Raw genomic sequence first — 71,795 nt, forward strand, 5'->3', positions numbered from 1 at the left:
CTTTCTTCAAGTCTAACCCTGCATCATGGTGTCACTCAGACAATGAGATTTATCCTTGGTTTCAGTTATTAAAGTCTTCAGCACAAGTAATTTTACCTTAGGTATGCTGCTCTCATCTCTGCCTTTTCAAAACCAACATTTTCACTGTGTGCCAGCGTAGAAGCTCTGGACAAAAACCCCCTCAATTTCCCTGCATGCAAAACTCAAATGAAGCTAACCACCTACCACTGATATCTCAGAAATACACCCCCATGTTTTCCCTTGCTCTTCTCCCATACTATGCTGCCTTACCAGTCTCAGTAACTTGGCTTCCAGCCTCAAATTATGCAGAAATATAAATGGCAATAGAACTGTGAAGAACCCACTCTCCAACCTCACATCTTACCAATACACACTGGTTGGCCAAAGATGAGCTGTGTCATCCTGGTAAGGTGTTGAGGGGATCATGTCCTAGGCCAGTATGACACTGTCATGGAGCCAAGAATATGCCCTGAGGGTCTTTAAGAGTCTCAGCCAATGCAGCAAAATCATAGAATCATAGAATGTCCTGAGTTGGAAGGGATCCACAAGGACATTGAGTCCAACTCCTGGCCCTGCACAGGACAGCCTCAAGAATCGCACCATGTGCCTGAGAGTGTTCTCCAAATGCTTCTTGATCTCTCGCAGGCTTGGTGCCATGACCATTTCCCTGGGAAGCCTGTTCCAGTGTCCAGCCACTCTCTGGGTGAAGAATCTTTTCCTAATATCCAGCCTAAACCTCCGCTGAGACAACTTCAGGCCATTTCCTCATGTCCTGACACTGGTCACCACAGATAAGAGATCTCTCTGCCTGCCCTTCTGCTTTCCCTCGTGAGGAAGCTGTAGACTACAGTGAGGTCTCCCCTCAGTCTCTTCTTCTTCAGGCTGAACAAGCCAAGTGGCCTCAAATGCCTCTCATAAGACTTCACCGCTAGAGCCTTCACCGTGTTTATAGTCCTACTTTGGATGCTTTCTAATAGCTGTATATCTTTTCTTTCATGACAATTTTGGCAAAGGGAAAGCTGGAGATCTTTGTTGTCACCTACTGCCTCTCTTCCTTCTCAATGTCTACGCAACACATCAACTCTCACTGGCCCAGAGGATCCAATACTCCAAGGCAGGACTCCCAAACCCTCTATGGGAAGAACTGCAGAGAAGGAGACCTGAGTATATGCACAGAGACGTCTCCTCTGCCTCCAGGACTGCATTTGCTCCATGAACTGTGGCTTGCACATCCACCAGTGATGTGTGTCACATTCAACAAGATCATCCCACCCAGTGGCTTAGTGGACACTCCCAACTGCAAGTCTAGTAATGTTTTCTCCCCCTGTTGTGTCTGTGGGTCCTCCCATTGTGCTGGGATGCTGAGGGGGACTCAACATTATCCAATGGAATTTTGTCCCTTGGCAAGGGCAGAACAACTTAATTTAAATTAAGTTAAATTTAAAGTCTAGCATCATTTAATGTTAGAAGGTTGTAACATCTCCAGTACCACTGCAAAACAAGGTGCATTTTGATCTCTGCTGCTGAAGAAAGCAAGAATAAGTCAATTCAAAAACCCCCATGACTAAGTCAGAAAAAGAACCTGGATTATCTGAGGTTCAAGATGGCAATGACCACAAGTTCTGCCTTGATGGAAGCACATTGGGCCTTAGGAAACTTCCTAAGCAGGACAAGAATTCAGTCCTGGAAGAAAATATCTCTGCCATACAGAGGGATAGTAGAATCTGCATCCCTAGAGATGAAGTGTAAATCAGGCTAGCAACAGCTTTGTCTGATGCTGGCAATAGTCCTGCCTTCAGCTTGAGGGTGGACTGGAGGCCTTCAGAGGTCTCTTACAACCAGCATTCCAATGATTCTGTAAAAATGTAACCAGAATTGGGAGCTGTATACAGCTGCTTTATTATTTGCATAATATCATTCAGTCTTATCTGCCTGGAAGTTTATCCCTTGCCTACATGTTGCAACACCATATCTAAATATTTCTCAGTTTTTCTGCCTTAAAATACTGACTATGATACCCACAAGCAGTCTGTTCTTTGAAGGCTCCTTTCTGTTAGGCTGAAGCATCCTCTTCCTGTGTAGGAATAAGTACAACAGAGAAGAAGGAAAAGGGGACAAGCCCTCAGATAAGGTAAAAACTTAAAGCTGACCCACTTACAGAATTTGTCATCAGATGCTGCAAATGGATCTGACTTTTTCAAGTTTAAGACCTGCGTTACTACACACTGTTGCACATCTATGTCAGTAACTCAGAGCTCATAAATAATGTTAGATAGACTAATTTCTGATTATACACTAAATGCCTTGTGCCAGTCATTAGGAGGTGAATGGAACTGTCACTTTTGGTGGGATAGACTTGTGTTGCACAAGTAACAGAAGGAGATGGGCTAATGCTGCACAAGTAAGCATGTTTCTGCACTACCCTGACCCTGCTGAATCTTCCCTGAAAAGGTCCATGAAATGTTGTTTCACAGCTCCGTTCCCCTTAGTCTGATTTGCCACCACCCAAATGCTGGTGGTGCTGAATTCACATCGGGAGACTGAAGCGTCACAAGAAGAGTGACACCACCAAGTAGGATTTGTTCCCTGTTACTGAGCAGTTTCTAGCATGCCCCGTTATGATTTTTCACTCCTTATGCACAGAGACTGAAAAGGTCAGTCATTTCTGAGCAGTGTTGACAGGACTGGATTGTAGCAAGGTGCGCTCACTAGATTTGCACAGCTATTCTAAAGATTAAGTGTGGTTTAGACAGCTGGCAGGCCTTTCAAACTGATGCTGTTTCAAGGGAATAACTAGCACAATCCAGGCACCTTCTTCATGATATGATAGGGAAGATGTTCTTTCTACATCTGTAAGAATCATGAAACATCTATCCTAGGCTAGTTTAAAGCCAGATCTTTACTTTCTCACAGTTCTGAAATTCATTTGTAAAGTTATTCCCTTTTTTCTATACTACCAAGGCAGAGCAGAGCACATTTAGTCATTTGTCTGTTAGAAGAATCGATGCCTTCATGCATACTTGTTCATAGCTGTAACTTAATGTTTTTTTGCCAAGAAAGAAAAATCATGTAAACACAGAATGGTGTGGGTTGGAAGGATCCTTAAAGACCATCTATTCAACCCTCGCTGCCATGAACAGGGAACCTTCCACTAGACCAAGTAGCTCAAAGCTCCATCCAGCCTGACCTTGAACACTTCCAGAAATGGGGCACCCACAACCTCTCCAGGCAACCTGTTCCAGTGTCTCACCACCCTCACAGTAAAGAATTGAATTAATTGCCAGAACAACGGAGCACACAGTGTCTTCCTCAGTTCTGTCGGAAGGATGCAGGTTTAAAAATTTACATATTGAGAACCTTTAGGATGACATGGATCATTTGGCAGGACCAGGTTAAGGAGTATGTACACATGACAAAATATCTGCAGATTTTAGGAGGTAGGAATCAAAAAGTTCTCATCCAAGCTGTCTCAATAGGAAGCAGAAATGGACTTGGGGCAGCAACCTTAAAACACACTTCAGCCACATCATTACAAGGCTTGGCCACGTCTGCCAGAGGCTGTGGTGTCACCTGAAAGGCACCACAAGCTGGGCACAGAAAAACTGTTATGCTGTATCAAGCAGCATGTAGGTTATAGTACCTGGGGGTATATGTAAGAGTCCTCCCGAAGCTAAGCTAGTTGTTTGATGTTTCAGCATGGTGAGGCAGCTAGTCTGCTTCTAGCTCTAGAAGGAGCTTGTGCGCTCTGCAGAAGGTTGTGTTGTGCAGGTGCACTCCAAAATCAATATGGAAGTGAGCAGCTGAGACTGCACAAGAGCACACCCATCTCTGTCAGCATCATCCCTCCTTCACTAATGCAGATCACTGTCTCAGCTGGCCCTTCTGTGAGTTCCCAGTTTGTAACCTTTGTCCCAGGCATTCATTTCTCACACAAGCAATTAATCCCACTATCTGTAACACATGCCATGGTTCCTGGCTTCCCTGTGCTGCTTAACAGCCCTACTGCTCCCTGGCAGGCTGGCAGAGCACAGTCAGTGCCAATAGCACGATGGGCCCTTTCCACAGGGAAAAGGTTATGGAGGCTGTTCATGCAGAATGATCCTGCTGTCCAGAAGCCATGGGTTAATTTCCCCTTTATGCTAGAAAATCCTTCTGGGACCCCATCAGAAGCCTTACAAAACAACCGCTTGCGGTCCTGCCCGGATAGCAGTTCTTGGAAGAGTGGAGCGAGGGTTGGCAAGGACAGCTTTTTTGCTTGAGAGTCACTTTCATTGCAGGGGAAGCATTCATTCCATCTGAGCCTGAAGGCAAGCCATGGGAGAAATATCTCATTTCAAGGGCTGGGTTGAGGGAACAGACAGCTGCACTGCTGGTGGGCAGAGCACTCGCATAGATAAGGATGATGTTACCAGCATTTAAGCTGCCAGCACCTCTTTGTCTCTGGCTTAGAACTGGCTCTAGAAAGGAGGGTAAACAACTTGTGTTGGTCACAAATACCTGTGTTTTACATGTGCAGGAGAAGGATCTGTCACCATTTGGGGGAAAAGCATGACAAGTACATCTGAGGTTGCAGACAAGCAGATGATCTCAAGATCATCAGATCTTGGATTTCTTAAAGCCAGATCTCCCCACGTGCTTAGAACTGGGCAGCATCCAGCATGTTGCACAAATTTGTTAAAATTCTTTCATGTGATTAAACAGCAGTGCTCCCTAAAATAGCCAGAGCACCTGGAATGGGATATAGAAGTAGGATTAAAGATCTGACAGTCCTATAAGAGAGAACTAACTTGGTCTTCTGCTACAGGAACTGAACTGGAAAATGGAGCCAGGGTGTGAGTATTACACCTCCCTCCAGCTCATAGAACAAAGTCTGCTCTGCAGCTAAATCCCCCATCAAAAAATGAGAGAAGTTTACCATGTCCCTTTCCCTGCCCTCTCAGTGCCATTTTTTAGGCCCGTGAAAGCACTGTAGAGAAGTTCTTTTGCATTGCATTCACACACTACACTAGGAGCTGAGGTGGGCTTCATCTGATCAAACGTATCCCCTTTAGACATCCAGGAATCCCCTCATGGCACTCTTAGGATTGTTCACCTAATCCTAAAGGAGACACCTAAACTGGGACATATGAATTGTTCCCTAAAACACCTGTTTCTCTCCATCAGCAAAGAAGAAAACAAAGGGTGGTATCTCAAATCAAGGGAAAGGAATCACATTAATTTTCTAGCTTTTCTAGTTCTCAGAGTGTAAAAGTAGCAGAGGTTCTCACATGTCACAGATACCTGAATGATTACGAGGAGTAAGTTGCAACTCAAAGATAAATGCCTCATGAGACAAAGAAAATTTTGCCACCAATTGCCATTTAGTGAAACAATTCACCCAAAGAGACACAAATACTGCAGGAAGGACATCGACCTGTTGGAGCGAATCCAGAGGAGAGCCACCAAGATGATTAAAAGAATGGAGTATCCTACAAGGAAAGACTAATAGAGTTTGTTCAGCCTGGAAAAAAGACAGCTTAGGGGTGACCTAATTACAGCCTTCCAGTACCAGAAGAAAGCCTACAAGAAAGATGGAGAGGCGCTTCTTACAAGAGCATGTAGTGGTAGGACAAAGGGGGAATAGACTCAAACTAAAAGAGAATAGGTTTAGATTAGATATGAGAGGGAAGTTCTTTGCTGTGAGGGTGGTGAGGCACTGAAACAGGTTGCCCAGAGAAGCTGAGGATGCCCCATCCCTGGTGGTGTTCAAGGCCAGGTTGGATGGGGCTCTGAGCAACCTGGTCCCATGGAAGGTGCCTCTGCCTATGGCAGGTGGGTTGGAAGTGGATGATCTTTAAGGTCCCTTCCAACCCAAACCATTCTATGATTCTGTGATTTCCTCTCCAGATAAAGGAGAGAGAAAAAGCAAAGGAGGAATCATCATCTGCTGCAAGACTCAAAGTCCATGAGTTGGATGTCCATGCCAAGCTGGATGGACAAGATGACTTTCAGCTTTCAACCACCCTGTGGATAAAAAAAAGTCCTGCTGAAGCTCTTTTGTGCTGATCTGAGAGATTTCATGTCATGGTGTGGTAAATATAAGAGTTTCTCCTATAGCTCTGAAAACTTGGCTGTGATTGCTTACAAAAGATGTGACTTATCTCACAAAATCCTCCCCTGCCCCCCAGAAATGTCACTGCACAAGATAAACACAGCTTGCTTCTAGAAGAATGACATGACTCAAAAACTAAGATAGAAATATCCTTGGGCTGGCACACAAGGAACGTGATGCCAAATGGGGACAGGATGATGATGGACAAGATGAATGGCATCACCGTGATCTGGCACCACTCTCACATGTTTGTGGTTCACTAAAAGGCACTACAGAGGGTGGAACAAAAGCATAACACTTTTCTGGTGATTTAATCTCACTGTTGAATGACTAAGGCATCTTAGAGCAGCTTGACAATTGTGAGAAGAGGGCTGGCTTCAAAGGATATCAGGAACAAGCAGGGAGTCTCTCGGGAACGCAAAAAAGGAACCTCATAAACATAAAGGGACAAAAGTGAAAGAAAGAGTATGGAGTAACATCTAAGGATCATATAGGCAAAGCTTGAAAGTAAAAATTATACTTTATGATATTTTAACTAGGATACATGCCATGGTTCATTGTGTGGACAAGGTGAGGTGGCTAAATGGGAATAAGCACACAGGGCTGGAAAGGAAACTGTCTGAAGGGAAAAAAGACATCAAGGAACCCTGAACCAGGTGCACTTGAATCAGGGACTAAATTACTTCTATCCCAAATGTTACAGATGTGCATATTGTGCAGGAAACTGGGTCTGGCAGCAAGTCTGTCTGAACAAATCTATCCAGGAAGGGTGGCTTCCTGAGTGGCACCCAGAGCCTGGCTTTCCGAGCCTAGGAAACCAAAGGCTAAAAAGGTATGTTCATTGCCTTCCACAAATATAGCAGGGAGGAAGGGGAAAGCAAATAGAGGAGAGGAAAGGTTCCATTTAACCTAAAGCACAGTCTTGGCAGGAGAACAAATAGGTACAGACTGTCCACAAATATACTTAGGCTGAAAATTAGAAGGTTTCTTGCCTCTACAGTGATCGTTACCTCTTTCAAAGGCAAAACAACATTTCTTTGAAAACAGAGTTTCAGGCTGGCTCCTTTCAAAAGCTTATAAAAGAGATTTCTGTGATAGCAGTGAGGTTGGCTAATAAGCTGGAAGGTCTCCCGTTCCTAAAAACAGCTGTGTAGATCCAGAATAGTTATAAGAAGGTGGTTTAAAAATATTTATTTTGCATGCTGAACTAGAAATAATTCAGCAGCAATTATGTAAAACCCCACTAGTCCCTTCATTGACTTCAGTGAAGCCCTGTTTGTGAACCTTCAACTCATTTATTGCTACTTTATCTCCCTGAGAGCAAAAGGAATGGGGAGAATAGCTCCACAGAGCTGGCACAAAAATCGACAAATACATTTCTCCCCCCAAATCATACGAAACTAAACAGAAAAAAGATCTGGACTTCATAAGCTCTACCATGGAGCAGCAAAGCTGTTCTGAGAGTGCCACCAAAACCACAGATGTGATATAAAAAAGAATTGTTTAGAATGAGGGTGGTAAAACACTGGCATAGGTTGCCCAGAGAGGTGGTGGATGTCTCATCTCTAGAAACATTTAAGGTCAGGTTGGATGGGTGTCTGAGCAACTTGACCTTTAAAGGTTCCTTTCACCCACACCATTCTATTATTTTATGGTTCTACAACTCTATGACCTTGGTCCTTTCTAAACCAGTGCCTGTGCAGAGCCACTCCTGTGCAGCTGTGATGATTCAGGTTTACACTGCACCTTATTCTGCAGGAACCTCCCTCTGTGAGGAATTTGACTGGCTTTGGCCAGTGCTACCTGCAGTCAGGTGGCCCTGACTGCTTTCTGATTACTGATCCTGCATCGAGGTTCACAGAACAAAAGCAGAGAGGGACACATGACATATGCATGTCTTTGAAGCTGCAAATGACTTTGAAACAAAACCACAAGTAGTTAATTTGCCAAGTGACAGAGAAGACAAAGTGCCAGATTTTCCCTGTGTTTCCCATGGAGCCCAAACTCTTTGCCAGGGCAGCAGCTTTAGAGGGGGGTATAGCTGAGCATTTGACACATGCACTATTTTGGGCTGTAAGAATTGTTAATAACTTTTTATGAAAACAATCCACTAAGTTTGCTCCCTGCTCCTTTCCAGCCATTTTCACTGCCTCATTTGCTGGGACTTTTTGTTACGAGCGGTCATTTCATGTGGTTCATTGTGTTGAGATATTTTAGTACATTGTTCAAAACGCAACACTTTGCATTTGAAATAAATGCTGTGGTCTACTTCTCTGGCTTTTTTTTTTTTTTTTTCTTAAACTCTGGCAGGTAACTGACTAGGGACAAACTGACTTGCATTTTCTCAGAGAATTCACACTTCTTAGATCTGTATAGGATGAGACTTGGTGGTGTGTGATTTGAACCTCCAGCCATGGAGGTATCCCATCCTTTAGTAGAAATTCAGAAATACCTTTTCTTTACATGGGGTTTTCCCTTAATTTTAAACACCACTGAAGGAATGCCAGCATCAGGACCTATTGTGGAAAGGAGGTCCAAAGGAGTCCATGAAGACAGTGAAGGGTCTAAAGGGGAAACCATACAAAGAGTGGTTGAGGTCACTTGGCTTGTTCAGCCTGCAGAAAAATGAAGGGAGACCTCATCACAGTCTACAGCTTCCTCACGAGGGGAAGGGGAGGGGCAGACACTGATCTCTTCTCTGTGGTGACCAGTGACAGGACCCAAGGAAATGGCATGAAGTTGCATCAGGGAAGGTTTAGGTTGGATATTAGGGAAAAGTTCTTCACCCAGAGGGTGGTTGGGCACTGCAATAGGCTCCCCAGGAAGTGGTCATGGCATCAAGCCTGCAAGAGATCGAGAAGCATTTGTAGAACACTCTCAGGCACATGGTGTGATTCTTGGGATTGTCCTGTGCAGGGCCAGGAGTTGGACTCTATGATCCTTGTGAGTCCCTTCCAACTCAGGATATTCTATGATCCTATGAGCAGTTCCAATGGGAAAAAAAACATTCCAGAATGGAAGTTATTCCTAATCAGTTCAGGACATTCTGAGTGCAGCCCTTACCTGAATCCACGCTCTATGGGGGTCCTTGGTGATGGGTGTCTTGTTTGGACCTATGGTTCTGGCTTGGGTGAGAGGTTAGGTGAGGGTGAGAATTGGGGGTAGGGAAAGGGCAGAGCCCCCTTGTTGGTGGGCTGTCAAGAGATCTGAAGTGGTCTCAAATTCATAGGGTCTCTTTCCTTCCTGCTTTCAAAGATGGATGCTACAGCTGTCCTTTCCCAAGCTGCAACAGTTGTGCATGTGCTTCAGGAGCTCTATAAAATAAAGCTTAATAGTTTAGAAATTCATCTTGCTGCCCCTTAGGTACCCCAAAGTGTATTTCATCAGGCTCTTCCTTATTTGAATCCATCTAACCTGACTAGATTTAAAGCCTTAGATATGATGTCTCAGATCTCTTTCAAAAGCAGAAAGGTTTCAGTTCCTATACAGGGCACCACTGACTTCAGGCTAGTTACCCACAAATCTGTATTTCTTATTACCATCAAAGTGAGACAGAGAACTATTTCAGAGTTATATCAGCATTTGAAAGACCCTGAATGTCCTGAGCAGAAAGGATGAATTATCACCCTGGGTGGAAATTTTCACTTCTGTAATTTTTAACAGACTTTACTGAATCAGATGCTCCAAATCTGTCCTATTCTTTGCTGGAAATTACTTTTTCTTTTCCTGCAATTTCCTGGTTTATTGTTATTGTCTATTTGCCTTTAGCACCCCAGTCCAAATGCTATTTATTGTGGGAAGCATGCACAAGACTCTTCCCACTCAAATTGAGAACTTTGGGTTTCATTTAGAAATGCTGTGCCGGAGATTTTTGCCATTTCAGGTAGTATCATAAACATCTCTGTATTCACAGTCAGTGAGAATTTGTTGTAACACTTAATTCACTACTAGAAGGTGCTTGAAACAGAGCACACGAGCCTAGTTTAAAAGCCAGCATACAGCAGAATCAGCAGCATAACTCTACCATAAGAAATTGCAACTTGTCTCTACTTGAGTAAAAATTCACAGAGAAGTTACTTGCTAATCTTCGAACTAACTTTTAAGTCAGTCTGCCTGATTTCACAGGATGGAAACGAATAAAAACAAAGGTAAACCCTTGATATTTTGCAATGTAAGATGTTTTCCATAAAGCCAGGACAAAATTAGAGTTTGTGTGCAATAATGCTGAAGACCCTTGGCTGTGGCTCAGCATCCCACCCTATTACACAAGGCAACAACAAAACAAACCCACTGTCCTTCTGCAGCTCACCATTCACTTCAGGACACCTCCTTACAACTCTCCTGCGTTCCTCTGCTTCCCCTCAGGAAATCTCACTGTGGCAATGTGCCAGGGAAGGAGCCACAGACCAGACTTGGCTTCAGTATGAGCTGAGCTGCATGAGGGACTCAACTGAGGCACTGGCCAGAAGGATTCACATTTGCGTCCTGTCCCTAAGGGTCTCCTTGCTCCAGGACCAGACCAGAACCCAGGTTTCACCTGGGCAGGGCTGCTAGATTTCACAGAAAAAGCATCACCTGACTATTATTTTTCTTTCAGATTCCTTTTTAATACCCAATTCATTCAAGTAGGGGTGATGATTAAGGTTAACAACCTACTTAAAAATATAAAGTTACTACATTGAAGCAAGAGGATGAGCCACAAATATCTTTCCTGAGCTTTTGCAAGGTAACAGATTGGCTTGTGGGTGCATAGAACTGTTTGGTTTGGATTGGAGGCACCTAAGATCATCTAGTTCCAGCACCTCTACCATGGCCAGGGACACCTTCCACTAGACCAGGTCACCCAAAGCCCTGTCCAACCCGGTCTTGAACACTTCTAGGGATATAGAAAGGACACTTCAAGTCATTTAAAACACACAAAAAAATCTCTTTTAGGGAGGAAATCTCATCCGTTTCCCTGGTCCTTCCATGCACCTGCTAAATTTTGGCATTTGACAATTGGCTTTGGCTGAGGACAAAAAATGCCAGCCAGGCTTGTCTAGAGGGTGCCACTGACACTGTGAGAGGTATCTTAAACTCTCAGGAAGAAACCTCTACATGACAAATTCTGTTCCATCAGCCAGTGCTATAATTTCTGTCAGTGCCACTAATGCTGACAGCTGAACAGAAAAACCTGGAAGCCCTCATCTGTACCACAGCCAAAGAATACTTCTACAAAAATGCTTGGGTTTCATTTATTGGACAGGGCATGTCATGTAACTGTCCTCAAAATCTTTTATGATCACCTGCTGTACCAAACTGAGAAGACATTTGAAATGTGTACTGTGGCATTCTACTTTAGATACAGTATTATTCCAGTGTTACTGTTAATTTCTATGAACAGTTTGGACAATGAACTACATGTGATACTTCAAAAATTTGCTGGCAACAAGAATATCCCAGCAGATAAACTCAGAGGCTAAAAAGCTTGAAAGAAATTCATAAATGAATCAAACTCTGCATGATTTAATTCATTACATGCACATGCAAAATATTAAACTTGAGAACCATAGGCACAGACACAAATGAAGAACATGCAGGTTGGCAGCAGTGCAGCAAAAAAGGGCCTGGAGTTATAATGGATCAAAAAATAAGGATGTGCCAACAATATGAGGCTCTCTGTGAGACAGGAGATAATTACTCTGTTCTGGCCCACTCTGGAAAAGCTTCAACTAGACCACTGTGGCTCAATTAGAATGAACAGAGACAAACTGGGGAGATTAAAGCACAGCAGCCAGAATGATGAAAGGACTCAAAACTGTGACCTACAGGCAAAAGCTGAAGAACAGGGCTTATTTTCTCTAATAAAGAGGAAGCCTAAGGGGTTAAAACTTGCAGCTTTCTGCTATGTAAAAGGTCAAAACTGAGTTATTTCCCAGTAAAGTGGGAGAAAGATAAAAATCATCTTTGCAACAAGAGAAATGCAGGTAGTTTATTGCATACCTGTACAAGCACAGATCCCCTGACATAAATGTAAGATTTTAGACAGACTAGATATTCTTAATCCCATGTCACTATTAATTATGCTTAATGTCATTCCCAGGGAGTTGCCCTGCTGGGGCTATACCTGTCTAGACCCATATCTGAACCCACACTGAGCACAGTATCCTGAGCAGATGGAGTTAGTGCTGGACAGTTGATAGGGGCCCAGAGTGAAAAGCTGCCATGACCTGCACTGAGTGAGAGTGTGATCCTCTGCTCTGCTGAAAGTAAAGCTCATGTGTGGCCTTACCTAAATCCTGTATCTGACAGCATGGGAAAGGGAGCACGTGCCATGTGGGAGCTGTCTTGGTGACTCACAGGAAGGTTTCTTGCCTGTGCTTCCAGGGAGGGAGAGTATTTTGTTGTGGTATAGGTGAGTTAAAAAAAGAAGGGGAGGTTCTTTAAACCAAGGAGATTGCTGCACCGTGTAGGCAAATCTTGGTTTTATAACACAACTGTCTGAAACAAGGTCACGACTGTTCTTAGCAACACTGGTATTTTTCTGCAGCAAAAAGCTACTTCCAAGAGTATCCTTCTGTCCAGTCATCGGCAAAGCATGACACAGAGCACTATTCAGTGAATTTCTTTCCTCATAACCCCCCCGAGAGCTTGAAATCTGCCAGGGTAAGGGCTTACTACACTCCTACTCTTGCTGAAGGAAGTTAAAAGGTTTGCCTCAAATCCATCCTAAAAGGCAGCAGATATAACTTCTATCTCCTTGCTGGAGGTGCATCCAGCTGTGCTGCTCCTTTGTGTGCACGCTGTCTTTGTCCTGCATGGCCCGGATGCAACAGCAAAAGCCTCAGACCAAAATCTTTCAACCAAGTCAGTGATCAGCTTCTGCAGAGCAGCTGTTTCTGGTGGAGTAGCCTTGATCTCCATGAGCTGCTGGAATAAGAGAAGTTTGACTGTGTGAAAAGGGATAAAGAAGCAAGTCCTTAAACACTGAGTCTGAAACAACCTGGGAATGTTCCACCACGCTGTGAGCAACCCAGCACTCAGTCAACTGAAGTAGCTGCTCTGACAGCATTTAAGTCCCCATAATTAGGTCTTTCACATAAAAAAATCCGAGGCACAGCCTTTCAGTTTTAAATAGTCCTTGCCTGTGTTCACCCTGCTGCCTGGGTTCTGTGCAGCTCTGCCTCGTGTGTGTGGAGGCTGTGTCATTATCCACCCGCGGCAGCAGCAGGAAATTTTCCTGGGCCCGAACCTAACTTTTGTTTTAGTTCAGTTTCTGACACCTCATTCCTACTCCTGTCCTCAGGATCAACTCCCATAGTGGGTGAGTCACTTCACAGCATTGGGGAGATGGAAATGAGGAGCTTGTTCTGGCTCCAGTACCTTCCTAAAACAGTTTGTGCAGTCTTGGGGCATGTGTTGGTGCAGCCCTTGAAGCACTGCAGCCAACACAGAGACCCTTCCCTGCCACTGACTGGGAATCTCAAAGGAAGCAGGCTTTATAGAAGGTCTTGAGAATTTTCCCCCATTCCCTCAGCACACAGACATAAAACACAGGCCACATTCACTCTTCCCAGCTGAGGTGTGACTGCAAACCAGGAGGCATGAGCCTGCGGGGATGGGCAGCAGGCAAAGTGGCAGCTGATGGCTGTGGGAGCTGCTGGTGCCTTCTGCTGTACCTTTCACAGATCTCCTTCTTTCTCTCTTCCCTGAGCTTGCTCAGGTGGTTTCATCCTCTGTCTCTGTCCTGGAACTCTCCTCACTACCGTGCTCCGCATTCCTTTCCTGGCAGCACCTCAGTCACAGAGAAGCTCCAAGACACAAGTACCTGGGAAGGTGGCAATGGTGCTGTTGATCACCTTTAAGCCCCTGACAAGGTGAGAGAATAGCGAGAAGGTCTCTGGGTGGCAACTGCCAGCTGGGAAAGTGCTCTGGACAGAGAAGGCAGAGAGCTGGCAGCTGATAGATAGCCTCCACAAGCAGAAGTAAGTTGATATTAGAGACTTAGAGATTGGAAAGAGTTAGTGATAATGCCTAAACACAATTTGTCATCAAAGGAGAGCTCATGTTCAAAGCAGGAAACTTTTGGACAACTTCATGGCAGATAATCATGATACTCATCCTTGTCACAAAAGTTGTTGATGTGTCTGTATGAGCTTCAGGGTGCTTCAAAGAGAGGTGAGAACTTAGATGTCCTAAACACACATGAAATTGAGGATTAGTCACATAAGAAAAGCAACATAAAGCTCACCTTATTGCCTTACTGTGTCTGTAAGAGTATTTGTCTAGTCACAAATAATTGTCAGAATATTTAGATCTGAATCAGACATCCATCTGAACCCTCCGAACCCTCTCTTTGCAAATGCAGGCTGTGATCCTCACACAACTGGGCTTTCCTGTTGAGTCCCCTGGCACTGCTGTGTGTGTTCATGGCTAGACACACTACAAGTGAAACCTCTCCTGTGTGTAAAGGGTGGCTGTGCCTGCAGTCTTAGCCAGGAAAGCAAACAAAACTGAAATGTAAATGTTAACTGACCACTTCCAAACTTCAAAAGCTGTGATGTTGGTATATAGATATATATTAAAAAATAGCAGCAGTTGGAAGGGCAGAGCAAAGAAGCTTCCTGTGTTTTTTTTTTTCTTTTCCCAGACTGGATTTCCTGTCCAAGTACACCCCAAGTCAGGAGAAAGGCACAATTCTGTGAATCAGGAGGAAGAAAGTAAAAGGTGATCCCTGATGAAGACTGAACAGGTAGGAGTTGTGGGTGCAACTGAACTCCAGGGCTCCTTTCACAATCTCAGCCTGGCACTGAACATGCTCCAGGCAGTCCATGGCACATATGATGCCCATCATACAGCCCTCTGACACACAGCATTTCCTCATAGGCACTTTCCCAACATCTCCTGTGTAACATGGACCTGCCCATGACTTAATGTTATACATAACTGAGCAGGAGAGACTGAAAAAAGTACAGTGCAATTAGGCACATGTGTTCAAATTGCCATGTCAAACTATAACCTGACATAGATATTGAAGTTAATTATAGAAATTCCATTTTTTAACCCACCTACTTGCTTTTTTTCCCTCTGCAAACTCACAACTTAGATACTCTTTGCCAAATGAAGCACTATGCAACTTGTTAATTAAGGCAGCTACAGACTTTGCAATCCTAAATTCTGCCTGAGAGGCTGTCCTATGGCACAGGGTTCCCCTGGGCTTCTAAGGGCAAGCAGCTGGTTTTGGCCATATCAGGAGCAAACATTCCCATCTTCCATGGCAAAGCTCTTTTACAGCATTCCCATGGCAACAGGGGGACTAATCTAATAAACACACAGCCATCTGACCCACAGAAGCACGTAAATCAATTTTGTTTGAACTCAAACTTTTCTGTGTGAGTGCGAAGTCACTAAGGGGTGTGTTTCGCCAATGTTTGAGACTGGTCATTTCCATTTGCAGAAAGACTGTGCAGTTTTCTGAGCCTGCACAGTGAAAGGCAACTGATGTCAGGCATGAGAACACGTGTGACTCAATCGTAGAATCATAGAATCATAGAATTATAGAATTATAGAATGCTTTGGGTTGGAAGAACCTTAACGATCATCTCATTCCAACCCCTCCACCCACTAGATCAGGTTGCCCAGGGCTTCATCCAACCTGGCCTTGAACACTTCCAGGGATGAAACATTCTCAACCTCTCTGGGCAACCTGTTCCTTTAGACTGGTCCTTCCTTGTCACATCCACTCAGAGTCTCTGAGAGCTCAGCTGGTTTATTGTTGGCACTAATTCAGTGGCTACAGCCCGATCTCCAGGCAGCACACAGTGACCTGCAGGTGGCTGTAACCTGCGTTGGGAAGGCAGGTGTCCTCCTTCATCACTGCACCAAGCAGTCTCTGTTCTCAGGACAAGCTCTTGGCAAATCCCTCCTCATGTATTACCTGTGCTTACAGACAGGGCTCACACAAGCACAAATAACAGCACAAACTGAGTAGCTCGCAGGGCTGTGTGAGGTGTCTGCTAGTCTGCTCGAGTGGCACATTGGCTGCACATGACAGCAGAGCAGTGCTCTGGTTGGGAGGAGGCTGCTTCAGCACATCCAGACAACAGAGGGTCAGTGAGCTAGGACAGCCAGCACTCCTCCAGAGCCTGCAGGGAACCTAGAGACTGGGACAATCCCATGTAACTGTGACCATGCAACAATGCTGCCTTTTCCTGGAAAGACAGACCTATCCGCATGCCAAACCCACCACAGTAGCAGGCAAATTCATCCCTTACTGGTGTACAGGCAGCTGGCATCGGACCCAGTGACTCTGTGGCCACCCAAGGATAGGGATTCAGCCCTGAATGCATAAACTTAGATGTTGCCTTGAAACAATAATTTCCCCTCTTCTTAGGGGAGATGTGAGCTTTGCCACAGCACTGTCTGACAGTGCTGTCTTGTCAGAGGGCACCTTCCTGTCATTTTTAGGGCTAAGAAACTCAGCTCTGTCCCACTGACTCAAATGAGTGCTCCTCCTCTAAGGCTTATGGAGGACTGAGCTGGGAGACCTGGATGGTTTCACTTCCTGCCTAGAAATGCCAGGACTGAGAGTGCAGTGGGGCTCATTAGGCAGCAAGAGCACTGAAAATAAGCTCTGTGGCTTTTCAGAAGCAGACATGAAGGAAATGACATGTTTTAGGGTGGCTGTCAGAGGGGGAAAGGTGGCATTCATGTCACCTTAATGCTGGAGAAGCCTGACTGGGTTTCATTGTTGCTCTCAGCACAGCACAAATCTGCTGCCCTGCCCAGGTGAGAGGTGGTTATTCATTCACCAAACTTCAAATGCTGGAGGAAGGTCATTTAGCACCTGAGCACCTGCACGTAAATCATCAGCCATGTCAAAGAGTCTGAGGAGTTTCAAAAGGCACCTTGCCTATTCACACAGCCTCCTTGGTGCACAGCAAAGGCACCACCAGCCTTTCATAAGAGAAGCAAAGAAAGCAATGACTGGTAGAGGCAAAGAGTTAATTCTTGGCTACCAGCTTCAGCCCTGGGATACCACCTTACAACACAGCTTTCTCCTTCAGACTATGGAATTGGAGAGAAAAGAAAACCAAAGTGTTATCCCAGTTTTAATGATCCGTTGTTTCAAGTCATACTTGGGAGACTGAAGACTGCAGACTGAAGTTAAAGAGCATGGAAAATGCAAGGTGTACCTTCAGGACAAGGTCCCCAGGGCATATGTCTTTTTGACAGCCTGCTCTTGGTTCATTTGGCATTTAATTGCTAAGGCTACTCCTGCTGTGTCTTCTGCATGGCAGAAAATAAGGGTGATCTGGAGAAGTGAAGGTCACAACTGGGTAGCACATATCTCTGACACTTAAAGCCTTGGTAGATAATGAGTGGAGACAGAAGGGTTAGGGGGAGCTACAACATTACAACACTTCCCTCATCAAGAGGGAAAACAAAGAGCAAAGCCAGAACCAAAAAAAAATTGTTCTGTCTCTGCACATGATCCCAAAGGACCACACACCTAAAAAGCCCTCTGTGGACTTGAAACAGGGTATTCAAGAGATGGAGGAAAGGTTCAAGGTACATCAAGTTCTCTTTGTTACATGAACAAAAGGTGACAGATAAATCTCCATAATGGCACAACTGCCTCCAGGGCATGTCCCCTTTGACTAGAAAGTCAGCCTTGTGGGCTTTGTTTTGCCAGTGGCTGAGAAGAAAATAATACAGGAGCACAGTAGGTTGTCACTGCCTTCCAGCTAGCTTATGGAAGCCCAGGGCTATTGCAGGAGAGATGAGGGTTTTGTGGAAGAAATCCAGTTCTGCCTCTGCTTACTCAAGGTAACAAACCACCCCTATTCCAGGTGATGGAAAGCCCTCAGATGTCCAAGTCTTGGGCTTCTTAGGAAAATCTTGCCTGTAGGAGCTCATTTTCCCCCATAGTTAAACTTATCCCCTTTTTAGTTTAGATATCATTCCATACACAAATTTCAGAGGGCTGAAAAGGAGGGGATATTAAAATAGAATGAGTCCCTCAGGCCAGGAAGAGAGAGAATATAAAACAGGGCAGCAAAGCACGCCCTTTCTGAGGATAGATGAGGCTTTCCATACTTTTCCCCTCTGTTATGATCAATTCAACCTAGCAGAGCATCGGTTTTTGCAATATATTGTTCTAGGATGACCACCAAGTAACGGGATGTTGGAGCAGCACTGCCCATCACAGAGCATGTTTAACAAGGGCATGGCAACACATCAGAGGCATGGCAGAGCTGAAGAGAGGTTTTTCTTCCTGTCTGTCTGTGTACAATAGCAAAGGAAAGCTTAACCAGGCCTTTACAGATCTTAATTTTTCTGTTACACTTGCCATATCAGAAATTTCCTCACTAAACAAAAAACCAAGGCATTTCTTGTGGCATCGAAGCTGCAAATTGGAATGTCAAGTAAATTGAAGACTTATAGGGTTGTAAGTCCCTAGGACAAAAGAGGGGCTGCTTCTATAAAACATTTCTGTCAGCTCCATAGAAATCTTTCCAGCAGGCTTAGCCTCTGAAGGAGGAATTTACAAGCTGGGGATGATTAAAAATCAGAATTGTGAAAACGGCTAGCAGCTCTTGCTTCAAGGGCTAATTTGATCCAAGTCAATAATAGCACAGCTAATGGAAAGGCAGTATGTATTCAATACAGAGTTTCACCCACTGTCCCAAATGCAGGGAGAAACTCCACCACAATCCTGGATATTCACTCCAATCACAAGCTGCAGATCTGCCACTTCACATCAGGACCTATAACCTTTCAGATTCCCTCCAAGGAACACTCGGGACCTAGCACGGACATAGTTAAATGCATGAAAATGGGGCAAAATCCAAAATGAATGGCCACACTCTGCCTTCTTGATATTCAGGTCCAGAGCAGAACCTGGCTTGGAGGTCTCTCGTGAGCCTGCACTGACTCTACCCTCTGTTAGGTTACTTCTCATGCAACTCTGGTCATGCAGTGTTCCCCAAATAGAAGTTCATATACCTTTTCACCTTCTGAGCTGGCCTATTTCTGCTCTCTGGTATTCAAAAATAAGTTTCACTCCCTCCCAGGAAGGAGCCAGGCTATAAATATCCATGTGCATTTTTCCTGAGTCCTAATGTTTCTTGCAGAAGCATGTGGCTCCTTGTCCAGCAGCGACAAGCCTGGTTGTTTCTGCAATGCCTTTACTAATGTCCTTGTGCTGCTGTGGCTGCAGAGAAGGAATGGAGACACAGGCAGAAGCAGTAGTGTTGCTGTAGCCAGGGTGGTCTAGACACCAGTGAGACAAAGTTAGGATAATCTCTTCTAACTTAATGTAACTTAATACCCCTGTTCTCAGTATTGATGAGGCTGCACCTCAAATCCCACATTCAGTTCTGAGTCCCTCACTCCAAGGACACTGAGGCGTCCAGAGAAGGGCAACAGAGCTAGTGAAGGGTTTGGAGCACAAGTCTGATGAAGAGAGGCTGAGGGACCTGGGGGTGTTTAGCTCCACAACTACCTGAAAGGAGGCTGTAGGCAGGTGGGAGTCAGTTTCTCCTCTCAAGGAACAAGTGACAGGACAAGAGAAAATGGCCTCAAGTTGCACCAGGAGGGGTAGAGATTAGATATTAGGAAAATTTATTTCACTGAAAAGGTGATCGAGCATTGGAACAGGCTGCCCACGGAAGTGGTGGAGTCGCCAAGCCTGGAATTGTTAAAAAAAACACGTGAGAAGAAGAAGAACTGAGAAAGGAAAAAAATTCCTTTGTGAGTCAGCTATAAATGAACATGAGGAGAGGGAGTCAGGTGTCCCTGGGACCTCCTTGCTCTCATTTACTTCTTATCTATAAGGGTAAAAATACAAGCAAGGAGAGCCGAGAGTTTCCTCAGCTGTCCAGAAATGACTCGGGTGAAGGGCAAGCACAGTACAGTGAATGTCTGTGGCCAGATAAGAGCTGTGTAGAGAGGCAGATAGAGGTGACATTTCTTATCCAGTTATCAAGCAGTTTGGGAGTTTGACAGCCATGCCACATGTTTGACATGAAAGGAAGGGACTCCCCACATCCCCTCTGCACTGGCTGCTCACTTCTTGCTGAAGTGCCTGGTTGATAATCCCGTTCACGTTGGGAGGAATACTGCTGGTTTTGGAGGGGCAGAATATTTTCTTCTGCTAAAAAAAATGCATATAATTAAAAATAAAAAATAGAAAACAAAAGCTCATACAAACTGCTTTCAGTGCTGATTAAACTGTTGAGCAAGCTTGAAAAGCAAGTGGTGCCCTACACACATCTAATCCTTGAGCTCACCTAGGAAGCATCCCTTTGTTAGGCTAGTGACTACAGTCTGAGCAGGCAGAGGACACACACATCGGCTTTGAAGGCACAGTTTTGTAAGAGTAATTTGTTGATCTCGCAGCATGAAGCTGACTTACTGAGGGTGTAGGAGGAATAAATGTTCTGCAGGCACAGCCCAGCTCCATCAGCTTTAATCAGTAATAGGCAGTTCCAGGCTCTCACCACTGTTTTTCCTTCCTCATTTAAAACAGAAAAAAACCAAAACTGTTTTCCATGACTGACAGCTTTGGAAAATAAAATCAGTTGTTTTGGCCATGAAAACGGGCTGAGTGTGAGAATCATCAGTGACTCAGCTCCCTCTCACCTTCCCCACTGCTGGTTTGGTGTCAGTGCTGGTGAGAGGCGTTCCTCCAGGGGCAGCAAAGGGGGCTCAGGAGCTTGGTATATCCTGAGATCACACGATGATGCTCACAGGAGCCCTGGAGTTGTGATCACTGGTGCTGTGTCCTCACCTGCATAAGCTCCCTGTGCTGCAGCTTCCTCAGTTGTCCTGCAAAACCATGTCTGAGCCTGGTTGCCTTCCCCAGGAGTGGGGGAGTGTGCTATATTTGTATCTGTACTATTCCCCATGACAAAAGCTTCATCAAGCACAGGCAGGAGGGTTCCACGTGAAGCCAAAAGAAAGGCTGGAGGTAATACTCTAAATTAATAGTCCTTGCTCGTGCTTGCACTGGGAAATGTTGCACACATGCTGCTGCATCACAGGAACCATGAATCTCCCCTAGAGATGCTTAAGAGAAAAAACAGGGACTGAAACATTTCCACAGTAGAAGTCCGGATGAAAATTTTCCATCTGTAAATGTGGGAGCATCCATCAGGCTTTAGTTCTTCCACGAACATTTAGGAAAGGGCCAAAACTCAGGTGCTTGACAGGATAAAGGACATTTGCCTTCTTTCTAAAAATGTCAGACTCATTTATGAAGAGTGGAACGAAGGAAAACAGTCATGGGTAGAGAGGAATGACTTGGAAGTGCACAAGCCAGATGTAAATTCCAGCAACAAACACAACCTTCTCAGCACAGAGAATTAAATGCTCCCTGTTTAGGAACTGATTTGATCCAACACTTCCTCTCATTTTGTAGAGACAGGAAAGACCTGCATTCGGTAATGTAGCAATGTGGTTTTCCTATACCAGGGAAAAGGTCCATTAATCTTGGCATATTAATAAATGGGCATCTATTAGCAACAAACAGGCTGGAGATCAGATTTCAAGTGCAAGGAGGTGATCCTCAGAGCAGCTTTCTGATGTGAGAAGTAGAGGTCAGGAGAGGAAAAAAGTTAAAATCTGACTGACTTCCAGAGGGATTTTGATAATAAAGGAAAATCACAGGGAATTAGCATGTCCACAGGGAATTAGAGAGACTACACAGGCACCCCAGTTGGGGTCCAGATGGGGTCTGCAGCCAAGACCAGGGCTCTCAGTGCAGCTGCAAATGCCCATGCAAAGGGGAGCACCTGGGACACCAGGGTTAGCTGTGGCTGGATGGGAAGGAGCTACCAGGCTGGTGAGTGCCCACTGGTGTGTGGGTGGGCTGGGGGGAGTCCTGACCTCCGTGTCTGCTGAATGGCTGATATTACATCTGATTCTGTCCTGCCAAGGGGGCAGCACAAGAGCAGGAGCCACAGCTGGAGCACATGGATCTCTGTCCAGACAGGTGACAGGTGGGATGCTGCCAGCACTGCACGTGGTGCAGGGAAAACACGAGGAAGACAGAATTACGTGGCAAAGCAGCAAACAAGTGAGGTTTCACTGGGTGTTTGTCTGCCATTTGGGAGACAAAAGTACTGTCAGCACATCGTAGTTTGTCAGCTGCACAGAGCTGCATAGAAATACAGAACACATACCATGGAGCTTCAAACCCTAAGGGTCAGTAAGAAAACATCCTCCCAGTGCAGGGCATGGCCACAGTGCTGGAGAAGCTCTGTCAGTGGACAGAGCAAGCTTGGAGAAGGTACTCTCCTCTGTGCTAGCACCTCACTTTACTCATCTGGTGTTCCATGTGGGTGAGGACTGGATACTCTGGTCCTTGTTAGACCTGTGAAACTCACTCATCATCCCCCAATTTAAATAATGCCCTCAGAGTTTAGCAGGATGGAAAGAGGTCACTTTTGATCATGCAGACTTGGTGACTACCTGCATAAGCTGCAGCGTGGTGGGTAGGACAGTCACTGTGACATTTAAGCTGTTCATCAAAGAAGAAACACCTAAACATAAGCCTACTCAGGAAATAATATGTGAATCATGAGTTTGACTCCCTCCCAACTTTGTGAGTGACAGCTAAGCTTTGATGTACAGAACTAGTGTAATTTAGGTTGGAAGGACCTCAGGAGATCCCCTGGTGAGTAGTGGGCTAACACTGACATTAGTTCAGGTGGATCACTGGCATTAATTTTTCCTGAATTCACAGACAGCTTCTGTTTGATCAAACCTCTGCTTGGCAGCAAATAACACATTCAGCAAAGAAAAAGACAAACAACAATCCTGGCTCTTACTGTGGGCTGGGCTTTGCCATTCAGTGCTCTACTCCCCACAGACACAGCCCATCCATCTGGGTGAAAGAGCTTTGGCTCACAGGGAAAGGAAGGGGTTAACAAACCCCTCAGCAGATGAAGCACCATTAGAAAAAGCAGGATATATACTTTCTAGGATCTACAACCCTTAGCCAAGGGACTCAGCCTGATGGGAATCGGTCCCAGAGCACCATGGGTAGCCCAGACAGTGTGACTAAGTGCTGGCATGATGCCTGTCACACTGGGAGAAAACTTCTAACGCTATTTTTTGGGTTTGGGGTTTTTTTGGTTTTTGGTTTGATTTTTGGGTTTTTTCACTTGAGGGCTATAAATTATTTTTATGGAATTATTTTCTAGGACAACAGGAATTGTCTAATCAGAGTTGTTTATAAAAAAGGCTGAAGAGCTTTATGAGAGACACCATGAAATTCTGCAGAACAGTTATGAAAGTCACAAATTCTGGAAAATTTATGGATGAAATCCCATTAACACAGCTATATCCACATGATTTTGCAGACCTACCTTTTTTTTCCAGAAAAATATCCCCCATCTCTGTTATCTGTAGTGTTTGTGAGACACCTGGATAAACTTATCTGCAACAGTTCCCTCATACAGAAATGCACATTACAGTCTCAAACCCGCCAGGAATTAGGTTGTATCTGCCCGACAACAATAGCACACATTGGTTGTAAGGACAATATTATTATCATTTCAGAGAGACTCGAATATATTGTCCAACAAATGTTTCTGGAAAAGGAAGCAATCTTTGCACAACCTTTACTTGAATTTGCTTCAGTTTGATGGTTTTGTAGGTTTGAGAAGCTGGTGACAGAAGGTTGGATACGGCCCCTGCTTCATTCACAGAACACACAGTGATGCTCAGTGCCACCCAGCACTGATGCCACGAGGTGAGTTGTAGTCAGCCTACCATCGGGGGATGGAAGACCCCACCAGCCCCATGGCCCAGCCCCACCGCATCCTCTGTTTTTTCATTCAACAATGCAGCAAATTTTGGCACGTGAGCACTTTATGGGCTGCTTTTTTTTGGTTGTTTTTTTTTTCCTAACTTTCAAAGCACAGCCACTGGATTGCCTTGCAAAATTAACATGTAAGAATGTATATTTTTCTTGGGTTTTTTAAAACCATTCATGTACAGACATAACAGGGTCTAACAGTGGAAGAGCTGCAAGTTCTGAGACCGGTGTGTGACTGCTTTATGAAATAGCCATCTGGGAATGCCTAATAAACAATTCCTTTTAATTTTAAACAGCTGTATCTATAACAATAAGCACAGACTACGTCGTCCTCCATCAGTCCCAGGCTCTGGCTTTAGTTGAGTAAGGACTGGCTGCAGCCTGAAACCGATCTTGTCTGGCCCTGCTGCTTCATACGCTGTAATTCTAGCCCTCTGCGGCTTGTCCTGGCTGATTTTCCCCTGAAACTTGATCCTTCTTCGACGGATCAAAGGAGCAAAATGAGAAACAAGAAACTTTTGCAGTGAAATTTCAGCCACGGCAGTCTGAGCTGCATCTCCAGTTTAATCCTTGCTCCTGGCCACTGGCTGCTGCCTGTGAAGGAGCGTGCTGGTGTTTCCACCTTTGTGTCCTCATCCTGCTGGCACAGTTTGCCACAGGTCACTCCTACTTGGAGGAGACTAGCCTGCAAAAGGGCAGCCTTGCTCCTAATCGCACAGGGAAGTTTTACCAGTGCAACAAAAGTGATTTTGCTATGGGATGATTCTGCTGATAAACTGATCTCCTGAGATAAACGAGTATAGTCCCAAAATTTAACAGAGTTCATGAGGTTAACATCACCATAAGAGTGAATCATACATTATTAACAACTTGTCTGCTATGTGGAACAGGGGGACTCTGCCTCCCTGTGAAGTGACTGTGCCCCAGGCCCCCATCTCTGCATGACAGCATAACCCCAGGACAGGAGGGAGCTGGCACCAAACACACCCACCATCAGCTTCCCTGGCCTCCCACAGCCCTTGCACAGCCTTCAGCAGCATGTAGGTAGCAGTCAGTTAGGGAAGAACTTCCTTCCATGGGCATTTCTGCAGGGTTTGCAGAGGAGTGGGGGTCCCTAAACCTGCCAGGCTTGGGATCCTCTAAGTGACTGTGGACTCTACTTTCTCATGATCACATGGAAGAAATATATCTGGCTTATTCTTTGGCTAGTGAGATGTAAAATTTCAGAAGTTTGTTTCAAATACATGCTTAGGCTAAGGAGTGTAAAAAGTGGCTGAAAGCAATGTCTCAGGATACACATTATCACTGTTACAGCCATGTCAATCTAAGTGTGCAAGCGAAGCATCCTGCAATCCTTAGCTGCCTCCCTGACACGATGAAGAATTAAGAGCATTCTTAGATGAAAAATGTGCAGAGGAATGGCTTTCTATTAAATCCAGAGGTACTGGTGGAAAAGACAGAGAATCCCTCAGGCACCAAAACCCTTCTTTCCAGTTTGAAATCTTCCCATCTGAACATAGGCTGAGAACAGTTGCTCTGAATTTCACAGGATGGTGTTAAATCTGAGCCCACCCAAGAGGAGAGGTCGCTGGTGTGTGGGAGCCAGGCAGGCTGTTAGCAAGTTCCTCAGGCATTAGGCACACCTTTGCTAAATTCCTGGCTGCAAGGTAATTACTACAATTTACTTCCCTTGTCACCATTTTATGTGTGTCTTTATCATGCCAACCTCTCATTCCAGTTAATCCTTGGGAGTGTTCTGAGTGAAATGCAGCAGTCACCATCAATGCAAAGTGTTCTGTTACCATCAAGAGGGAATGAACTCATTTCTGTCCCTAGCTGAAGGGCACTTTGTTTGGGAAAACTTCCATAAAGGGCAAGCGTGGGAGTGACATACATCTTCCTGCCCATTGCCTCACCGTGGGGAGATGGGTTGGTTTGGAAGATGGGCTGTTTTGACATGAGCTCTCTCCCATCCAGTTTCCTCGGCCCTGTAGATGCTGACACTTTAGTGTCCCTCCAGGCTGAGTGTCAGAGAAACTGGAAATGAATTATGAGTACTTTTACAGTAGTCTGAAACTTGGGGCTTCTTTCAGACGCTCACAAGGGCATGGTTGGTTTAAACCCAAACTGTACAGATTATTTTTTTATCAGAATTAAATATACATCTTTATCTTTCTGTCACTGATGTTAGGTGACACTTGCACACCAAGGAGTGACATTCTTCAAAATTTTCCAAGCTGAGGAGGTTGAAAATACAAAGTGCCCAATTATTCCTATGAGAACCTTGAATGCAGAAGCCTGGATTTTCATCTTTTTCTACTTTTACACAGATAGCGTGACTACATCTAGCTATGCACACACATAATGAAAAGTCCTGGTCTAAAACTCACTCTGTTTTCACGGGAAGAGAAAGTTGTCTGTCACCAGGAAGGGTCAGGCTGCTGCCATCAAACCCCAGCGACTCCAGCAAAATGGGACCCGATTCTGCAGTCCTGGCTTGTGCTGCTGCACTCAGTGAGAAGAGTCCCATAGAGCAAGGGCTGTAGGGTCAAACCTCCTTGTATAAAAATCCCACTGCATAAAAGCTTAGGAACAGAGAAAAGGCTCTTCCAGGGCAGACCCCTACAGAGCCTCCCTCCCACCTCCTCAAACCCTGGAGGCTCCCCACTGCCACCACCCTCCCCTCCGTGCGGGAGGAATGGGGACATTCTCATGCAAATGAGGATGATTTCCCACCAGGAAACCCACTTTGTCTCCAAATTCCTATCTCCAGCCCTGCCACATCAAGATTTCAATGCAGAAGAGGATGGATGACCTAAAAGAAACAAAATTAGAGTTTAGCATAAAATCCCACCCATTGGTCCCCTTTACTGGGAAACAATATTTAGCAACACAGACAAAACCCACACAGACTAGCAAGTGGGGAGGGAAATGTATACATATAGTTAGTGTGTGCTGTAGGCAGAGGTCTAATGCTCTTCTTACTCTCCAGCTACAGCTCCATGTAGGCATCACATCAGTGCCTCCGGCTTTAACCCCACGCTTACACCCCACCTTTTAGCATCAGTTTGATATTTCAATCGTGAGAAAAGCAGATATGCCCATCGTTGTCATTATACCAAATGGTATTAGCTACTGAGTTATGAGTGGATAATACATTGCTGACACATAGAGGCACCTCTGACCACAGAGCCTCTCACTTCATGGACCCTCTGAAAGAACTGGACAGAGGTTTGTCCGACACAGGGTGTGAGTGGCCACAAAACTGAATTTACCTGGCTGCTGCTTATCACAGACTGTGGCTTACCACTGTCACTGAGAGCAAATCTGAAGAAAACTCTGCTCCCAAACATAATTTTTCCATTACTTGAAAAAATTCAAGGGAACAGGGTGGGAGAGGCAAGCGCAACTCATCCATTTGATTGATTGAATTGAAATCAATTATCATTGAAAGAAATGTCCATCCATTACACCAAGCTACTCAAATACAAGCACTTGAATAAATAGAATCATGGACAGGTCAAAACGAGCATTTTTTTACTTTCTGCAGTTAAGGAATAAAATCTGTGAGTGAATTACAGTAAGTTATGCTGATTCTAGTAAAATGTGGACTCTCAGAGTATTTTTTTTCTCTTACTGTAAGGAAATTATGTCAAAACTTTATTGAGTTGCTAAGTCTGTCCAACATAGTGTAAGGCAAATGAAGCTACATTAAGTTATTGTTGCAAAACCAGAAAACCATATAAAAGGACATGGCTTCAAAATCTGCACCCACTGGCACTTGTGCCACTCCACTGTAGTGTGTGGATATGCATGAGGGTTAAAAAAAACTAGCAAAAATATGTAGCCTAATTCCTTTGCATAAAAGTGCTTTAACAAACATTTTGCCAAAAATATCAAGGAGTTTTAATTTCTTCTTTCTCCTATGTCATAAAGATGACTTATCCTGTCTTTGGCACACCCTACAGAATGTGTTTTCTATTCAATCTACTCACAGCTGCTGTGGCTGGATCTCCAGAAGCGCAGAAGGTGGTTCTGACCTCCCCAGGATGGCTTCATTTTCAGGCTGCCCAGACAGGACAACCTCACACTGCCAGAGGATTCAACCTGGTCTTGAGGTGGGAGTGCACAAGCAGTCTCCTCACCTCAATGCAGAATGAGGGAGATGAGTGTACCTCTCAGTAAGGCTTTTCTACATTTCCAGAATTTGCTGCTAAGGATGCCCTGGTACCATTACAGAGCTCTGGCTCTCACCAGAAGAAAGACCTTTAGCAGAAGCTAAACTCGGCCTGTATAGAGTAAGGGAAAGGTGTGACCTTTCCTCAGCTGAGGACATCTGTGCAGGCATGTGGACACATCAGGGAACATCTTTGTGTGCCCCACAATGTGCAGAGGGACTGTGAGATGAGTTGGTGGTTGACCTTCCTTTGATGCTCTGACTTGCTCAGTGCCACCGCTTCTCCTGCCAAGAGGTTACAGCAGACAGACTGGGATCAGATGAACAGGAGTCAGGGGGCCAGATGAAGATAAGCAAGGGGAGGTCCACATGAAACCAATCCTCTGTCTGAATACACCGTGTATGTCCTTGGGCACCTGTCCTGACCTCGGGCACCTGGCTGGCCCTGGTGCTGGGCAGACCCTCCGGAGACACTCAGAAAGATGCAGCTGTGGGGTGGAGTTGGTCAGTGTGACATCCTCACACCCTGGGGCGTCACCCTGGCCCTGTCAGGGTGTCTGATGGGGTTGGTCAGTGTAACATCCTCACACCCTGAGGCATCAGCCTAGCCCTGTCAGGGTGTCTGAGTCACAAAGGGTGGGATGTGCCTTATGTCCCCCCTCCACCAAAGCAAGCCCAACAATGTGACACAAAGCTCTGATTCCACCATCTGACCCCAATGGGTGGACTCCCACAGTGATCTCACTCTGTGGGTTTGCTCACAGCTTCACAAGTAGCAGAGAAAGGTCACGCTCAGTTAAAACCGAAATGTGCTTTCTTGCAGCTTTTCCCCGTTGGGCCAGAGGCTGTAGCCCTGACTTGGGCAAAAGTCCAATTGGAAATAATGAATGTAATTACCTTGTAAGCACCTCAGTGGAAAATATTGGTACAGTTAATTATACAGGGATGCAATGCTAACTCATTTCCCAGTGTTTAAAATACAAATATTAATGCTTTCTCCTTTGGGGTTTTGAGAAGATTAGTTATTGCTGCAGTCTAACAGAACTGATAAATTTTGCAGCTATTGCAATCATTTTAATGATAAGGTTTCCAATGCAGATTTTAATATCACTGGCTGGCATCATGCAGAAGAGTGCTATGCTGAGTAGAGCCTGGGGTTTGAGTGGCTCTGCAAGAAAGAGATCTTTGGTCATGATCTTTAAGCATCCACAACCAAGATCTTTTTCAAAGGATGTTCGATTTTAGTGTTCTCAAACTGAGGATAAGAAACTCACACTTTGAATATCAGGGGAATTGAAATTGAAATTCAAATATCAGTAGAATTGAGAAGGATACCCAAAACCTGGGATTTAGGTACCTTTCAAGGCAAATTGCCTAACTGGTGAAATTGCCTGTGAAAATGTCCCTGTCTTTCATTAGGGTTTATAGGAAGAATAATAAACGCACAGCATGGACTATGTGTGTACTCTAACATTTGAAATCTTCAAAATGCAAATACAGGTATTTTCACATTAACTCTGATTGACTTTCCAGGTGTTGGACAAAGAACCTGCTATTTCCATGTCAGCCTGTCTAAAAAGCCCCACCATGTTCAGTCGCAGCTGGCAGAACCCTCTGTAAGCATTTAAGCAAAAGCCATTAAATGTGCCTTGTTTGCCTTGGTATTTGTTAACATTAGTTAACAGTTCTGAACAATCTGTACCCTAGCAGATATTCATAGGTCAGAAAAAGAAAAGGCTTGACTCCTTTCTCTCATCTCTGCAAAAGGAGTGAAGAGGATTTATGAAAATATAAAATTGTACTGAAATTTCCCTAGAAGGTATCTAAGGGGTTTTACAGGAAAAAAAAAAAGGAGGGGGGGGGGGGAAAGAGACATCAGCACTTTGGGCATAGGCCTTATTGTTCAGCAAAAATCATGTAACACATTTTGCCCTATGCCACCTCTCCTGCCAAGAGCCAATGCCTGTGGCAGCATCACAGGGCCTTGAGCACCTGACCAGGCAGTTGATTCTTGGAGCAGGCTAGGGAAGGGATAGGGATAATGCCCTGCTGGGGATCCCCGACATGGAAAGGCCTTGACTTTTTACATTGCTATGGGAATTAATGAAGCCAGCAATTAGGAAAGCTGGCTTGGCAGCTTAGGAGACTCCTGTTCAACAGCAAACCTGTGCCCATCCTCATGCCCTACTGCAGCAAGCAGGGCCACACACTCCAAGCAAAGTGGGGGTCACTAATAAAAATTGCTTTTATGTTAGTATTTTCTTGAACAATAAACCTTATTGCCTCTGCTACTTTTCAGTTTCTTGCCCCCTTTGCTGCTACACCAACCCACTGGAAGCATAAGCTCACCATGCACAAGACACAGAAGCTTCTTGCACTCAACAAGCATGGATTAGTCACCACCTTGAATTTTGAGTACACACGCCATGCACAGAAAAAAACTAAGGAAGCAGCTCCCCCGAAGGGAAATAAAATCACCATCCTCTGAAAGCTGCCAGACAGGTATTTCAGCCAGTGGAAAAAAAATCCAAATAAAAGCATGTGCAGGCAGGGGGCAAACTCTGGTCTAGTTCAATGCCATCCAGGTGTACTGCTGCAAACTGAGGACAGTCTCCATGAATCACAACACTGCTCTCACAAGTGTCAGCATAGTCTTTTAATACTTTACATAAAAAACTGCATACACTGTTCATAGTTTTATGTAAACATCAAATACATCTCAGTTTTTGCCATGTCAATTTATTAAAAACAAACAGTCTCAGTACCACTGTTGAGGGAAGAGGGAAAAAAGTAAACAAACATAAATGGATACATTTGTTCTCTGAACCAGAGAAACACAAAATTATTTTCACCCAGGTTAGCCACCCTGTGAAAATAAGTTTTAAATAAACCTCAATTCTTTAAACTGCCCTTTAGTACTAAAGTCTGATGTACTTGCTGCATAAGGAACAGTGCTTTCACCCATTTTTTCCAAGGCAAAAAAATATACAGTGGTTTTATTTTGTCTTGTTTTAAATTGATTTCAACACAAGACCCAGATGAGGTTACTGAGTAAGAATGTTTCCAATGCTACAGTGTTGTATGCAGATGAGTGCATTGAGTGTTTAATTAAAAAAAAAAAAAATCCACCAAGTTGTGCAAAGTAACTTCTTTTGAAAATAAACTTTTAAATAAACCCAAATCAACACACTTGCAGAAGACAACATTAAAGGAAGGAGCAGGCACCAAGATCATAATATGGCAATATCATCCCCTTGCTCATCCTGCCTCATCTGTCAGGAGGTGGATGTCCAGCAAGGAGGACAGTTCAGCTTTACTTTCCCGCCTGGTGGCTTCTGCAGCTGGAGTCAGTTCAAGGCTCGCATTATCAGCAGGCATCAGTCACTCAGGGCAAGTTCCTTTGCACAACACAAGTCCCAGCTGGGCACCCCCTCCCCACCTCACTTTATATAAGCACCCCCTGCACTACCCCAATTTGCACAAGACAGAAATGTAAGATATATACAGGTTTCGCTTGGGATGACCCTCCCCTCCCAGCCTCGGTCTTCAGGGCACTAACTTCCACAGCAGGTCAGGCTCAGGCCGAAACATGTGCGGGAGAGGCGAGAATGCTGCGGGCAGTTTGGGACATGCAGCCCCTTTCCCCAGCCCGCCTGGGGGGAGGCACATGCAGGCAGGAGGCAAAAGTCCCTTCGAGCATCGGCTCCACCGCCCTCCTCTTGCAAAAGAGAGGAGGCTGTCTAGGAGCGGGGAGCAGCAGGTGGTGGTAAAAGGGAAGAGCCGGGGTGCAACGTTTGCTCAGTCCAGTCTCAGCAGCTTTTTGTTTTTGAGTCCGCGACCAACTCGCAGGGGCCAGTGGTAGGAGAAGGCTTCTCCCCACCTTATTCCCAAGACTCAGGGCATGCAATCCCCCCCTCCCTCTGTCCCCGCGGCTGAGCCAGCACAACCCTTTTCGGCCAAGGCTCAGGGAGCGCGGTGCTCCCTCCCTTAGCCCCCACCCCGATCCACCGCCAGCCCCCAGCGGAGGGGACCGGCAGATGCCGTGTGCGTGCATAACCCAGCTCCTCTCCACCCGCCAACAGGTGACCCGGGCGCTGCGCCCAGCGCTCCAGACACGCCCTATAGCACTTTGCAGCAGTTGATGCAGCCGTTCTGGGTGCCGTAGCGCTTCTGCAGGGCCGCCCGGGTGGCCGTCTCGAAGACCTCCCGGACACCCTCCTTGGTCTTGGCCGAGCACTCTAGGTAGTCGTAGGCCTGGATGCGGATGGCCATGGCCCGGCCGTCCTCGGTGCGCACCGGCTCCTGCTTCATGCGGGCCAGCTCGTTCCGTACGTGCTCGTCGTTCCGCAGGTCCTTCTTGTTGGCCACCAGGATGATGGGCACGTTGGGGCAGAAGTGCTTGACTTCGGGCACCCACTTCTCCGGGATGTTCTCCAGCGAGTCCGGGCTGTCCACGGAGAAGCACATGAGGATCACGTCGGTGTCGGGGTAGGAGAGGGGGCGCAGGCGGTCATAGTCCTCCTGGCCGGCCGTGTCCCACAGGGCCAGCTCCACCTGCTTGCCGTCCACCTCGATGTCCGCCACGTAGTTCTCGAAGACGGTGGGCACGTAGACCTCGGGGAATCTCCTGCTGAAAGACGATGAGGAGCAATCTTGCCACACACCGTCCCCCACCACCACCAGCTATCTTGCCGGTATGGCGGCCATGCCAGTCGCCAAAGCTGGCCTTGCGTGCAGCGGACGATAGCAGCGCCTCCTTCCCGGCGCCGCCGCTCTCCCCTCCTCTCGCTTCTCACAAGCACGCGTGGCGAGCCGCCCGCGCAGGCAGGCGGGCCGCCCTCCTCTCTCCACGGAACCAGCACCGCGCCTCAGACCCCTGCCTCGGGGGAGCGCGACGGCCGCAGTGCAGCCCGTCGTCCCGGAGTCTCGAGGCTGAAAGCGCCGCCGCCGTTACCCGCCCTCACAAGCACCCACACACCGCCCCGCCCGCCAACTGCCGCACACTTGCGCCCTGCGCCGCTATTTAAATGCGCTCGCGACTTTCTTAATATAGGCCGCCAATGGGAAGGCAGAGGGTGAGGTATCCCGGGCAGAGGCGCCCGATTGGCGAGCTGCCCGCGCGGGGCGGGCCGAGATGAGGCGGGGACGCGCCCGGCCGGGCCGGGCCGGGCAGGGCCGTAGGGGGCGGCGGGGCCGCGGGCCGGGGGGCGCAGGGGTCGGATCGGTGGTGCGGGCAGGCCGCATCCCCACAATTGTCACTCTCCGGCCCCGGAGTACCCCGGCTGTGCGGCAGGGCAGGGCCGGCCCTCGCAGTCCCGCTGCCCGGGATGGCCGGTGTGAAGAGTCTGGGCGGGCAGCCGAGAGAAACACACAGAGGGAACGCCGCTGGGTCCGCGGGGCTGCTTTAAAGCCCAGGCAAAGTGAGCTGAGAGGGTTGCAGGCGGTTAAATAAAACAAAAGCCTCCGCTGGGTGCTACTGGAAAAGCGCTGGAGTCGACTCTGTTACTTAAAAAATTCATCATGTTCGAGTCTCTGTCTTGCCGGCTCTTGGCCAAAAGGGAGCGGAGGAATTGTGAGCCGGGAGAAGTAGCAGGTTCGAGTTCAAGCCCTAACTGAAACGGCGGTTCAGAGATATCGGAAGTCACAGTGATGAGAAAAACAGCGTGGAAAACAAACGCAAAACGCCGGGATTTCGGTGTGCTCGGAGGGCAGGGTGTGATCCCGCACACCAAGGGACGGCTCGGCCTGGGAGCGCTGGATGTCCAGCTGGATGTCCAGTGCTGCACAGTCACACCGAGATCACAGATCACAGCGATTCTCTGTGTCCCTGCTGCAGCTGTCGCTGCTCAGCTGGGTGGCGTCCCAAGCTTTTTCCCTGCGACTATTCCCCCCTCCTCGATGTCCTGTGGCTACTGCCTCTCAGCGTTGGATTCAAAGCGTCCCATTTTACTAGCGAGCATTAGTGAAAAGAACAAAAATTAGCTGTTTGAACAATGGGGTCGTTATTAAAAATTGTGTTTAAAAATACACACTTGAAGAGCAAAGTCATCACTGAGTACATCAAGTCGCCCGAGGAGTCACTTGCAGCAGACTGTTGCAGGGGGTGTGTGTCAATAGGGCAAATGGTTCACTTAATCCTAGACATTGAAATAAAATGCATTTTCTGTGAGATTTTTGTAATTCCCATTTCTCCCTCTCAAAAGAGCACGTCCCCGGATGGGCATGGATGGATTTGTACCTTGTTCTTAGAGGGTTTGCACAGCATGTTTTAGATGAACACAATAAATTCAAACTGATGTTTGAAAGAACCCAGCAATAAAGTGCAGTCACAGGCAGAGGTGCTCTACAGCACCCGTGGCCTTTTGAAGGGCTAAATTTCTGTCTTACATCGTCCTTTTACATTTGTTGTTACTGCAGGTTTAAATTCTTCACGAAACTGTGTGGAAGTCATTCCCCGTGCTCGCATGTCCTTCTGGCGACAGAACACCGGCAGCTTGTAGGTATTTTTTTAAAATCCCGAGCACGTAAGGCCGCTCAGACGGGCGGAGAGAGTTAATTCGCTGTGTGTTTTCGCTGTATAATGTAAATCCAAACAAACTCGCCGTTCCCGCCCCCGCAGCGTTGGGCTCAAGGTGGTTTTTCGGTGCCCCCTCGCGGCGGCCCCACGCCCTGCACGTCCCTGTTCTTGGAAAAATCCACCTCTGGGGCGGCAGCAGGAGAAGCTGCAAGTGCTTCATGGATCCTGAGGGATGGTCCTTAAATATGCTTCTGGTTCCGTTTGTATTTGGCTTTTGAATCATGCCTGGATGTTTGGTTTTTGTCTTCTCATATAGCAAAACATTTTGTTAAACTGGAAAAAAAATCATCCGGATGAGCAATTAACGTCAATCATCTCACCTGGAGAGATGAGATTTCCCAGTGCCGTGGAAGGCAGGGAAATAAGCAGCTTACTCATTTCAAAACACACGGCTCTGTTGTTCACGCAGAGCGCTGCTGGCAATTACCTGTGTGCCTCGGTGCAGAGAAAGGAAAGTGAGTGTTCCACATACGTGCTCTTTAACTCTTGCACTTCAAAGCAGAGTGGCCTCTTCCAAACCTGTCCGCTGGTCCCAGGAAAAGGATGCTAAATACTGGTGTGAAAGAAATACTTCCCAAATGTCCAGCTAACCCAAGTCAAACCTATAGCAGGGACTCATCTTGCAGCTGAAGAATGCACATATATCTCCATCACCAAATTATGGTCTGAGCTGTAACTGCCTAATTTTCTAGTGAAGTCTCATATCTGTAGCCTTCCACACAGTTGCACCAAAGGCAAAGGGCCTGATGTTTCATTTCTCACCTTGCAAGAAACACTTCAGCAAAGTCTATGTTGTTCCTTGACCGAGGGTTTCAAATACTTTTTTTCCTCCCCGGGAACTTTATATCGAAAGATTCAGCCCTGTGACTGACTCAGGCTGAGATCACACTCATTTCAGTGTCCTGGGGTACACTCCAGCAACAGCATCTACGGGGAACATCTAAGTCACTGTGGTTATCACACATATATGCTTAAATGTGTAATGCCTGAGACTTGGTCATGGCCTGGGTTTCATACTTCATGTAAATTTGCTACATGCCACCTTTCTCCTGCAGTGGGTTTAGCCCATAAATATCAGTGTGCTGTGTAGTAACTGCCCTGAGCTGAGAGGAAGTGAGGAGGCCACTCCTCAATAATTTATATTATCTTTCCAGGTATATATATTTGCTTCTCTACACTGGAGCATTCTTTCTTTAGGCCATACCTGAAAGCATGAAGTGAGTCAGTTTCAAGAACAGTGGAAATCAGTACATGGGAATCCTTTTCTTTTTCTGCTTGGACTGATGCATCAGGGAAGATGTGGGTCAAGACCAGCATGGCTGTGCTGTGAGTTCCACAGAAAGAGGCACAGCAGCTGTACTGTAAATGAGCACTTTGAATAATAATCTGTGGAAGCACTTAGGCTTCCTTCTTGGGGTGGTGCCTGAGAGCAGAAGCAGAAAACCTGGAAAGAGAACAAGACTTTGGGATGAGGTGGTTTTTTCCTCTCCTCGGGGAATTCTGTACAGGGTCTGTTCTATGTGATCTTATAGCGCATGGTCGTGGTCTGGAAAGCACCAGTGAGTGTAGCCAGCTCACATATTTTATGGCTGAATTTGAACTTTATGTTGTAACTTTTATATTTTCTGATCGAATTTGCATGATATGCTGAACTATAGTTCCACGAGCAAGCTGAATCTTCCCTTCCAGTTGTCCCTAAGTGTGCACTAGGCAGACTGTTAGTTCTGCAGCACCATGATTGATTGGTGAAGAAAGTATGAAGTAGGAGAAGGAAGACATCACTTGTTTGCTTTCATTGCCTGTGCCGATGGTTTTAAGATTAAAACTTAGCTTTTGGGGTTTTTTTTCTTGATTTAATCCAATTGGCATTTTTTATTGCAGAGAAGACAATTCTAGTCCATTACAGGAGATTGTTTCTAGATTATATTCCCCCCTCACTCTTTCTGCTAAACAGATTTTCTAAAGGGCATGTCTGTAACTCAGATAATTTGTGTTCAAGCATAAATCTGTACCAAAAGCATGAAAGCTCTGTGGGGAAGGTAATCTTTCTCCTTTTTGTCAATAAGTAGGCAAGTAAGTACGTTGCCTGCTGTGGCATAACATGCTGAGGGAGCCATATGTGCCATAATGGCATATTGAGTCCTACACACTGACTTGTAGCACAAGCATCAAGCATCCTGCAGTCCTCATGCAGTCAACGCTTCTCAGCAAAGTCAGGAAAGCAAGAGGTAGCTAAATATGAGCAGTTCAGGGGCTCATGTGAAAATGCTCTGAGTGAATGTGGGAGGACAGGCAGAAATGGTATCTGTCTCTCTAAGCTGCTAAGAGTTTCTGGCACCAGACCACTTGTTGTGTGTCACAGCAGGTCCATTGCCTTCCAGCATCCCTGAAGAAAACCAGAGCTTTACTCCCAGACCCCCTTGTGATCAGTGCTCTCTGCAGAGAAACCAGACTAGTCTGCCTAGAAACTGGAATGCCAAGGCACAACAAGAGAAATTTAAAACAGCTATGTATTTTCATACACAGGTTTAGGCTAAGTACAGTGCACATGAAAGCACATCATCCCGAAAAGGAAATGCCTTCATGATCCAAAAGAGCTCTCTGGGACCCACTGACATTGCTCTTCCAGGGAATAAGAGAGGCAAGGCAGAAGCTGATGACTTTAATTTTGTCAGGTTCCTATGGCAAGACTATCAGATTTATATGTGAATAAGACTCAGGAAATATGGTCTGGTAGAGTAAAATTAGACCACCATAATAAATATAAGTGGCCTCATGTCTCCAGCTGGCTTCAAATTAAACAAAAGCAAGTTCCTCATCCTTAGGCTAAAAGTTTTAGACCTACAACCCCTCATCTCTGTTGAAGAATCCTTGTGTAGCTGTACAAAATAAATGGCTGACTACACAACTATACTAATCATGTTACATATCTATGTCACCAACAAAGCCTTTGGAAACAGTTCTCTCTGCAGAGAGACCAAATTAATTCAACTCCAGTTGCCTTTGTTCTCAGTTTATAGTGGTTCAGACACCTTGCAGTTTTTTTCTACCAGGAAAACTGAGACAGAGTAAAAATTGCTTGTCCAATGCCAAAAGGATAGCAGGAATTCAGTCTCCATCTCTGGAGTTCAAGACAGCATCCTTAACACGGGGATGTTCTTTCTCTTTGGACTCTGAAGTGGATAGAATTCATTTCACTGCTCTCAGGATGGTGAGACACTGGAAAAGGCTGCCCAGAGAGGCTGTGGATTCTCCATCCTTGGACATATTCAAAACTCAACTGGACATAGTCTTGAGCAGGGCACGGTGGAGTGGATAATCCCTTCTCATCTCATCGACTCTCTGATTCTGCAATTCATTTATTTATGATGTCTCAGCAGATCTGCAAAGTGATGTCTTTGAGGGTCTGTCTGGTAGGTCTGCTACTGTTTCATGCTCACACTGTCAGTCCCCTGCTCCACCAAGTAGTTTTGCACATTCAGTACTGAAATGTCTTTCACAATAGGAACAAGGAAGTTTCTGAAGTAAACATGTGATTTGTTAATGATTTGTGTAACTTCCACTTAATTGCCAGTAAAGTAGGTTCTTTAAAAAACAATTACGTCATATGGTTGGCTATATTAAGATACATTAACCTATTCCTTGAATTATCGTGGTCTTTGTGGTGGTCTTTGAAGTGTGGTGGTCAGTTCTCTCTGCAAGGGAACCAGTGACCTGAGGAAGCTGAGGCAGAAACAATCTTAGAAGAAACAAATCTAACACTGAACATTGAGAAAGAGAAGGTGGTTGATGCTGGAAATTACTATACTGTAAGGGATAGTAACGAATCTCATATAAATTAACTGTGACTATATGAAGACTGAGAATACTTTCTTAACTCTGACATGACAATAGACCATGACCAAAAGCAGCATGGATCTACACAGGATAGCTATTGCCATTGGTAGAGTTCCACTAGGAGACCATCACAGGAAAAATGTCAATAAAACTGATTTAGAAAGTTGTTCACTACAGTGTTTTATATTCCATCTCATCACAAAATTAAGTCAGTCTAGAAAATGAAATCTGCTATGGACTGAACACTGACCATAAACAATGTCTGAGATGATAAAACAGAAATATAGGGCACTGACGGAGTCCTGGTTACATCCAGACTTGGCTTATACCTTCATTTTTTGATCTATAATAACAGGCAAGAGCAAGGTACTCACAGTTTCAGAAGATTCTGCTACCAGATAAATTAAAAGGGAAAAAAATAGAGAACAAAGGTAAGAAAGGAGTATGGAAAGAAGAAAAAGGGGATAAGGGAAAGAATTCCAAACTAATGGGATTTCTCTCCTCAAGCTTAAAAAAAAAAAAGCTCGTTATGAAAATAAGCTATTTTGTACTTCATCTTGATTTTCAAGGAATGGCTGCTCTTAGGAGAAAGATAACTGTACTTGCATACCACTCCTGGTAAGATATGCCTCCTCTTTCTTTGCTCTTTGTGATGAACAGCTTCCCAAGTCCTACGAGCCAACTCTGATGCCTAAAATACTGACACAGAGGTAAACAGGAAAGAGATGAAACTAATTTTCTTGAATGAAACTAATTCTCTTGGACGTGGCAGGGAGGAATGAAGTCAGTCCCCGAAATGTCTGCTCAGTGTCCTACACAGACACTGATGTTATTTTAATGGGCTTCTTCACATACAGGCCTGACTCACGGCAAAACATCCTCACTTTTTGGGTTCCAGAAATCAAAGTATTCTGCCCCAGTGCCTATTATTCCTATGGCTGCCAGATAGAACTAAGGGGAGATGAAGGTATTAAGAAGAAACTAAGAAGAAACTAACTACACCAGGCAAGGAGCCAATTAACACTACAGAAGGAAAAGCTTTAGCTGCCAGCATTGGGGCATATGCTTACCTGGGGTGTTCTGCCAAGACAAAAGAAGGTGGTGATAGAGGCTTGGAGATCATTAACTAGTGTGCATTAAATGAGGAAAGGAGGAGAAAGAGACACTACAAGCACTGCCAAATTTTGAGAGAAGTGAATATTATTTTGTTGTTGGATTTCATCATGTGGAAAAGTAAGTAGATGTTTTGTTGCTGTTGTGTTTGTGCTATAAAGGCTGCTTTTATGCTATGGAAGGAAAACATCCCTTATATCTGCAAAGCATCACACTTGAACGGTTGGATTTATTTCCTTCTCCACCTGTGATATAGGCTGAAGAGCAGAATTCTAGATTTGAGATGAGTACCAGTCTTGAGAAATGGAAATGACCAAGATACCATTCTCCACAAAGGTGTTTTGATCAAGGGGGGTTACACACAGACTAGAACAGGAACATAAACCAGCACTACTGGGACAAGCACAAGAACACGTGTTTTAGTGAATCTAATCCCAGGTTCCTGGTAGCAAGACTTAGTGGCAATCAGCTATGCTGGCAAGGTTTCCTAGTATGCACTCCCTTCCATACACTTCCTTGAAGGATGTCCTTAGGGACAGGTGTCACCACACACGTATCCAATAGTCTGCTGTGCTAATAGCAGTGGATTTCTGACTGGCAGAACAGGTCTGACTTTCTCGGGGATTCATTTGTGGAGCTGGCATGGGCTTGGTTCCATAAATGAATCAGGACTGCAATGTATAACACAAGGTACAAAGGAGTAAGTGCTATCTCCACCTCTTCTTCAGGCACAGGTGAATAAACTGGGGTAAACCAGCCTGGATCTGGGGTAGGACAATCCAGTTCTTGATAGAATTCCTATCTTAAAAGTAGAGAAAAATACTAGACTTCAGTTTCTAAGCCTCTTTGTCCTTATGGTCTGAATGTATCTTAAATTTTTCTGTCGTTCCTTAGCACTTGCAGGCAGGAGACGTGAAGAAAAGGGAATGCCAACAACCACGCTCTCAACTTTGCAAGTCATTAACAATCTGGAAAGAGACTGAGACATGCTGTCAACCTAAGCAGAACATCTCAGAGACGCACAGAGATGGACCAAAATGGAAAGACTTTGGGTGCAACTCCACACTCTCCCCTTCTGTGAAGCACTGAGTGTTGGCAGCCCAAGGAACCGAGTTACAGACTGACATTGAAGGCACAAGCCTGGAAGCAGGCAAACAATGTGACTGCAGGGTTTGAAGGCACATGCTGTAACACAGTAAGTGGACAGAGAAATGTTTTGAGGTAAACCCCTTCTGATCCTGAAGTAAAGATCCTGAAGTAAAGATACAGGACTAATTGAGCGTAATTGTCGTGAACTGGGAGAACATGGAAATCTCTCACTTTCTTTTGCTGGCTTTCTCAGTGCTAGTTTCATCACTCTGGCAGCATGGTCAAAGTTTCCCAGGGGGACATAAAATGAGAATAAAGACAAATTTCTAAACTGATTGTGCACCTGGAACTGTACACTTATAAAACAAGCTTTTCCAGGTGAGAAACATAGTCAAATACACACTTAAGATTTTTACTGACTCTCCCCACCAGTATTTGCCTATTGATAGTATTATGGGTAGAAATACTGGGGTTGGCCAAGTATTCAGTATTGGATGGGCTGCTGCTTTCCTTCTACATCACTTTATGGTAGCAGTTTTGTAGTCCACAATCACACTGTGCCATAATAACAAACGCCTCAAGGATGACACTCTACATTTCCAAAAGTACCTTTCTTCCAAGAATTTCTGAGCACTTTTCAACATGAATTACCAGCCCACCTCTTGGTGAAAAGTAAGTGTTATATCCATTTTCAAAATGAGTAATTCAAACTGCTGCCTAAGAACCATCTACTTCTCAGAGCTTTCTTTTTCTAGTTTTCCAAGCCCTTTCCCATTTATCTCCTGCACCATCCTTAACCTCTATTGCCTCTCCTCTCTATTATAATCCCCTCAATGCAACCTGATATTGTACCCAAACTTTAAAACTCCTCTCCCGATGCAACTTGGATGTGAGTGTGTGCTGTGTGTAAGTGTTCTCCTGATTCAGGCAGTAGCATCATTAGCACCTTTCAAAGAGCTGTATTTATGTAGATAGATTTAATTGTTATTTCCATTTTGTATGCGCATGTGTGGGTGGGGAGGATTAGTCTGCAGATAAGTCAAAGAGCACAGGTGTTTCAGGTGCCTCTGATGTGGGACATTGAATTGGAGAGGTTTTGCAAAGATGTGAAGCACTTACTGCTCTCACTGCTTGGAAAGTAGGAACCACTTTGGTGAATCAAAGCTCACACACTCTTAGTAGGACACTGGTCAGCATATTGTCTGGTGTCTGTTTTCAGTCTAAATAAGCAAGTGCTTTCCTTCAGAAGGGTGTTTTGTTCAAGATAAGTAACTGGTTTCACTCCCAGTATTCACTGTACATATCTCTGAATTAAACTGTTGTTACACTGTGGGAAATGGAAAGCTGGCAATCTGTTTCCATTGTATACTTCTCTACAGCTGGAAAAGAGAAACTTATGGGAGGTTTTTCATCATCCCTTTGCTAAAACTGTATTTATTTACATTTTGCCATTTTTGTAAAAAAAATACAAACACTTCCTCTTTATCTGTCTCAGAACCCCAGGCCTGTTGGGATAGGGGTGGTGCTCATGCATGTGAAGAGCTCAGATATTAGCTGTGGAAGAGCTGGAATGTCTGTAGGAGACTGATGCTTGGAAAGTGATACATATGCATATCTGAAACTTGGAACAAAAATCAATACTGATGAATCTATACAGAAGCAAACTGCCAGCAGTCAATATCCAGGCTAGACTTGAGCCAGAAGTGCTCTCCTCTTATATAAGTCATTCCTCCAGTGTTGGAGGAGAAGGAAACTGTTTTATTAATCTTTTTTTTTTTATTTTATGAATTTAAATATTAAACATGAGTGTTTATTAAGGAAAATAAAAGCAAAAGAAAGAAGGACTGTAAAAGAGAAGATGGAAATTAAATGAAGATTCATGTATCATTCAACAAGGCCATTTCTAAGATGAAGCACACTGTTTACTCCCTACCACCACAGTTTAAGAGAGATGTCCAATTGAAATAGCAGGGGAATTTATATTATATTAACTGAATAGGATGATATGCAGTACAATTTAAGATTTCAATGAAGAAAATATGCAAATAAATGAGATTGATGCATTTCAGTAGAAATAAAAATAACTAAATAAAATCAGTCCATAATGATAAAGCCATATGTGAGAGCAATTTTCCATTTATATTTCAAAGATAGTTTATGTATTCCATGAAACAGTGTTGTAGTAGTCTGCATGCCTAAGAATGTCATCAAGGAAAGGTTTGTAGACAAGCTGACTTCGTTGGGAAAAAAAACAGACAAGCTCCTGGACACTCATGTCTTCAAACACCTCCCATCTGACAAAGGACCTGACTTCTCCCCGTAGAGCTCCACATACTGTGATAAGCCACAAAAGCCATGACAATCTAGAATGAGTTTTGCAAAGAGATGTAGGCTGTAGGCAGAACCTGTAAGCTTCAGTGACATCTACAAAGCGACAAATCAGCAATGCTTTAGCAAAATCCTTCCTGCACAGCACCCAGTGCAGAGCTTTGGAAGGAAGAGCAGTTTGGAACTAAAAAAAAGCCCCACGTGTTCTTTCTTTTTCATTGCCTGTTTCACAGATGGAGAGGAAAGAGGGTAATATGTCTTGCTTAGCAAGACCATTCTCGATTTTGTATTAGTTTCTTGTGTAAATATGTCTTTCTAGTGAGCAATCTATCAGTCTACCTACTAATTCATCTGTTTACTCAAAATTATCATCAGACAGGAAGCATGTTATATTTTATGAAAATAGATTCTCTTAGGCTTTTGTCTCAGTTTTCTTCATAATATCTTGCCACTTAATCAAATTCCCTTTCAAAGGTACTGCATCTGTTTTAAATAATTCATGAGCTTAGAGTGTATCTGCAATCACTCGGAGAATGTCAAAGTGATACAAGAGCCTGTAATTTGTTATTATGTTTTGATGGAAATACAGAGTTGGATCATGGTACTCCTCCACAGTACCTCAGAGCAGCATATGAAAAGGCAGAAGGACTGCAATTTATTTGCCAAAACTAAATTTTATGTGTCCCTAAGGCCTTGAAAGCTCCATCTCTGCTTGTGGGCTTGTCCATCACTGAAAGTTCCTCCACGCTGTTGATATGTTCACATTTCAGTCTGCTCAGTTCCCCAACATGTCCTTTATGCCAGCTACCTCCTGTGTAAAGGTGAGGCAGATTTTGGGGGAACTTGTCTCAGCACATCCCTCAGGCTGTGACTGTGGAGGGGACAGGCTGGTAGAGGAATGTTCATTAATCACACCAATGACTGGTTTGAGAGCAGTTCGATGACATTGGGACCAACTTTGGCAGCTCAGGTGTGGCTGAACCAAACAGTCTTGCAAAGTGGATGTGCCGGGTGCTGGGAGCAAGGGATTTAGCTGCCTGTCATCATCTAACTTTGAGAGGGAGTTTGCAAGCTTGAAGGCATTAAAAGGAACATACTCTGCCTTTCAATCCTTTTGCTCAGACAGTAGGATATCCTTGGCTCCAACCCAACTGTTAGCACAAGTGAACAGGTCACTGTCACAGGCTGCCAAATCCAGTGGCCCATAGAGGCAAGAGTGACGCAGCTCCCTGGCTCCCTGCCCCCGGGTGCAGCTGGCAGTGGGGCTCAGCATGTATTCCCAGAAGGCACATGAGCACAAACACAGATACTCAAGACATACCTGGGCACATACATGACCAGTTCCACAGAAAAACTCTACACACACAGACACAACCAGCTCCAAGGGCCTCATCCTGTTCTGCTCTCTGGCTGATCATGATGAAAACACATTAATAGAATATATATAAACTTATACAGACACATATACAACGTGAATCCCTCTAGCCATTGGCCTGAGACACTCAAGTCTACACAGTAGACTTGGTCCTTGAATCCTCTCATCTCCAGTTGGCTGTGGCACAAACACATACAGGTCTCTCAGTTGACTTCCAGACCCCATGATCTTTTTAGTAGCTGGCCAGGACCTCCTGGTCCTTGCAGTAGCCAACACACAGACCTCTGGTACCTCCAGCACCCAGACCAGGCTTATGGTTGCTTTGGTATCTACCTCTCAAAAGCCTCTTATCCTACTCACCACTTAGTCCAGCTTGACATTCACCACTGATTCAACCAAACCCCCCCAACAAACATATGCACACAGAGTAGAGAGTCCCCCACTCAGGAAAAGCCTCTGAAGTGGAGTTCAATGAGGAGACAGACCCTGCTGATCGTGTGGCGAGCATAGCAAGGCAGACAAAACAACCAGCCAACTCTTGACATGCCAGAGGCCCCTTTTACACCCTTATCATTGTGTTTTCCCATGCTTTTTCCTTCCCAAACCACCCAGATCCCTCCCTTTCCCCATGGGTTATTCCTCCTCTAAGCATCCCAAAGTCAGTCCTGTGCAATTCGAAGATGCTCCTCCTCTGCATCCCATAATGCGTCTCATACCCCTGAGGCAATAAGTTACTCCTCTCAGTCCCCAAGAGCCTTTCCCTTTAGCTCAGAGTACTGGGTGTCCCCCAGGCTGAGGCTCCCCAGGACAGCCCTGAGAGGGGCTGCAGTGGGGACCCACTGGGGTTTTTGGGGTTCCTTCCCTCCCACCTCCATGTTCCTGTGGCCAGGCTTTAGTCACACTCCCCAGCCATCACGGGAAGGCCCTTTTAGTTCTGCCCATCATGGCCAGCTGCCTGCCATCACTTACCCTGGAGGGAAGTGAAATGTGGCTGCATTTAAAGCCTCTGGCAGGGTAAGCCTAAATAAATATTTATCAACAGCCAAAGGTAGAAGAGAGAGATAATAAAAATGTATCTTTTGGAAGGCTCCCTGTCCACCAGTACTCTGTAGGAAGGTAAATTTAAATTAATGTTGCACTTAAGCACTGCTTGGCTATTAAAAATGATGAATGGGCCCAGGTACATTTCCAGTGACCTGCTGTAAACCTGGGACATGCTGCATCAGTAGTAAATTGCCAACAGATGATGATGCTCTGAAAATACGATGGAGGCAGCTCAGACTTTTGCTTCTCTTCATCTCGGGAAAGGGCATATTGGCTTCTTCCCCAATAACTGGAGATGAAGGTCCACAGGACTTGGAGAGCCTCTGCCATGGTTGTCAGAGCATCACCATGGTCCCGTTCACCAAGCCAGTGCTTCAGCCTGGAGCAGGGCCCACAGAGGGAAGGCTGAGGGGTTGGGAATGAGCAGGATCCAACATCACAAACCCAAACTTGTTGTTTTCTTCCACTGCTTTGCAGACAACTGGATTCTCATGATAAGATTTGGCTTTATAATTAGATAGATATGGAAAAGCCTCATGGTAGCACCTATCAGGCACAATTCTGTGATGATAGCCATGTGGATCATGAGATGAGATTGCAAATTCAGCACTGTCTTTTTGTTAGGTGTTCATACAGTGCCTAACATGAGGGGCTGTGGAGAGGGATGTGCTCTGGGTGGTGACAGTGTTTCATGATGTCCCTTGCTTCTGTCTGGCCACAACCCAATTGCTTTAAGACCATAGCAAACCATCATCTCTGGTAAACTCTGTTAACTGGAGATCTTCCCAGATTCTTAATCTATCAAGAAAAGAGGTTAATACAGTGCCAGCACCACAGTCTCTTCCCTATGCAGTCATCCATCAGGACCCCTGGAGAGAAGAGCTCAGAGTCAATCCTTACTCACTTTGACTCATTGGGAAGCCATCCACCCAGTGCAAGATCTGTTCTTGGCACTCAGTCTGCTGCCCTAACTCAGCTACAAATTAGTGTTAAGCATAAATGTTGTTTATCACTAATTAATTATTAAGGCAATGTGTAACAGCACTCAGTGTGTGTCTGGATGCAACACAGCTCTCCCTAAATCACACTGAAGGCTGACTTCCCTCCTGCTATAAGCAGATTACTTCAGGCTCAGTGTTGGTACATAAGGAGAAGATTTGTCACCCTTCTGGAAAATCAATAGGCTCTTGGCAAACTGTCTTTGGTGCTGCTAATCAACCTGATGGGACCATCTGCCCACCTCCCAAACTGCAGCAGGAGGATCACTCCGCCGACCATCCGAGGGCCCTGCCACAGGACCTGCTCAGTGGCTGCAGAGCCCTGGCACAGCCCAGCTTGCACCTCTCACTGCAGCTGAAACATTTCCAAGCCCAGCTGAAGGTGTAGGACAATTTGAGGACTGGAATTGCAGAGCTCATGGAGGACTCTGACATGTCTCCACCAGTACTTCTGTTCAGTGGACAGGGTAAGTGTCTCTGCCTGGTGCCCAAAAACTGGCTGCATATCCACAGGAAAAGCAGAGGAGTCAAAAATGCTGAAAATTCCAGCTGCCTGAGGTATCACTGCTGGTGTGTGCAGCTCCTTAGAGTACCTCATCAGCATAGAGAGGATGGAGAAATCCCGTGGTAGAGCTTGCTTGCTATGGACCATCACTTGTCACCATATGAGGCTCTGGTGCGAGTGCCCCACTCACCCTACCAGGAAGGATCTCCTCCTCCTGACCCATCTCAGTGCTGCTCCAAGCAAACAGAAGCAACAAGCTGTGGAAGAACCTTCTGTGCAGGGCCAGGACAGGCTAGAGGGGCTAGAGCCAAACCCCAGGGAGGGATGAAGCTGTTGACAGTCTGTAGCATGAGCAAAGGAGCGCTGGCCAGGCTTACAGGGGCATCGCCGCAGCAGAAGTCCTGGCTGCTGCCTCTGGAGATGTGCCAAGTGTGCAGCTGCTGCTGGCTGCTGGGATGGGGAAAGGACAGGGAAAGGACCCTCACACCATGGCATACGGCTTCCCCATCCCGTCTGCCGGGTCTCTGCATCGCCCCAGTGCCAGCCAGCATCGTGTGGGACCTGAAGGAAGCCAGGCTGGCTCCAGCGGGCTGGGGGAAATGGGCAGGAGCAAACGGCAGTGCCCGGATTCCTCCTGCTCTGTATTAATCAGTGCATTTCTGAATCACAGACATGGCTTTGTCTGTGGGATATCAACTCTGAGATTCAGAAATTAATTCAGCTTGGGAGCTTTGGATGACTCAGACTGCTATGAAAACACCCCAGGGCAGAAATGAGATGTAAAGAAAATTCAGCCTGGGGGTATCTCTCAATGGACTTTAACAGAAGATAAATTTAATTTGAAGAACTGAAGCATATTTTATTTACTCTTTCTAACTAACATTTTAAATTGAAATATTCAAATAGACATTTAAGAGGCTCTTAATGGGTTGCATTTATTGAAAGAGAGTTTTGATTTAAATTCCTCAGCCTTGGAGTCTCAGGCATATTTTTCCCCCCAAGTGAATTATCTGTTGATTTCTCTTTTTCATTAATGAATGAAAATCTGAATTCACCAAATAAACAGACAAGATGACACAGCACTGATGTTAGGTTGCCCACAACCTATCCCATGATCCTGCAGGAATTCAATGGAAAAGCAGTATGCAGTAGTCATATGTGCTTTTAGGATTTTGCAAAGACAGAGCTCCTTCTCCTGCATCACTGGGCTCCCAGTGACGGGTCTAAGTTATAACAGCCCTTATGGTTCACTTAACTCTGCTGCCAAATCTCTGCCCATGAGAAAAAATACATATCTTTTTGTAGCTGGAAAAATATTGAGGCAAAGGATTTGAAACATCAAGCCATGTAGACTCCTGCCTTAGCTCTCTCAGTGCAGCAGTGCTTCATTGCAATCAATAAATGTTTCATCATCATTTCTAGTGCAGGGCACAGAGGCTGTAAGGAGCCCAGGCTCAGTTCTTGACTACACTGTCTGCTCTCTGTGTGCTTTAAGCATCATTTCAGGTCAATACAGCAGGACTTCAGTGCCCTGTTGTTTTTACAACGGGCAGGCTGTGTGCTGGGGACTCCCAAGGAAGAATCATGGAATCAGAGTAGTTTGGGCTGGAAGGGGTCTTTAAAGTTCATCTTGTCCAGCCCCCTGCAATGAGCAGGGACACCTTCAAGTAGATCAAGTTGCTCAGAGCTCCATCCCATCCTACCTGACCTTGAATGTTTCCTGGGATGGGGCATCTACCATCCACTAGGCAAACTGTGCCCTTGTTTCTCACCACTCTCATAGTAAAAACTTTCCTCCTCACAGCTAGTCTGAATCTACCCTCTTTCAGTTTAAAACCATTGCCCCTTGTCCTATTGCATCTACTAAAAAGTTTGTCCTCATCTTCCAGTACCCTTTAGGTACTGGAAGGTGCTATAAGATCTCTCCAGAACCTTCTTTTCTACAGGCTAAGCAACCTCAACTCTGTCAGCCCGTCTTCCTAGGAGAGGTGCTCCAGCCCTGATTATCTTTGTAGCCCCTTCTGGTCTTGCTCCAAAAGGTCAATGTTCCTCCTGTGCTGGAAGCCCCAGAGCTGCACACAGTACTGCAGCTGGATCTCACAAGAGCAGAGCAGAGGGACAGAATCCCTGGACCTGCTGGCCACTCTGCTTTGGATGCAGCCCAGGATATGGTTGCCTTTCTGAAGTGGGGTGGGGTGTTAAGGGCAGCAGACTGGCAATGGAAAGGAGCAGGCAGTGTTTTGACCATGCCTTCTCCCCCTGGGAAGCCAATGCTGATGACCAGGAGCTGGAGGGAAGCCAGATGGCTGTACACTATTAGAGAAACCCCAACAGCAAAATCTGGGGAATGATCTGGGAAAATTTCTTCCAAAACAAAAGCTTTGTGCTGGAGGACACATCTGGATCCCATTTGCTGTCTGTCATCTGTGGAGATGCATCAGACTGTTTGAAAGCTCCCGTGACCAGGAGAGACAGGAGCTGGATCTGGCTGTGTTTTCATAGACTAAAGTCTGGGATGTGACCAGAAGCTGAAATTTACTTGTTGGAAGAAGTTCAGAGTGTGTGTCCCGCAGAGGGAGCCGCACTGGCCTTCAGGAGAAACTCAGCAGGAGGTGGGGGGCAGTTTGGCCATGTCTGCCCCCAGTATGGCACTGCTGCAGCAGAAGGCGGGTAGTTTTAAGGCTTTGTAGTTAAAATAATGCAGGTTTTATATCAGGTTTGATTTTCTTGCTTTACTGGTGGTTGTGCCTGTTCCTCCCTTACACCTCCCAGCCAGCCTAAGCCAAAGCCATCCACACAAAATGCTAAGATAGTGTCCTGGATGGTGGGGATCCTCCCACAGAAAGGATGTTCAGTATCCCAGGGGCAACATGGGTCCCAGGACACTGGCTTGAGAAAAGCCAGATAATGCAACACAACCCTGGAGAATTTGCTGCTCTGAGTAGTAAGAAAGAGACAATGTCATTTATCAGGTTGAAGAAACCTGCTAATATTCAAAGTGCTTCTAGGAAATTAATTAGCTATCGCTGATGCCTTTTGAGTCTCACTATATCCGCCCATGACATTGTCAGACCCAATAGCCAAAGTTTTTGCCCTTTCTGGACTTAATTTTCTATACTCCCTTACAAACTAGAGCAAGTATAGTGCTTTACATGTATTCTTTGCTTTGCAAGCTTTATGATATGGACCAGATATCTCCATTTCTGCATGAAGCAATACAAAACATCTCTGTGGCTGCTGATGTGTCATGAGTATGGTCTCTGGCAAATGGTTTCATTTTTGAGGGGGCTTCTGCATATGTATAGCACCTAGCAAAATGCAGGTCCTAACTCACAGCTACAACTTCTCTGTGTTAGGGACTAACATATCATAAATAAATGCTAACTTTCTTTAACCAAAGCTCTAAGCTGCAGAAAAAAGAAGTTTAACTGACCCTTCACCATTATCCCATGTGTTTATCTCCTTGAACTCACCTGGGACAATGAAATGAAAAAATCAGATTCACTTTTGCTCAGTTACACAACTTGAGCTTTGAGTTTTACTCTGTGGGTTTCCAGCAAGCCCTGAGCTCAGCTGGGCAAGGTCCTGCCTGCTCTGCAAGGCAGCTCCTGCTTCCTAACAAGCTTTGATCTCAAGACAAGACAAAGAGCCAGGTTTTTAAAATGCACTACAAAAGTACCTCTGGGGGTATCCAACTCCAGTACGAAAGCATTTCATCTGGATTTCCAACATGGCAGGGGGATGGATATGTTTTGAATACAGACATGAATAATTCAGTTTTCATGAATTTGCCTGACTTTACAAGGACTTGTGCTGATTTCAGCCTGATAAGCTGCCTTCATTTCTAACCACTACTACTTTAAGCAAAAAAAGCCATGGCCCTTGGGAGAATCCCCTGTCCCACGGCAGGAGGGGTTGCTGCAGCCCAAGAGGAGAGTCCCTGGTGCTGTTCAGAGAGTGGCTCTGGTGGGTGCTGGTCACAGGTCACAGGACGGGCGGACACAGGGACCAGGGGGCTACTGCTGCAGAGGGCAGTACTCACTCCCTTTCTACATTTCGCTTCCAGCCACAGGACTGCCTTCTCCCTTGCTGCACACTTGGACAGACATCTGTCTGACCATGACCAAAGCTTATTGATTTTATTCCCCTGCCCCAGAATGGACTTTTCTGTGATGTCAGTGGATGAAGCTGGAGGGTGGTACCATAGGGTGACTGGGTGGGCAGAGGTTGCATGCAGCTGCCCATGGCAGCACAGTGAAACAACTCCCTGGGTACAAAAGACACCTTCCTCGGCCTCAGCTGCACACCTGAGGGCAGTTCAGCTGTTCATCCTGCCCTGTCACAGGAGAGGGAGAGGCTGATGCTGCCAAGCTCTTCATCACCCACCTGCCACGGACGCCTGCCAGCACCTCTGTTTGCTGCGATGTCACTTCCCTGGCCCTCTGTTCCCAGGACCATCTCACCTGTCTTGAGGAGACCATACCAGGGGACTTGCTGGGCTTAGGGAGACCTCACTGCTCTCTGCAGTTACCTGAGAGAAGTTGTAGTGAGGTGGGGGAGAATCCTGGACTGTTGCTCTGCTTTGTTAATGACACAGATACACTGTGGTGAAAATAGATGGTGAACTAAGGAATAACCCCAGAATGTACAAACAGAAAGGAAAGGAATCGCTGCTAAGAAATTTTATTCTGGCATTTCAGAACTTCTGGACACATGTCTTTGCTGTTTAGGTGTTGTCCATGTCTGTATTTTACATAGGTAATTCAGACACACAAGACTTGCACAAACAGGATTTCTTTTTCAATCTATTTTCCCTGTTCTCAGCTCTCCCTTTGCCTGTCATCTCACTGCATGGAAACCAGGGCATAGTCCATGAAATTAAACAGTAAGAACTAATGACCAACCTTTAGAAGGAGAAGATGATCATTTATCTGCCAGACACTCAAGCCATAGGGTTCACTGTCTCTGAGGACAAATCTGACATGGTAGCTTGATTCTAAAAACAGATGGGCTATTTCACTACCCATTAGTCTCACTGATAGTTCACAAATCTAAGACCACCCATTTATTGTATGACCCTGGGTTTGCATCCTTTTTTAGCAAAAATCACTCCTTCAAGAGGAATGAGTCACATACACAAAGCCCATGATGGAATCCAACTAACTAGTCAATAAATGGTAAAGTGCAAGATATAGATCTCTCTTCACTGCTGGACTGAGTCATCCTGATGCTAGATTTATCAGAGCCTAGCCAAAGTTTCTAATAGGAGCATCAACTGTATAAAATAAGGGTTTGCCATTGCCTTCAACTGAGCCAGCTGAAGCTTTTAGAAGTGACAGACTGGCTGAAAGGAGCTGGGGTTACAAATAGTGGCCTATGCTGGGAGGGGTACAGTCAGCAGACTGAGGGATGTTAGTGTGTCTCTGTAGACCTGACACCTGTGAGGACACATTTGGAATGTTGCATCCAGTTTTCGGATCCCTCCCCAGTTCAAAAGGAAAGTGGAGAAAGTAGGGAGGGTCCAGCAGGAGCTCCATGAAGAAGGTTGTTGAGTTGGGCTTGCTGAGTCTGGCAAAAAGAAGGAGAAGAAGCAACGTAACAGCAACCATGAAGCCGCAGCAGCTCCATGAAGAAGAACCTACAAAAAGGATGGAGCCAACCTCTTTGGCAGTGGCAGATGACAGAGGGAAGGGCAACGGTCACAAACTGCAGCTTGAAATGTTCAGATTGAGCTTCAGGAAAATTTGTTTATCAGGAGAGCAGTGCAGAGAGATGGTAGGCTCTCTATCCTCAGTGCTTTCCAAAACATGAGGAGACAGTCACAGGTGACCTAATCTAGCATGATAATAGTCATGCTCCAAGCAGGGAGGCCTTACTTACTCCCTATGTCCCAAGAAAGAGCAGGAGAGACTGAACACTAAACCCTCTGCACTGGCTGAGAACTGATCAGATAAATCCAGCCAATCTAAGTGGGTGAACTGTTTCTGCAACAGAGGAAGATTAAAGCCATTATGAATTCAGCCCTGTCCCACCCAAGGGGAAATTTCTCCTCAACCACAAATTATGGCACTTGAACTTGGGCATAGGAGCAAGGCTTACCAGAAAACCACCAAAGAATGACTTTCTGTACCCTCTCATGCACCGAACCATCTTTGACTGTCCCCAGGTGCAGCCCATCTCTAATGCTTCTGAGGAGGTCAGAAAAGGCCCAGAATACATTCAGCTCTGTGCATCAGCTCCTGACTGGTTGTTGCAAGTTGCCAGCTGGAGGATGGGATTCAATTACACTCGGGATCTTGAGGTGAAGTATCGATCTTATGATTATCTTGAGGGCAATGCTGAGGGCAATCTTATGATTATCTTGAGGGCAATGCTGAGGGCAAGCTTTCCTCTGAGCCCACGAAGAAAGGGGTTAAGTACTGGTCACAGGGATCTGGAGCTTTGGAGACAGACAGAACCAACAGGATCTTACAGTACCACCCGTACAAGCGGCAGATGCAGAGCTCTGTCCGCCATCACGTTGTCACTGTGTTGCAGTAATGAATGGTAAGGGCATGCTGCCTCTTCCTGACACTTCTATTGTAAATGTCTGATGGAGGAAAAAGAGACTCTGATTTGCATATGCTGGGGTTGAATAGATAAGCAATCATCTTGAAAAATGAGTCTACGCACATATAAGCGCCCACGCACGTAGTTAAACCTTCTGACCAAGGAGAGATAAGCCTGATGCTGATTGTTTATGATCATGCAGTAAAATTTCTACAGAATTGTTTTTCTTGGATGAAAAACAGAAACAGCCACATTAACTCACTTCATTGTAATGCCCATTTTATTGTAATTATCTTGCAATTCTCTGAGCTTTCAGCATCTTGTTTTGGCATTATAAACACCTGTGCTTGCAAATCCTAGGCAACACAAATAAAAAGAACATCTTGTTACAGTAATATCTACGGAAAATGAGATTGGTGCAATATATGATACTTGCAGCTTTCCAGCTTCCTATGTCCATACACCAATAACATATAAAGGCTATTTATCTAAAGGGCTAAGTCTTTTTGTGTTCTTTGTCAGTGTTCATATGTCACAGGTGCACAGGGAGAAAGGATGGGCTAGGTGGTAACATGCTTGACTGGACCTTGGGGAAACAGTCATATTTTCCACACATTTCCTGTATGACTGAGCAATCCACTAAATCCTTCCATCTTCCCATCATCTGTAGTGCACTACACCCATAATATCAAACAGTGAGAATAACTCCTGTTCCACAGGAATTGCATGCAGGCAATGCCAACTCTGATTGTACTTGGAACACAAGGAAAGGTGGCTAAAGCCCCAACTAAGTGCATGTCTAACCCTTGAATAAGCTTTTAAAATCTCACTTTTTAGATACGCACTGTAGGTGGAATCATAGAATGGTTTGGGTTGGAAGGGACCACTTGTTACTAGTCTCCAGTTTAGAAGAGCACAACCCTGTGCTCCATAAAACAGGTGAAGGAAACAGAGGTGGTTTCCAAAAATTATAATCAGAGAAATAATATTATCCTAATTTTTAGATAAGTGGCTGACATGCGGTTCCATTAAGAAGCTTGCCTGACATCAGATGAAGGGCCTGGAGTAGTGGTGGAAAGGTAACCTAGACCTCCTGAGCTCATCAGTTCTTTTAAGTACATACTGTCCTTTAAGAGAGGCATCCCAAGAATTTTGCATTGTCATAGGATTCAGGAGGGAAAACTGTTCCTTCATTCGCCTTTGTTGACAATGCCAGTAAAAATCAGAAGGAAATCCTCCTAAACACTGGTTAAGCTGAGGATTTGCATGAGTGGCAACTGGCCTATCCCATTATCATACCTAACACCTGGAAAAACAGACTGTTGTTGCATCCCTGTAGCTGCTGGTATCACCACTCAGAGGAACAGAAGGGGTGGCACTGCAGAATGAGATTGTAATCAGATAGACAGCTCTGAGATGGGCCTGGGAAGAGGCCTGAAGGATCAAGTGGCCCTGTTCCAAGATCACAGCAGCAGTTAGGTACACATTGGTAGAAGAATGCTGACAGGAAGTTGACCTCAATAACTTTCAGTACTTTATGATATAACTAGGCATTTTAGGGACTAACTCCTAGACCGTTTTAGTCTATGACAGGACAGATCTTATCCTGAAACAATCTGGACAAATTGGAAGAAAAACGGTTGAGCCTCAGGTAATGGGAAACAACAGAGGCTTCAGTGTGTCAGGTCTGGGAGAGAGCACAGCCCATGACTTTTGTGCTGTGCCTTTAGAATCAAAGAATTTTCTGGAAGTGGCTGTGGTGAAAAATATAAGAGAACTGAGATCTCACCACCTTTATGCACACTGCTTCAAGGTTGCACTGCCCTCATGGTGAAGAACTTTTTCTTAAGTCCAGCCTGAACAACCAAGCCACAACCTGTGGCTGTTGCCCTTAGTTGCCACTACCAAGAAGAGCCTGACCCTGGGGCCTTCACAACTCCAGCTGAACAGCAAAGCCCAACACTGCATGCATGATTTCAGATATTGAGTCCAGAGGGACAGAGTATTTCCTTGATTTGCTGGCCACACTTCTCCTAATGTATGTGGTTTCTTTAATTCCCAATAAGAGTGCCTTGCTGGCACATGTGCTCTAGGGGGTTTTCTGTTTATCTGTTGTTTACTTTGTTACAAGGTAAGTTATTTGTCTTCAGGGGAATTACAGTAAGAATACTGGGTGACTGTTGGTACTTGAGTGATGTCTCTTGTGTCCTCACCATGAGTGGATGGATCCCATATGACGAGTGCATTCTCAACCGAGTAAACTGACAGAACTTTAAAGTACTTTTTGTGTCACATTAGAGGTTTTTCTACAGGAGATGTAGGATGATTTGGGACAGAGAAAGGACTGTTGTGACTGTGCACCTAGGACTGGAAGAAGCAAGGTCTTCCCAGAGCAAATACCTGAGTGAAAAAGGGGTTTTTTTTGTTGTGACCATGGTGAGCCCATGCATTATTGATTTGAGAAACTATGTGGTCACAGTGGGCAGAACTAGGTGGAAATAATTAAAGCCATTGCCAGGAATGGCTTAGGGTCCCAGCCTGCTATAGGAATAATATTTCATTGTCTGCCTTTTGTTGCCTTTTAGCTTGAAATATAAGATCTGAGATTTTGATGAACAGGCCCTCTTAGGATGGAAAATATACGAAAAGGACAAAAACACCTCCCCAGAATTTTGAGGAAACCTGAGGAGTCAGCTCTAGTCCATCTCACCTGGACACTTTAATGTCACATTCGTTCTACTCATTCATCTTTACAGAAGAATATTTTCTGAGCCTTGAAAACCAAGGTGCCAGGATAAAACATGAGGTGCAGGCAACATCCTCCATGTGACTGGAGGATGTTATCTCAGTCTGTATCCTTAGTGGTCGGGGCAACCTCCAGGAACAGCTGGAGGTGTAAGGTGACGGTCTGCAAAAAGCGAGGGTGGCACTTGAAGCGAACCAGTGGGAAATAAAGAATGATGCCACTGAAAATGAAGGCGATGATGTAGAGGATCTCAATTTGGGGTTGATCAATGATGGGAGCTAACACCAGGTACACAGCTGCTATCAGCACAATTATGGGAATGATAATTGGTACCTGTGAAAGCAAAACAATCAGTGTAAAGACTCATGTAATTCAGAGGCAATCTCTGTAAGCCTAGTCAGAAAGCATTTAAACTTGAATTTGAAGCCACCCTCCCTCAAAGTCTAATAAAAATTACTGCTTTCAAACCAAGGAAATCTTTCCTCTAAATATAAACTGTCAACAGATGCACAGATTCTGCAGGACATCAGCCATACACTGTCAGTTGACATCAGCCATATATTGTTAGTTGACCTGAAACCTTCAGACATCAGCTGCTTCTAGTTAAGAAAAGAGTCAGGTCATCAAGCCAAAGGCTGAGCAGGCTGACATCCTTGATGGATTGGCTGGGAGAACTGTGGGAGTTCTATGCAGTGTATGAAACACTACTGCAGAAACAGAACTTCTTAAAGCCCATTCAGACAAGTTGGGTGAACGTCCTTATCCAGCATCCTAATTTCAGGATAGAGCAGCAGAAGCCAGTGACTGGAAGACCTAATGGAGCGCTGCTGCTCTTTGTGCTAAACCCTAAAGGACACTCAATATTGCTTTGCACAGCCTGTCCTCTAGTTCCTGGAGGAACCTCATAGTAACCAGGATGTTCGTTCAACTCAGGGAAAAGTCACTGTCTTTCCTTCATGGTCTCATGGATCCTATGTTCCTGGGATCTTTTCTGTAAAGATACTTCCCTCAGTCACTGAGGAAGCACTGCAGCTCAGCCTGCTCATGGCATCAGAGGGCAAAACACGTAACTCCTGATCTCCTTCCTCTGTTTTGTGGGGAACAAACCGGCCCCCTGGCCATCTCAAAGGACTTGTAGCTGAGTTATTTTTTCTCTGCAAGATTCTTACACCTGGACTACCCTCTGAGGAGTGTGACCAGAGTCTGAGAGCATAAGCAGGTAGTTGCATTGTTGTCAAAATCATCCTTCATTTATCTCTTAAATCTTTTAGAAAAAAAGAGGATATGGTAGACATATTTTCCATAGGAGAGGGCAGTGCATTATTAACTTATCAAAACTGAGAATTCAGCCTTGACTTGTGCCTGTATATCCACACTACCTCACCCCTCTTGGTGACTTTGCTGAGACAGAACTTGAAAATAATAAAAAAAAGGACAACCACATTAAATCCGTAAGCAATCAGTGCTTGCTCTTTTCTCATAATGTTTTCTTAGTTATTTGGGCAATATAGGAAAAGGGGTTGAGGGGTTTATGTTATTACTTCACCTTGTAAGACCTTGGCAGTTCTGGTTTCTTGATTTTTAAATACAGGAGCCCAGAAATAGTCATGCCATAGAAAAGCCATGCTATAAAACTGGAATAAAAAGAAAAAATAGACAGCGTTACATCTGGGGTGAGATCATCCAGGAATGTCAGGCCTGCCTTGCAGATCCCAGCTGTTCATACCTCCAGTTAAAAAGGAGAATATTGATATAAATTTAGTAGTTCTTGCATTCATTTCCTTTGCAACATAAACAACGAGAACTTTGGAATTATCTGAATATTACAGATTCATTTCAATATGAGGATGAATCACATCCAGTTAAGTCTATAGTGACAGAAGCATTCATGCATTGCAAAAATGCTGGTTCCCAAGCTCGCTCTTTTCTTTCTTTCCTCCTCCTCTCCCCAGTATTGGTTAGAAAGTAACAGCCCAGGCTTAAAAAAATATTGAAAGAAAATATTCATAAAACAATATAAAACCCAGGAGCACAGGGGATGCAAACAGAAACGTTACACACACATACCTGAAAAAGTTCACGATACTGGTGAAGTTTCCTGATATTATCATTATTAAAGACATCACAGATGTAAACATGAGTGCAGGGGAGGGTGTGAGGCGTCGCACATGAGCCATAGACAGAATGTCTGGCTGAAAGACAAAGTAAAACCGTGTATCATCGTATCATGTACTCAGAGGTCCTTACTCATCCCCTCAGCCGCTGGTGGGAGCTCTGCCCGCAGCCAGAGCCACTTGTAAACAGCAAATAAGCATCATATAAAAGCAATTCAGCTCCAAGGAGTGTAAACACGGAAATCTCCCTCGAGGGTATTTTTATTGTGTCTCACTGATTTCATATGAAATATGCTCAGTTTGGGGAGGCAAAACAAGGTTTTCAAACTACTGATGTGACAGACTAAGGCTGAGTCAAATTAGAGCTTCCTGGCCCTCATCAGAACCTTGTGCATGGTCCCACTCTTCTGCCCCCTGCCATGTCTCTCAGGAACTTGACTTCTCTTGGGATGACTGGAAAATAAGACAAGGACTACTCCTGAAACATTTATGTTACTAACTTCAATTTAGATTAGGTTTTGTTTCAGAACACTAAGAGGACTAGTAGCCCCTTTATTGTTTGTTTCATTGGAAAGTTTAATGAGAAAGGCTGTTTTCTTTTCTTTTTTATATTTAATTTTTAATTCCCAACTAAAATATCATGCAACAACTTCTGCTAGAGCTGAGTGCCTGAGAAATGGCATAAGCATTCAGCTCTTAGCCTGGTATGGTCAAATGTGAACTGCTTAGCACAGAGCTTGCCGTGATACAGCAGGCACTGTCCTCAGTGAGAGAAGCTGTAGAACCAGCAACCACCGAAACCAGTAACCACTGAAACCAGTAACCACCAGACCAGTCATCTCCATCAACCTGGTCATTCATATACATAAAAGATTCTCTGCTATGAACCAGGAGTGGAGCTGGTGTGGAATCACAGACCTATGGAATGGTTTGGGTTGGAATAGACCTTAAAGGCCATCTAATTCCAAGCCCCCTGCCATGGGCAGACACTTTTCACTTCACCAGGTAGCTCAGAGCCCCATCCAACCTGGCCTTGAGCACTTTGAGGGATGGGGCATCCAAGCATCTCTGGGCAACCTATTCCAATACCTTTGCACCTGAGAGCAGAAATGCCAGATGATGTGGGTAGGAAGGACCAAGAAAACAGAGAGGTCCTGGAGGAGCACAATATGCCTGCTCAAAACAGAGGAGGACAAATGCAACTCAGTCTTTTTTCTCCTCTTTTTGGAGAAGTGTGTTGGTAGTTGTAGGTGGTGTACCTGTGAGTGAGGGGGTCCATATGAGCAGCTGGAATGGGGCAGCAACCTCAGGGGCTTGTATGCCCAGGTACCAGCAGCTGGGAGACTGGGATGCAAGGGCAGCTACTGGGCAAATTGAATGTCTGAGCCCAACTACTGGAGGGACCATATTGTACAAATGTTTCTATATATATTTCCCCCTAACAGACCCCTAAACAGCCAGAGAGGGGAACAAGATGGGGTTCTCGGCACTGTTAGTGTTTGTGTGAGTGCTGTGTGTCTGTACATGTGCCCTGCTGTCTGGGTCTGTGTATGTGTGTACATATATAGGTTTTATACCTGTGTTTGTGTGTGTGTGCCTACTGGGAATACATGCTGAAATTACTGGCTGGACCAGGGAGGAGGGAGCCACAGCAGCCTCATCTCTGCTGGGCTACCAGATTTGGCCCCACCTAACAAAACCAATTATAAACCCCAGATAGGGGAGATGTAAGGCTTGGTGTCACCTCATAATTGCTATGAAGCTTGAGGAGCAGATATCCTGTGTTGCATCGGAGCTGGCCTACCCACGAGAAGGCTGAAACATCCCTGAGACCAGCCCATGTAGTCAGTATAGCATGCAAAGGCAGCTGGGCTTCCTTCCCAGTGCAAGCAAGGGTGCCTTGCAACACACAAGCATGGCCAGGTTCCCTCTCCTCACAAGTACATTGGCTAAGTCACCCCCAGCCTGTGCCCCGTCCTCCAACGCAGCAGTATTTCAGTGTTTCATTTCAAAGCTGTTCTTAAAATTCAGGCTAGATGTGAATATGTGTCTTTTTGAAAGCACTTGACTGGAGCAGAAAGCCCAGAGACAACATAAACATTCCATTTGAAAAAGATGGGGGTTAAAGTCTTTGAGCAAGGAACCCCTGAAGAGCTATCACTCTGACAGCTGAACAAACACAGTGTTTTCCTCTCTGCTTTAGTGTCACAAGAAGGTAAAGCTGCTCAAAGCAAGGCAGACCCCTTTATTTTGTGCTTACCATGTGGCCTTCCCTCGCAGCGATGTAGCACACGCGGCCTCCGCTGAAGAACGTGCCGTTCGACGAACCAAAGGTGGACAGTGCCACCGACAGGGACATGAGCCATGCCCAGCTGCCCAGGACTTTGTCTCTGAGGTGGGAAAGAGTTCACAGCATAAGATACACTTCATAGATGTATCAAATATTCACTGTAGAACCAGACAGTTTTCTTCCCTCAGTTATACTTACTGAATTTTTTTTTGAAGTCTTTTAAAATGATTTTAAATCTTCTTCCAGTTCCTATAGTATTTAGTGACTAATAAGTTTGTCTTGTCCAGGAAAGACAGCTTTTCTTCGTGTCTGGTGTGTATATATCTACATCTGTCCACAGTGCAATGGGGTACAAAGCTGTCATAAGAGGAAACCCCCCATTTTTATGTACTGATGCTGTGGCAAAAAGCCTGGAGATACTGCTATAACAGCCAACAACATTAGCTTGGAAATCACAGGAAAACTGTTCCCATCACACCAGAAGAAATATTCTGCATTATAACCTCTTCCCCAATATGCATAAGAATTTAATCCTTTAATCCTATATGTACCTATTTCTGCTACTCTGTGAATCAGACTTAAGCCAAAGCAATGGTTTGAATTCCAGAAGTTTGTTTCTACAACATGTTCAGACATTTGTGGTTTGCTTTCTCCGTAACAGAAGAAGTAGCAGGGGTACAGAGTTCAAGGTAAACATATGAAAGATATGATAATCTTCTCACCTGAAAGTGAAGATTGTCATCTGGAATGAAGCAGCATGAAGAGTATTAATTGAGTAATAAATGTTGGTGTTTGGGGTAATTATCACATACATGTATATACACATACACTAACAAATTCACTGTTCATCTAACTGGCAAAAATCCAAAACTCAAAAGTTTTTTAGGGCACTTTATATTTCCATTAAACTGTATGTCTTTGAGCCATCAGTACTCTTTTTTAGTATCAACTCTCTCAGATGTTGAAAAAATCAAGATCTCAGCTTTCCAAAATCATAGCAGGAGCTTATCTACCACAATAATTTTAAAAATGTAGCTTAGAAACTTAATATCTGGATTATGCTCCTTTGGGCTTCAAGTTATTAAGCTTGAATACTTAATACTTAATACTTGCAACAAACAGAACTAAAATTTTTCCCTTTTTAAATGATAGAATCTGGCCATCTCCTATAATCATGCAATTCCATAACCACAAGATATCAAGGGAAAACAACATACATCACAAAATTAATAATGAAATCTTTAGCAATTGTGTACTTTGCATTTATGAGATTGGTTCTTTACTGTTTTGACCCTGGAAATGAAGTACAGGGGCTACTGCAAGCAGCTTCTTACAAGCAAACTGAGACCTGCAGTTGCTGTTAAATCACTGTCATCAAAGAAATGCTGCAGAGAGTTTCCTGAGTCCCTCCTGTGGCTGCACCTCTCACCACAGAACAGTGTTTCTCTCTGGTAGTTTTCTTCTTATATGGGGAATAAATGCATTTAAATGTGACAAGTCTGGTTTCTTTATACTCCTCCCATGCTTTGTTAATGGCCTGAATAGCTGCATCTCTTGCTTGAGCCACGGCCATTAGCCTCTCCTCAGCATCTGGCTACCTACCTGTCCTCCAGGCTTTTGAGTTCCCCCCTTTCTGGTTGCTAGTTCAATATTTCTTCCTGAATTGTGCTCTTGGGTGAAAAGGTTAATCAGGCAGGAAAAGGAGATGTGTTAAAAAGGAGGAAGCTCACAAATAACTTGTTAATCAGGAATGATGGGAAAGGAAGTGCAGCAAAAGTTCATGACACTGCAGCTTAGTGAGGCTTTGCAACATGCTCAAACAAAGCACTAGATCTTTAAAAGCTCCTATTTATAATGACATGAAAGGCTATTAGAGAACACATCCAGCAAGAGCCCAGTCAGATCTTCAAGCTGGAAATCTTGTGAAAAGCACACAGAAGCAAAGCTGCTGCTACTGACTTTTTAGGAAGAGGATGAGCAGCAACATAATCTGTGGATATGCCATGTCATCACTTCTGCCAGACAACTCATTTAGGCCTATCAGAAATTCTGTGTCTTTGGAAATATTTAGACTAAGGCTGGATGTTCTGGTGAAAGATCATTGATGATGCCTACATCTCTCATGATGGTCCCTTCCTTCTCTTCCTAAATTCCTTGTCTTGCATGCAGACTGTTTGATATCACCAAACGCTTCAGGCTGATGAAGATACAAACAGTTTCTGTGCAGCTCTGGCAGAGCACAAGCCCATTAAAGTTACAGTTACCAAAGATTACCCAGCCCGTGTATAACACTTCCCAAAGGTGGTGTAGAGATCTGTGTCATTTTCTATTTCCCCACATATGGAGAAACTGAAGCAGAAGACTCTGCTCTGCTTTAATTTCCAGGTGCCAAGTGGACAGGATTCACCCAGCTGGCTCCTATCTCACTCCCAACCCACTGCCTCTGCATTAGCGGGGCAGCACACTGCCCTCTCCATTTCTATGGAGATACCTAAAATGTGGAGCATCTACCAGTCCTCAGGTCTGGATATGTGCCATCACTGCATTCCCAGTGCCTATGGGGAGATGCTCCTGGTATGCCCTTCAGCTCTTCTTTATGGACACTTTCCACAGGATGAAACATAAGCTGGATGGGAGCCACAGGTTTCCAGTGTGAATAAATGGGAACGAGGAGTAAGGGGTGTGCCGTCTTGGCAGCCTTGATGCCTTGGAGACCATGGCCAGATGGGGCTGGTCAGCCTTGGCCTTCGGTGGGGGAAGGCCACACACTGCTCTGTAGTTGACAGAGCTGGGACATGGAGCCTGCTTCATAGAACCATAGAATCATAAACTCATAGAATGGTTTGGGTTGGAAAGGACCTAACAGATCATCCAGTTCCAAATCCCCTGCCATGAGCAGGGACACCTCCTACTAGACCAGGTTGCACAAAGCCCCATCCAAACTGGCCTTGAACACTTTCAGGGATGGGGCATCCACATCGTCTTTGGGCAACCTGTTCCAGTGTCTCACCACCCTCACAGTAAAGAATCTTCCTTATAACCAATCTAAATCTACCCTCTGTCAGCTTAAAGCCATTCCTCTTGTCCTATCACTACAGGCCCTTGTGAAAAGTCACTCTCCAGCTCTCTTGTAGCCCCTGTAGGTACTGGAAGGTGCTATAAAGTCTCACCAGTTCTCAGCCTGTCTTCAAAGGAGAGGTGCTCCAGCCCTATCATCATCTTTCCTCTTCATTGTCTTCCCCATAAACCTGGCCTGACTGATGTTCCTGGCCTGACCATTGAAGTGCTACCATTTCTTTGGGGAATAGACCTAAATCTCCTGAAACTCAGGAGAGAATCAATATTTCACTGGGCTGCGTTGGTTGTGTTGCCACACGCAGAGCTCACCCCCAAGTGACGGCCACAGCTCCTGAAGACAGCAGTTCAGAGGGAGTCATGGCTGCTAAGTAGCTCACGTTCACCAGTAAATACAGGCACGTAACCAAAGGAATGGCAATCATCACAGCTCTGGGAAGGGTCACCTGGAAAAGGGGTGACAGCAGTGTTAGGTGCAGCACATTTATGCCTGCAATGGGCTTTTTTTGCTTGTTTTGTTTTTGCCACCACCCACGTCTCTTATTCAAATTCCTTCACTCCCTAAGCTTTTCCACAGAACAAGACTTAGATCTAGATTCACATGGCAGTTTTTACACCAGCTCCCAAAGATGTCAGGCTGTAAGGTTGTACATTTCCAAAGTTAGTCTAAAAAAGCCCACAACCAACCAAAATAAATCAAACAAAAAGAACCCACCAAATCTTATTAAAAAGATTTTGGCTCATAGCTGCCCAAGATGTCTGTTGCATACTTTTTGATTACTTTAATATTGATTAGTGTGTTATGTGTCCTGCTGTGCTGCATCTTCCCATGAACATTGCACTGCCGTGAATGAAGTTCCAGAGTGTGTTGTATCACATTTAACTCCTCTACAGTATAAATCAAAGCTGGGTTTTGATCTCAAAATCTCAAAAAGGATTCGCTCTAGGAGGGAAATATTTTATTTTTCTTATTAACAGGATGCTATCTTAGAACACCACAGAATCATTTTAAGACTCAATAAAATCAACTAACACTGTCTTATGCAATTGAAAATACTGGGAAAAGGCAACTGTATACATCTAAGAACCTGAAATATCAATTTTTGCATTCCCCAACCCCACCATAGGACAAGATAGAGCAATTCCTAATGTCCTCTGCAAGGGCCTGAGTGTCAGTGCTCACGATCCTATGGGAGACAGTGCAACGTGACCCTGTGATCTTTGCTGCCATTTAGGATAATATTTAACTGTATATTTTCATTTAATCTGTAGGATCTTGTGTGCTGCACTGGTAGAAAGCACATTCTCTACACTCTGCACTAACACAGCTCTTTCCAAAATAAGAGTTGTTCACTGCTGTACTGTCTGATCTGTGAAAATAGGTAATATGGCACAGAAAAGGCTCATGTGAGATGTAAGCAAGCTACTTCAGTGCCTATAGCATGGACTGAACACATGCCAAAAAAGTAGATGTTCAAAGGCAAGGATCATTCAAAGAGTTAGATTCTCTCTCCAGCAAGACTTGGCTTGTTCAAAGCTGCCCCTCCATGCAATGGGGAGAGATAAAGTGGTTTTCTGATGCATACATTATGGAACAAGTCTTTTATGTGGTGTTCAGGATCCTTTATGGATTACAGTAGTGAGTACTTTTCTGAATAAATCTAGATGTCTACAGTCTAAACACTAAGACAAAACTTCATCCCCAAAACATCCAAGTGCTGCCTAATAGTTTTTTTGCAGTCAGTGGGGTATTTTAGGGCTTTCATAGAATCACAAGATGGTTTGAATTGAAAGGGACCTTAAAAATAATCTAGCTCCAACCCCCATGCCATGAGCAGGGGCACCTTCAACTACACCAGGTTGCTCAGAGCCCCATCTAACCTGGCCTTGAGCACTTCCAGGAATGTGGCATCCACTTCTCTGGGCAACTGGTGCCAGTGCCTCACCATCCTCACTGTAAATCCCTTGATTACCCCTCTTAAAAGATTCACAGGTAGAATCAAACATATTAACAGCAGCATTGAGTAAGTAAAGCTCATCTCACTCACTCACCTCAGGCTTCTTCAGTTCTTCAGTTACATAGTTCAGGTTGTTCCACCCATCATAGGACCAGAGTCCCTGGTAAAATGCCACTCCAACTGCCCCAATACGCGCATTCGTGCCTTGAAAACCGTTCTGAAAACTCTGAGTTTGTCCCTTGGCAAGGAGCACCAGTCCACCCACCACGATCACCAACAAAGCCATGAGTTTGGCAGCTGTAAAAATGTTCATAACAGACGTCGCCAGCCTCACATTGAGACAGTTGATGATAGTTAAAAGCAGGATGCAGGCAGCAGCTGTGCATTTGATGACAACCTGTGGAGAGGAACATCCTGGGTAGAACGGCGCAACAGCATATTCTGCAAAGCTGAGACAGACAGCTGCCAAACCAGCTGGTCTCACCAGGATGACAGAAGTGTAGGCGAAAAGGAAAGCAGGAAAAGAACCAAAAATCCTCAAAATGTAAATATATTCTCCTCCAGACTCTTTAATTATGGTTCCAAGCTCAGCATACGACAAGGCTCCAAACACGGCCAGGAGACCACATGCTGCCCAGATAAGCAGGCTGCTGGCAGGGTTCCCCATATGATGTAGTACCCACTCAGGGGACATAAATATCCCCGAGCCTATCATTGTGCCTGCAATTAATGACACTCCGCTAATCAGGCCGACCTCTTGCTTCAGTCTTAACTTCTCCTTCCCTTCGCTCAGATTTGTGGATGAATGAGGTGGATCTGTTGTCTTCCTTTCCCTCATTGTGGAAATGTGAGGAGACGTTGTTGTTAGGAGAGAATATGAAAAAAGACTAAGGCATTTGAATAAGGACTATTTCAGGCTTTAAGGTTTAGTTAATAATTACGAAAGTCACGCTGAACGCTGTCAAGACATATAAACTTATCTTCTGCATTTCACATTCTTTCATTACCCATCTTATCTTGGTAATTTATTATGGTTCAGATTCTGCCAAGTTTGATTATCTCTGAATCTCACTGCAATCCAGCACCACCTCAGAATCAGTCAGCACCTTACTGGACTGTGTCCCTGGTTATCTCTCCTTCAAATTATGCTTCAAATGGCATCTGAAATAAGGGTCAGGTAAGCAAAGTCCCCATGCAAATCTGTGCTTCATTCTTTGTTTAAAAGTCAGTGTTCAAGCACCTGCTTCAGCACTCATCATTCAGCAATCATACTTTCATTCTCCACTACAATGTGATCAAACAAACAAGTCTGCCAGCCAACATACTATGGCTTTGCTCAACCAGAAACATTTCCAGTGTCTCAATCAAAGACACAGAAATATTTTGCGAAAAACAGCCCAGAGACTGTTTTTCTGCACAGTAGTAGGGGGCAATTTGAGCTTTCCCAATTTTAGAAAGTGCATGAGGAGCAGAGTGAAAAGGCTGTAATTACATTTTTCCAGGGCCTTTTTGCCATCATACATGAGGTGTGCACACTCTTACCAGACCTCGATCTTCAGAACACTTTGTCACAGCTCATCAAATACACATTTCAATGCACACCTGAGAGAAACACAGCACAAGCTTTTGGAGATGCCTCTGACACCTACACAGATATCTAACACGTAAAATTCCAGACTTTGAGGCGGGTTCTGCTGTAAATCTGACTATTGTTACAGTGCATGAGGGTGCAGTTTGTGATCTGTGATATGTATGAAGTATTGAGCGGAAGGGAATTTCCACACGGATTCCTTTGAACTAAACTTTACTGGAGAGTTACTGTCCTTGGTGGTCTCTTGCAAACTTCTGTTGTGATAAGTACCAGAAAACAGGAGTGAGACCTTCCTCTGCCCTTCATGGCAACAACAGACCTTGAATCTTTAAAACTATCTGTCCTCCTCAAACATTTGAGCTAAAAAAAGCGTGACTATAAACAGAGCAGTATTTTTATTGTTTGTCTAAAAATTCCTTCTAAATCATTTAGACTTCTCTTTCCTTGCCTTTTTTGAAAAAAAATCATCTCACTGGCTTTCCAGTTCTCTGCAAGAAGAGTCCAAGATAACCCTTGGACCCTTAACAAAACTCATGGGTCCACATGAAAAGCAGCATACACAGGTCACATCATTTCTCATGCTAAGGCAAATAAAGTTACTCAAATTTTACCTCCATGTTGAAGGCCTTTAAGTTCTTTAAAGCATAAAACCCCCTCAAATCTGATTAAAGAATATTTTTTTACAGTATAAATGTTATTAAGGAAATAATGTGATTATGGAGATAACAAGAAACGTTTGGTGGTTTTCAAAAAGGATTTTAGAAGCAATTCCTAATGCCATCTCACTTGTATTCACTAGGAATGGATCCCAGCTGGTTTTCTCCTCATTTCAAAGTCATTGATAGAAATTCACAGCTGATCAAGCTGTAGCTCTAAAAAAGGCAAAAGGTTGTGCTTTATCTCTCAAGTAGGTTTTTCAAGCTTTCTTAGCAAAAGTGTGAGTTCTGAGAATAAACATACACCTTGTACTGCAAGGGTGCAAGTGAATGCATTTCAAGTTAATGGTTTGCAAAGTGGTTGAGAACTTGGAAGGAGGCATGCCAGTAATGCAGAGTATTTTGGTTTACTTCTGCTAAGTGACAGTACCCTTCTTGTTGGCTGGTTTAGCTATTTGTAGTGTATTCTTTTTAAAATTGTTAATGACAATGTTAGGCTATGCTGGAATCCTTCAGAGGACTAAAGGTCTTGTTTTTTTCTGCACTATAGACATTCTACTTCTATATACATCCACACATGTATTATGTATACCAATCCTTATTGAAAACAAATGCAAAAAATATGGTTAAATCAATGCTAAAAGAAAACTTATTATGACTACAGATAGTTAAGTACCCTTTGTCCTAGTTAGAACAGCTGGGACCAGTTCTGTATGGGTGTAACCCAAAACTGTGTACTCTATAGCCTTTCATGCCATTTCCCAGAAACTGTTATCAATAGACCATTTACACCCTCTGCCCAGAGCAGCCTGACTCCTCAGGCTATAAACTGGGTGTTAAGAGGCCTTCGAGACAGGAGGGTGTTTCTGTCCTCACACCCTGTGTGGAACTCCCTGCCCTGAGGGAAGTACTGGGCACTCCTGCCTGAATTGGAGAATATATAATCTTGGAGTCTTGGAACTTTTTTAACCACTCGTGGGATCCAGAGGAAGACTGCAGATCACCACTCCCAACCAAACTGCAGACCACCACTCTCGACTGGACTGCAACGATCACTTTTCAACCAGACTGCAACCATCACTCTCGACCAGACTGCAACAGCACTCTCACCAACAGGTTTTCCCCTCTCCTTTTACTTTGGACTCAGGGGGCCCAAAGAACACCACTCTGTTCATGCCCCAGTGTGCTGGGTTATACATTTGGTTTTTCTGGGTTAAAACCAATTGTTTGTCTGTATAATCGTACTTATTGTATTATTTTATTAAATTGTTATTCTGACTTATAATCTCTCTTCTGAGTTGAGTTCGTTTCCCCTGCTGGTTTACCTCTAAACCAGCACACCCTTCTAGCAAGGTTACAGATGTATTTCCACAACTGTTCTCCTGTTTTAATGAAGGAACTTCTCTTATGAAGGTTCTTGGATGGGATTTTTTCGAACCTTTACAGTTCTTGATCCTAGAAATGAATAATTTTTAATCTGATGTTGTAGAAAAAAAATAGAATTTCTTCAAACTTGATCATGTCAAAAAATTTCTGTAAGGCCACTCATATAACCAGAATTAATTAGCTAATATGACAATAGCCTCAGTCAGTTCCTAAATGGAAATCTATTTCCGATCCTAGGATCATTGCTACTCAGTTCTAACTGCTTCCACCAAAAGTAATAATGAATCTAATTAATCATTGTAAGAACTTAAGGCTATTCCTGTGGAAGTTAAGGCAGTCTGATTGCTTTGGATTTTTTTTCCCACCATCTTGGGGTATTTTTGATTGATATTAGCAGCAAGGAGCAGCCATATGATATTTTAGTCAAATGGATTGTCACAATTATAATTTGTCAAAACTTACTATGTAAAAGGGCAACTTATTGCTCCCTTCCAAAAGACATGTGGAAGAAGGAGTGAAAAATACCACTACTGCTTTCTTCTTGAGTGGAGCAGCAGAGCTTTGCTGCTCAAACTGTCATCTAATAAATCCCCTACCTGAACAACTCTCACTTACCTTTGACACTGCAATGGGTGGTTGCCATCTACTGGTCCTATGCAATAATGCAGCATGGCTCAGTCTGCATTTGGTTTTGATATTTTGCCTTCCTGATTAAAAAGAACCCCCACAAAAAGCATTATTTCTTCAATATTAAGGTAACACAAATAGACTAGAGTAGTGAATTAAAACACTCCTTAATGTCCTTAAGGCTATTTTTATCTCAGCAGTAACTACAAGGACTAGAGAAAGATAATTTAAAGTAAAGGCCAATGACAGTGGTAAGAACTAGGCAAAACATGCAGGCAAATATTTTGCAATATTTCATTTAGGTCTCAGGAGTGGTATTTGGAACACAGTTATCGGCTTAGTTTCCCTGTCCCATGCTTGGGGAGGAGTTACAAATCTCATAATGGGGGTAATAATAACCCATAATCTGAGGGTGGAGTGGCCAAAACCACTGCTCATAACTTTCTTCAGAGGTGGACACCAATATTATACCTATAAAAGTGTGCAGGGATAGAGATTTTCTTTCTTTTTTAATTAAAAAAACCAAAACCAAACAATAAACACCAAGTTATATGAGGGGTACTAAAGGTTAGAGAACTCATCCAGTACATAAGAAGTGGATTTGATGGTCTTCTCTGCTCAAGAACATGGAAACCCACAAATGCAAGTTGAATACCCTCACCTCCAAAATGCAGGCTTTGAACTGCAATTGCAGGCAGATCTTAGTGCCTGTGCTTCTGTATAAGTATAGATGCCTAACTGAAAACAGGGAGGAAATAAAGGCTAGGAAAGGGGAGCTCTGAACTATGTCTTGAGCCCAGAAGAAAAATTGGGGCAGAGAGAAAACACACCCCAGATGCACTGTGTGAAGACAAAGGAAAGAGAACTCATCGAGAGGTGTCTGCCCGGGCAAGGGGTGCCCCACACGTTTGACTCTAAGACTCCACATCCCCAGTGCATCCTGGCTCTTCTCACATCTGAGCTTTGAAAGAGCACAGCCTTGGGCCTCCATCCCACTGGAGATGAGCTGGACCCACCAGCTTTGTTCATGTTGCACCCAGGGGCCAGCAGTACACGGTAGCCCCCAAAGGCGACAGGGCCCTTGACATGCCGTGCAGCAAAGAAGCTCTGACTGGGATTTAAAAATACCAACTTAAGCTGCAGCTAGCAAAAAAAGAAACAACAGCTTGGGCTACGGGGAGTAGGATGGTGGGGGGAAAATGACATTTCTGAGGATGCAGGACAGCCCTAGGCTCCACAACAAGAACCATCGCTAAAACAAAGCTTGTTTATACTTGGAGTAACTGCCTTCCCCTGTCATATTTTAACAGCAGATCTGAGGTCAGGGGATTGAATCTGAAAAGCAATAATTTACCATAAGATGAGTTAGTGCTCCCTGTCTGGGTCTGCAGACAGCCTGAGCAGGAGGCTTCCCACTCTTGCTCAGCATATTCTGGTTCTGAAACTATTAAACTTTGAAAGATTTGCTTTTGGTTTACAGATATTCCGTATGAAAATGTATTTGGTATCCCATATGTTGCCAATCAGCTACTAGTCTTGTACTGCACATTCTCTGGGCTGCTCTACTGAGCTGGTCATAGGGCAGCAACAGTCCCACTCTTACATATTGTTTGGGTGTACTCTGCAATAAAAGAACAAGGAAGGAGTGGGGGGGGGACTCTGTACATTAGGGAGTGTTTTGACTATATAGAGCTCAAGGACAGTGATGGTAAGATTAAGTGCCCCCCAAGGATGAGGGGGGAAGGCCAACAAGGCAGATATCCTGGTGGGAGTCTGTTATTGATCCCCCAGCCAAGCTGAAGAGGTGGATGAAGTATTCTACAAGCGGCTGCTTGATGTTTC

The 71,795-nt window shown here is 44.8% G+C and overlaps 2 protein-coding genes and 1 pseudogene across 2 annotated transcripts; 1 reads left to right on the forward strand and 2 right to left on the reverse strand.

The window, feature by feature from the left end:
• Nucleotides 1-30,729: 30,729 nt before the first annotated feature.
• Nucleotides 30,730-32,837, reverse strand: LOC103764376 (rho-related GTP-binding protein RhoB). The gene has a single exon (XM_008931283.3). The coding sequence runs from the start codon at nucleotides 32,560-32,562 to the stop codon at nucleotides 32,215-32,217; it is 348 nt and encodes a 115-aa protein (XP_008929531.3). The 5' UTR covers nucleotides 32,563-32,837; the 3' UTR covers nucleotides 30,730-32,214.
• Nucleotides 32,838-39,080: 6,243 nt separating this feature from the next.
• Nucleotides 39,081-40,605, forward strand: LOC103764392 (annotated as a pseudogene).
• A 15,563-nt stretch (nucleotides 40,606-56,168) lies between these two features.
• LOC103764391 (b(0,+)-type amino acid transporter 1) lies at nucleotides 56,169-66,531 on the reverse strand. The gene is made up of 6 exons (XM_018088972.1): nucleotides 65,788-66,531; nucleotides 64,048-64,181; nucleotides 60,631-60,760; nucleotides 58,324-58,448; nucleotides 57,803-57,890; nucleotides 56,169-56,589 (listed from the first exon to the last, which is right to left on the reverse strand). The coding sequence occupies exons 1-6, from the start codon at nucleotides 66,529-66,531 to the stop codon at nucleotides 56,356-56,358; spliced, it is 1,455 nt and encodes a 484-aa protein (XP_017944461.1). The 3' UTR covers nucleotides 56,169-56,355.
• Nucleotides 66,532-71,795: the final 5,264 nt, after the last annotated feature.

Source organism: Manacus vitellinus, unplaced genomic scaffold (assembly GCF_001715985.3).
Source record: "Manacus vitellinus isolate BGI_N305 unplaced genomic scaffold, ASM171598v3 scaffold_11_pilon, whole genome shotgun sequence".
NCBI classification, from domain to species: Eukaryota; Metazoa; Chordata; class Aves; order Passeriformes; family Pipridae; genus Manacus; species Manacus vitellinus.

What these genes read in the sequence shown, in the direction of transcription:
- LOC103764391 (XM_018088972.1), bottom strand. Translation starts at nt 66,531, where the DNA reads ATGAGGGAAAGGAAGACAACAGATCCACCTCATTCATCCACAAATCTG. An exon ending in CTGCGAGGGAAGGCCACATG is followed by an intron (nt 58,449 to 60,630) that starts GTAAGCACAAAA and finishes TTTGTCTTTCAG; the next exon opens with CCAGACATTCTGTCTATGGC. An exon ending in AGTATCGTGAACTTTTTCAG is followed by an intron (nt 57,891 to 58,323) that starts GTATGTGTGTGT and finishes TTTTTATTCCAG; the next exon opens with TTTTATAGCATGGCTTTTCT.
- LOC103764376 (XM_008931283.3), bottom strand. Translation starts at nt 32,562, where the DNA reads ATGTGCTTCTCCGTGGACAGCCCGGACTCGCTGGAGAACATCCCGGAG.